This window comes from Manihot esculenta, chromosome 5, assembly GCF_001659605.2.
Source record: "Manihot esculenta cultivar AM560-2 chromosome 5, M.esculenta_v8, whole genome shotgun sequence".
In the NCBI taxonomy this organism is placed as follows: domain Eukaryota; kingdom Viridiplantae; phylum Streptophyta; class Magnoliopsida; order Malpighiales; family Euphorbiaceae; genus Manihot; species Manihot esculenta.
The window spans coordinates 19,923,892-19,995,980 of NC_035165.2; the positions used below are offsets into that span (position 1 = coordinate 19,923,892).

Here is a 72,089-nt window from a genome sequence, read left to right on the forward strand (position 1 = left end):
CTCTTCCCTCTCCTTGGTCGGCATCGGCGACATCTCCTTCTCTCTCCCCAGTCGGTGACATCTACTCTTTTTAATTGACGCTTCTCTCCCCCACTTCATTGACTACTGCTGGAGACAAACCTTGCCTCTCCCCAATCGGCGTCGGCGACATCTCTTTTGACTGGAACTCTCTTCAGGTTTACAATCAAATTTTTTGATAATCAAAATCTTTTATGTACATGTTGTTAAAGAATTTTTAGTTGCTATTAAAGATTTTTAGAATTTATGGACTATTAATTTGATTATTTGGATACTGTTAAAAAATCTAATTATTTGCTATTTGATTACTGTAACACTGTTGATTTTTAGAATTTATGAGCTATTAATCTGATGTATGGACTAAAAGTTGCTATTAAAGATTTTTAGAATGTATGGACTATTAATTTGATTATTTGGATACTATTAAAAAATTTAATTATTTGCTATTTGATTACTATAATACTATTGATTTTTAGAATTTATGGGCTATTAATATAATGTATGGACTAAAAGTTGCTATTAAAGATTTTTAGAATTTATGAACTATTAATCTATCTGATTATTTGCTATTTGGTCACTTTAATCTGATAATCAATATCTTTTTAGTTGCTGTTAAAATATATTAATACTATCAGATCCCATGCTGTTTAAGAAAAATGTGTGTTAATTTACTAGAATAATATTTGAAGAAAGACTTTAGTAATCTAGTTGCATTTCTTAACTCTTCTTCTACTAGTGTTCATGTGAAATCTGAATTAGATTATTACCTTGAAGAGCCTGTTTTGCTATGGATGCAATAATTTAATATTCTTAATTGGTGGAAGACAAATGGGATAAAATATCCTACATTACAAATGATTGCTATAGATTTTTTTTGTTATACATGTGTCTTCAGTTGCATCTGAGTTTGCTTTTAGTACTAGAGGTAGAGTTATTAGTATTCATAGAAATAGACTCCATGAAGATACTTTGAAAGCATTGATGTGCTCACGAAATTGGTTATGGTCGGAAATTGAAGGTAATTACAACAATAAGCTCTTATTTTTATTTTATTTTATTTTAATGTAAAGCTGATAAATGTTAATAATTTTTTCTATATTACTATGTAGCTGGTTGTTCAAATGAGAGTATATCTTGTTTATGAGATGTTGAGGATGATGTGAATTAAATCATGCATTTCACAATTTTAATATGTAAGTTTGATTTTTATTCTTTTTTTTTCCATTATTTTTTATGATAATGTATATTATTTTGTAACTGTGATATTCTAATTTTTATGTATTTGTTTTTTTGAAACTTTTCAAGCACAATTTGATATTGGAGATTGAAATGGCCAATTGAATATATTTTATGTTCAATCAATGTGGTTTAATGAATTTTTGGAACATTTCATTTGTTGAAAATTTTATGTTGGATAGATAATTAATTAATGGTTGTGTTATAATGAATTTGTAATATATTTATTTTATTTTAGTATATTTAAATTTTCTAATTCAGGTTTGTTATTTGGGTTATAATATCCAAATCTTTAAATTTTTTGTCACTGAATTGAATTAAAAAAAAATCGGGTTCGGTCCGGTTTAGGTATTATGTGGGTATTGTTAAACGGATTTGGAACGGATACGGATAATAAAATTAAAATACTAAACGAGTTTGGGACGGATTTGAAAATTTTATATATAATCAGATTTGAATTTAGGTACCCTCAATTTTGCACGTACGCTACCGTTTATATCTCTAGTCAAGTCCCTTAATAAGAAATTTAACTGCTCATGGTTAAAGATTCAAGAATAATTTTCATTAAAAAATTATTCAAAATCAATCTAAAAAATTATGAAAAATAAATAAAAAATAGAAAAAAAAAAATAAAAACTCTAAATGAATAGATCCTGCTTTTCAGCTCTCCAAATCTCCCTCTTTGATTTTCTTATAATATCTACAGAGTAGAGGTATGAGAAATCGGTTAAAAAATCTAAAACTCATATCTATACTCTTTGAGTCTCTCTAATTGGTTTTATCAGGATAAAATTGAAAATCTAAATTTTCTTGAAGAAACACAAGTTGAGATAAAAGATTTCACAAAAATATAAAGGAGAATCTAAAAATACAGAGCAATCTTAAGGAATATGGGGATGTCATATATTATAAATGGTTTCTTTTTGCACTATTTTGCCTCTTCATGGTGCAAAATACAGGGCAATCTTCTCCATAATAAATGTTATAAAATTATCCAAGTTTCTCTAAGAGTTCCTCATGTTTTTGTAGTTTATATCTTTATTGGTTTAACCAATAAAAAACAATAAAAATAGAGAAATCTACCAAATAAAAATTCAATATTAAAAATTCCACAATTTAATATATAAACATCACAAGAGAATTAATAAAATTGCATTAATGTTGTTATAAAAGTCAAAGCAAAATATCATTATATTTTATATATTTTTTCATGGCCACGTAATCTCTTTTACTATAATGAATTTATCTTTTAAAGAAAAGGTCTTCTCCTGTATGAAAAAGATACTTTTAATATCTTCCATATTGTTGCATAGGCTGACCAACACAGAAATTAAAATTTTCAAATAAAATATTTTTTTATTAAAATATACATCAAGTAATTATATAAAGCTAGTCTTACTTAATAGAAGATTATTTATATTCATGTAAATAATTTTATATTTAAATGATTATACTTACATTAAATTAGCTTAGAACTATATTTAAAATACATCAAATAACGACAATAATTTTAAAAAGTAATAAATAAATATAACAATAATAATATTACTCAAAGATAAAAGGTTTAGAATAGTTGGAATACATGGATTAAGGTATGAAAATTCTGCACTGTCCTTAGAGAAGATTTGCCCCTCCTATATGAAGTTTTATGGCTACAACTCCAAGATATATAACGATCCTTTAGATCTATTAACTTTCGATCTTTACTACTCGAAAATACTTTGAAAGGTTTATTTAAAAAATGGTTGAAAAGAGAAATAAAAAAAAATAAAAGTTTAAAGCAATTCTTGTAATTTTCTTAATAACTATTTAATAGTTAAGAGAGAGATTATATTTAAATTATATGAATAATTTAATTTATAAAAATAGTTAGGTAGCATTAAATATAAAAATGATGAAATAGAGTGTTTATACAAATACAAGGAACTAAATTTTTATTAAATTTAGAATAACTCTCTAACAACTATTTTATTTATACTTTTATTTATTTATAATTTTTTGTTACATATTTTTTAATAATTTATAAAATTAATATTTGAATTTATTAAATAGTATCCTATAATTTTAATAATATAAATTATAAGATTATGTTGAAACTATATAAGATATAAAATATACTACTTAAATTATATAATATGACTATAATATTTCTAAAATTATTTAAAAAACATATATATAACATCGGTTTTTCGGTACGGTTCCGGTTTCGGTTTCGGTTCGTTATGCTTCGGTATGATTTTTGATAAGAAACCAGAAACAGAATCAAATAAATAAATAAGTTTGGTTCGATATAGTTCAGTTCGGTGTGGTTCGGTTCAGTTTTTTTTCGATTCTAGTATAGTTTGGTACGGTTTGAAACTTTCAAAAACCATGAGTAGTTTTAGTCTCATCAGAATCAGATATTCAATTTGCTATTACTATATCCCTCTAACACATTTGAAAATCTAGAATAATATATATTATCATTTATTGTGGCTTTAAGATATTTAAAAATTTTAGCTATTGCATTCCATTATTCAAAACTATTACTAGTTGTATTTGTATGCCTACTTAATTTACTTACAACAGAAGCTATATCAAGTCTAGTCAATTTGAGAGGTATATTAAAAACCATATAATTTGAGAATACTTATGTTGAAAAATTGCTACCTCCCATATTCAATTACATTTGAATAGTAGGATCATATGGAGTTGACGCTGGATTAATATTATTATAATTAAATTTTTCTAAAAGTTTCTCAACATAATAGGATTGTGTTAGAGTAATTCTATTGTTATTTTTATTTAGCTTTATCTCATATATGACAATTACTTCACCCATATCTTTTATATTAAAATTTTTATATAAAAAGGATTTTATTTTCTTAATCACATTTAAATCTCTTTCAAAAATAAGAATATCATCAACATAAAGACAGAACACTATATATGTATCATCATATTGTTTGTAATAAACACATTTATTAACATCATTAACGATAAAGCTATCTCTAAATATCATTCTATCAAACTTTTCATACCATAAAGTGATTTGACTAGCTTATACACTTTTTTTTTGTTGTTCAAGAGCTATAAATCCTTCATATTGTTCATATATTTTTTTTTTCTAAGTTCATCTTGATCTTCTCATCATTATGATCATGATTTGAGCTTTCACCTACAATTCTAATTACTTTTTCTTTCAAAGAAAATATATGTTCATAAAATATAAAGCTCCATTTTCACCTTATTATATTGACACTATCGAAGAAGACCCAACTAGACACTCATCTCCTTCTACTAGACCCACGCCCCCTATTATCTCGCCTCCATCCTCCATTAAAATCTGTAACCTAACCTCAACCTCACATCTCCTTGCCACTAGTTTCTTCACCAAAGCTCACCAACCACCAGCTGTTCCTTTTGCAGACTACATTTGGTAGATTTTCAATTTTGCTTTCCTCCGTTGACAAATACCTAGCCTTTAACGACCCACTAGAACTTTCTTAATTGTTTCAAGACTCCATTTTCCTAATCGATTTGAGCTTTTTGCTTGGGTTATCACCATTTTGGATCTCAGAGTATTCCCTTCGGAGTCTAGTGATTGTAAACTCAATTCAAACTTTCAATTTTGTGTTGATAATGTTCTTTATCGGCCATAATTTCATCCTTCACAAGTATACTTTCAATCAAATTCTATAATGGAGAAATCTTTGAGACTAGACAAAGGATCACTATCTATTCTTAGTAGAATTATTTGTTAACAGTTTGATTTTCTTGAAAACTTATTTGGAAATAGAAGTGTTGAAAACAAGCAAAGCCGTAGTGAAGGAAGAAATAGAAACCATTTTCATAGAATGCAATGATCTTCCACTTGAATGGCCAAGTAGAGGTCGACTTCAATCTCGGGGTCGTAGGAGACTTAGAAGAGTCCAGAGTCCTGCCTTGAGCAGAGGCCTTAGAGGTCACCGAGCAAGAACCCTTGGACGTGGGCACCAGCGCCAGGAAAGAAGCAGGGGCAGCAGTCTGGCCAACCACGAGGGGGGGGGGAGAGGGAGATGGCGTGAAAAACCTCTCGGGTCACGTCAGCCACTATCGACCAGCCCGAAAGGCTCAAAGGTGACCTTCATGTTCTCCTGGGACATTGTGAAGTTCTTGGGGGGCTTAATCTTCTCCATCGGTGCAGAAGAAGCTGGAAAAACAAAAATAACCAAAGTGAAAACAAACACAAGGAAAAGGCAGAAGACAAAAGAGAAAAATAAAATATCGATAAGCAAATACCAGCTTCCTAGCAGTCATAAAGACTGGACACGAATATGCACTTCTCAACATCATACTTCCGCGAGACAGAGGTCAGTCGGAGAAGGCTGATCTGGTCCACCAGGGGCAACCGAGGAAGGTCGTTACAACCAGGGGGGACATCCCTCCAGGAGAGATTCACATCCCAGGTTATCCCAGAGCCTTTCTTCAACTCTACCACTACAAAACCTTCAACCCAACCCTTAATGAAGTCCTTGTACCCCGAGAAGTTAGACAACTCTCCTCGGGGAGCAAAATAATAAAACCCCTACTTAGCTTGAACTAGGTGAAAAAAGGTAAAAAAATAAAATAGCAGAAGGGGCAAAGCCTCAGCATGAGCTAATGGATTCAAATGAACACATGAAAAGAATGGAGTTTGGTGAGAATATACGAGGAGTTACTCCGAAATAACTTAAAACCTCGATGACGAAAGGAGAAAAAGGGAAGGTCAAACCAAAATCGCATTGCTTGACAAAGAAGACGAAGTTGCGATCTCGCTGGGAGTCAATCAAACCCGGCGGCCGAGGAACAAGAAGAACGATCCTCTCATTGCGAAGAGGAGCCCTAATGCGGTAAATGAAGGTATCTAGGTAATTGTGAGAAAAGAAGTTGGTAAGGGAGGCAGAGGTAATGATGGACCTCAAATTCGCGACATCTGGGATTTTAGGGGCAGCCATTAGGGAGCAGAAGACATATCTCAAAGAAATTTGCAGAAGATGAGAAAGACGGAGTACAGAAAACAGAGCAAGAAAAAGAGTCTAGAGAGAAATGGAGAGTTTGAATTTGAAAAGAATAAAGGTAAAGAAAGGATGTTTTTTATAGAAGTCTCACTAGGGCCGCGCGGTCATAATGGAGACTTAGGGATTTATCCCCTCATTACTCATTGAATAACTATCGAGGAGATAAATGGGAACTTGATGACTGTTGGACTTCTGACACCCAGGCTGAGGCCGAGCCCTGGAGAAGAAAATAGGCCTAAAGCGCAATAGACCCCACTGAGCAGACCCACCCAACTTTGCGCCATCCAACCTATGACTAAAGCAAGCCGGATTGACACTATGCTTGGGTCTACCAGAGGGGAGTCTAGCTCGGTGACATGACAGGAGGTAGGAGAGTAGGCCCAGCTATCTCGCAGCCCTAACAGTATGCGCGCCGGAGGGAAATTAAATGGTCGTCTGACAGAGATGAATATACTGGTACATCCGTACATACGGGTCTGCGTGAGAGAGACAGGTGACATTGTACCAGGGTGGCGGTTATACGTCACTAGAGGACAAAGAAAAAATGGATAAAGAGGGAGAGACGTGATCTTCCCAAACTAAACTTAAACACACTCTGTAAACTCTATTTTCTAGATCTCAGAGCATTATAATAATAATAATAATAATAATAATAATAATAATAATAATAATAATAATAATAATAATAATAATAATAATAATAATATTATTATTATTATTATTATTATTATTATTATTATTATTATTATTATTATTATTATTATTATTATTATTATTATTATTATTTTGCTTGACTGCATCGGTCGCTCAATTTTTCATGTGAATATAACAATTTTTCTTGTAATTTGATTTGAAGAGTTTAATACTCTTAAAAACTGAAATTGACATCAAAGAAATGTTGGGTTTTGAAAATTTCAATTACATAAAGGAAAAATATTAATCTTTTATATTTTTAGAAAAAAAAATAATTATATAATAGTCTCATCAAGATATAAAAGACATGTATTAAAATATTTTCTGTTCATGAGTTGAGAAGATATATGAGGATTTCTATTTATAAATTTCTCAATCGGATATGGACCGGTGATGGATCTACGGTGAAATAGTTGTTAGCAGCTAGTTACTAGAGAAGGAACCTATGTTCTTTCTTCTTTTAGGCACTAAATCTGATTCTCGAGTGTTTCAGCATTAGTTCGAGTCCCGTTCTTATTGGTAACCGGTTGCAGTCATTCCTTTCTTCTTTGCAGAAGTCATTAGCGAGAGAGAAATTTCTATCCTTTGTTTGAGATTAGCCTGGATTGCAGTGGCTTACGACTTTGGAAAGGTTGGTTTGTGAATGATCTGTGTTCTGCCCTTTTTGTGTTTTTGTTGTCTAGGCTGTCTTCCCTTGAGCTTGTCTTGATTTGGGCACACACTGGAATAGTGTGGTAACTCAGTTTGTATATTAATGGAATCCCTTGATTAAAAGAAAATTAAACTATATTAAAAGAAGCTGCCATATCATTCCAATCTATACCTACTTGCAATGGCAGATATCATATTTGATGCAATCAATAAATTTGTAATAATTTAATTTATTTAACTTTATTTTGTTAATAAAATTCTCCTCTTATAAATATAAATATATATTTATATTTTTATATTAATAAAATTAACCAATTAAATATCTAAACTAAAATTATAACTTATTAATCGCATAAATTTAATAATAGAAATTAGTTTTATTATTGAAGATTTATTAAAAAAAATAAAAATTGATTACACATGCATTCATTTTTATTTTTAGTTATTATGAGTTTATAAATTCAAATACTCAATAAATTATAATTTTTATTCTGGTCTATAATAATATAGGAGAATAAATACACATTTAGGCAATGTCAACTACTTTTCACCAACCAATAGGTTCAGGTGATAAACGTGTCATCTATCACCTCCATATTTTAAATTCTATCCTAAAATGATAAGATAATTGTAAGAAAAAAAAAAAAAAAAGAATGATATAAACCCTTGACAAATTATTGCTTAATCATTTATTGAATCAATGGATTGCACTATTCCATATATTTCTACAATGAAAACATTTTTTACAAATTTATTAACCCTTCATCTTTATATATTTCTACAATAAAAACATTTAATATAATTTCTCAATCCCATAATTATCTTTAGAGTTAATAGAATAAAAAGTCATATATCATTTATTTTATTACGATTACATTTTATATTTTTTTATTAATTAAAAACTAACTTTTAAAATTTTATAATTATACCTGTAATTCGTTAGTTATTTGTGATGTTAAAATAAATTTTAGAGTAAAATCGATAATAATTTAAAATTTTAGAGTATATTTATAATAAAATTAAAAATATATAACTTTTTTTATAATTATTTATTTTATTAATAATTTTTTAAAAAAATTGTAAGGGTGGAGATTAAATTTATAATTTCAAATGAATTACATATTTTTTTAACTATTTAACTAAGTTAAGGTAAATAATTAAATATTTAATTTATATATTATTAATTTTTTTAAAATTTACTGTAAATATTAATATAATTTTTAAAAAATAGTAAATTAGCACGTATAAGTTAAAAGAATAATTTAAAAAAATATCTTAAAATATTATTTTTTTATTTTTAATATTTTTAAATTAAATCATATTAAATATTATTTTAAATTATTTTTTAATATTTTATAACTAATATATTTAATAAGATTATTTTTTTAAGGATAGTTTTAAAGTAATATTACACTTATAGACTTAGTCTGATGGTAAGAGTATCTGAATTATTCTGAGAAATATATTTAATAGTGAAAAAAAGAAGTTGGATAATTTTACAAGTCTAATTATATAAAATAATGGTAGGCACATTTATCTAGATATTAAAAACAAGTAGAGTTTAATTGATAAAACATAAAAGCATAGAATAAAATTATAATAAAAATAAAATATAAAATTTTTTTTGCAATTAATTTTAAATTTTATTAATATAATATGGTGTGGTGACATAATGAAAGATATGTAATTCACAAATATGATTAAAATAATTTTAAAAAATTATGTTTTAATTAATAAAAAAATATAGAATATAATTAGGAAATTTTTTTTTACTATTAACTCTTATCTTTGAACAAAATAACTATTTTTATAATTTATTAAGACTTATCTTATTATTTTCTTTCTTTTTTCTATCTTTTTTAATTATCTCTTTCAAGTACATAAATCGTAATTTAGTCAAAATAATTTAGTTGCTTAATTATTTTTAGATAAAATTAGGGGATGGTGTAAAATCACCACTCTTAGCATGTAACTACACCATTCCATCATACCATAGTTATCCAAAGATGGAGCTCTAAATTTTCATGTCCTGTTTTTCCATCCACTTATTTATTTGTCCAATTCAGAGGGAGCTGATGTAAGCTCAAGTCCTTCATTCACAAAAACATAAAGAAAATAGAGAGTTTCAATGGAAACTGCTTCTAAGCCCCATGTCCTTCTAGTTCCTTACCCTGGCCAAGGCCATGTCAATCCCATGATACAATTCGCCAGGCGCTTGGTTTCCAAAGGTCTTAAAGCCACCCTTGTTACTTCCATTTTCATCGCCAAATCCATGAAACTTGGCTCCTCTGTCGGCCCTGTGCAGCTTGATGTAATCTCCGACGGCTATGATAACGGTGGCTTTCCAAAAGCTGACTCTGTCGACACCTATCTTGAGCGGCTGAAGGTTGCCGGTTCAAGAACCCTGTCGGAGCTCATCTTGAAGTATCAAAACACCTCGAACCCTATTCACTGTGTGATATATGAACCTTTCTTGCCATGGGCCTTGGACGTCGCCAAGGAATTTGGGTTGCTGGGGGCTGCGTTTTTCACTCAGCCATGTGCAGTTGATTATATTTACTATAACATTCAGCATAAGTTACTTACGCTACCAATTTCTTCAACCCCAGTTTCAATTCCGGGATTGCCTTTGCTTGAGTTTAGAGACCTGCCATCGTTCGTTCGTTTGCCAGATTCATATCCTGCTTACTTTGAGATGCTCATAAATCAGTTCTCTAACGCTGATAAAGCTGATTTTATCCTCATCAACACTTTCTATGAGCTAGAGCCTGAGGTAATCAAGTAAGTTCATAGTTTTAACCTTATCCTTTTGTCCTAAACTAACTTTAAAATCAACAGGCAGTGGAAACAATGTCAAAAGTTTGTCCTGTGTTGACAGTTGGACCGACAGTTCCATCAATTTACTTAGACAAGAGGATTGAAGATGACGATGATTATGGTGTCGACCTCTTTCCATTAGATGCCTCTATCTCAAGCAATTGGCTCAGCACTAAGCCAGAAAGATCAGTGGTGTATGTGTCCTTCGGCAGTCTCTCTGGCTTAAGTGAGGAGCAAATGGAGGAAATTTTGTGGGGTTTAAAGAAAAGCAATTTTTATTTCTTGTGGGTAATTAGGGCTACTGAGGAAACGAAACTCCCCAAGACATTCATGGAAGAATTGGGAGATAAGGGCCTTGTAGTGAACTGGAGTTGTCAAGTAAAGCTGCTAACCAACAAAGCTGTGGGATGCTTTTTGACCCATTGTGGTTGGAACTCAACAATTGAGGCAATAAGCTTGGGTGTGCCTATGGTGGCTATGCCATTATGGACCGACCAACCGGCGAATGCCAAACTTGTAGAGGATGTTTGGAAGGTGGGAATTAGAGTTAAGGTTGATGAGGAAAAAGGGATTGTGACAAGAGATGAGATTGAGTTATGTGTAAGAGAAATAATGGAGGGTGAAAGAGGGAAAGAGGTGAAGAAGAATGTTGAGAAATGGAGTGAGTTGGCCATTGAGGCTATTAGTGAAGCTGGGACTTCAGACAAGGACATTGATGAATTTGTGTCAAAATTGGTAAAGACTTGAATTAAGAGTACTTGGTGTTTCATTAGGTTACATTAATATGCACTTTGGATTTGTTAAGTTAATTTCTTGTGCAATGTATGAATGATGGAATTGGTACTCTGATGCAATTAAGAGTTGATTATGAATTCAAAATATAAATCATGAGTTTTTCCATATAAAAATTATATGAATTCACAGTGCCTGTATTTTAGGTGAATACTAAACTAGTCTAGATTAAGTTTTTTTTTTTAATTTCTTAATTTAAATTTTATATTTTTTCAATTAATATTATTATAAATTTAAGCATAAATATTTTAATTATATACAAATAAGTAACTACAATTTTACAAGTTGAACCTAGCTAATTAATATGCTTATTTACACACAAGTTATTACATTTTTATAAACTATCTTTAAATTGTTTAATCTATATAATTTTATAAATTAATTCCTATATATTGTAATTATTTATGAATAAAATATAATATTTTATAAATCAATCTCTAAATATTTAATTATCTATATATAATACCTATAATTTTATAAATTATTTTATATGTGATAATTATTTACAAACAAAATCTTATATTTTATAAATTGATTCCTAAACGGTATAATTAAGACTAAACACTCAGATCAGTTTGATTTAATTCAATTCGATTAAAAATTGATAATGTAACACTAGACGACATTATTTCTCTCTATCACAAAAATCAAATCCTAATAGATTATTTCATTTCCGATAACAATAACGTATCACAAACTTCCTAATTAATAAAATTTAAATCTTAGGTTTCAATAAGCAATTTCAACAATAATCAAATTCAGAATTAACATCTCAAAAACTGAGAAGGAAGCTTCACAGAAAGGGCTCCCCAAACGAATGAGTGAAGATCTCTAGATTTGGGATCGACACCTGGATCTATTACCTCTTGGGATGATATGGTCAGAACCTTTTTGAACAAATACTTCCCAACTCATAAATCAATTGGCATAATAAGAGAAATTACAAGCATAAAGCAAAAACCATCTGAGGACCTATATGATTATTGGGAAAGGTTTGAAAGACTTTGCACAGAATGCCCTCAACATGACATGTCAGACAAGGCCCTTATACAATTCTTCTATGGAGGATTATCTCCCTCAGAAAAAAAATTCATTTATGTAACCTGTGGAGGCTCCATTGAAGACAAAACACCTAGACAAATGAGAGAATTAATCTCCACTCTTGCAGCCTCATCTAGGCAATATGAAGAAGAGAGGCAACTACAAAGGGCCAATGAGGTAAATTTTCCTACTATGTCTGAACTAACATCTGTTATAAAAAATGCTGTGGTGGATGTGGTACAACAGATTCAAGCACCCCAGCCGCCTAGGCCATGTGGGATTTGTTTATGTGTGGGACACCCAACTGATCAATGTCCCACACTCCAAGAAGACCATCATCAAGCCAACGCCATTGGGAGGTACAACAACCAGCCTAGATATGATCCATACTCCAACACCTATAACCCAGGTTGGAGAGACCATCCCAATTTCAGCTATGGAAAGGGCAACACTGATCAGAATCACCAAGGTTACCAAAGAAGCCAAGTCCAACCAGCACCTCCAATGGACAATAACACTATGAATGAGGTAGTGAAGACCTTGCAAATGATACAACAACAGATGGGACAGATGGCCACCTCCATAAACAGATTGGAAGCTCAAGGAAAGTTGCCTTCCCAAACTGAGGCAAATCCCAAACAAAATGTAAGTGCCATTATTTTGAGAAGTGGGAAAGAGCTTCAAGATGCAAAATTTGAGGAGGAAAAGCAAGTTGAACCAAAGCATACATCATCTGAGACACCCTCTGCACAACATCCAAGGCAATCTGAAGCCTCTTCATCGCATTCTGCACCACCTCCTTTTCCAAAAAGATTTGAAAGAACTCAAAAAGAAAAAGAAGAAAAGGAGATCCTTGAGACCTTCAGAAAAGTGAAAATCAACATACCACTGCTAGATGCTGTCAAGCAGATTCCAAGGTACGCAAAATTTCTAAAAGAGTTGTGCACCAATAGAAGAAAGCTAGCTGAAAGAGAGAAAGTAAGTGTAGGTGAGGTAGTTACTGCTGTTATTAAAAGAGAACTCCCTACTAAATGCAAGGACAAAGGTATGTTTGCTATCTCTTGCAAAATTGGGAATGTTGGTATCAAGAAAGCCATGTGTGATCTTGGTGCATCTATTAATGTCATGCCTCTCTCCATCTATAAATCTCTCAATGCATGTGCACTAAAAGAAATAAGAGTTGTGATACAATTGGCTGATAGATCTGTGGTACACCCCATAGGTGTTCTAGAAGATGTGTTAGTCCAAGTAGATGAACTTGTCTTTCCTGCTGATTTCTATGTGATTGATACTAAGGAAGATAGTTGCAATACTAGTTCTGATATTCTTCTTGGACGCCCCTTCTTGAGTACTGCTAGAACTAAAATTGATGTGCATGATGGTACTCTTACCATGGAGTTTGAAGGGGAAGAAATTAAGTACAATGTTTATGATGCTATGAAATACCCACATGACATGACCCATGTTTATGGTCTTGATATTATTGACTGCTTGAGTCAAGATGTGTTTAATGAGAATCGAGATTGTGTTTTAAATGATGATCTTTGCAGGATTGAAAACCTGAAACTAAAAGAAACAATCTGCAGCATTCAGCAAGTTGAGATCGAGCAGACAGAAGACATTCGGCCGCGAACATAGCCCACTTTCGGCCGCTGAACCCTACTACTCCTCAGGAACCAGATTCTGTCGCACCACTTTAGGGAAACATTGCGCAGAGAGAAGACATTCTTCGGCCGCCGAACCCCACTGACTTGCGGAAGCCGAATCCATCGCCAAAGCTCACTCCGCAAACTGAAGCAATTCGGCCGCCGAACTCAGACACTTTTCGGCCGCCGAACCTCTCCCAGCAGCCTTCATCACAAGCAAGCTCTTTCGCCCCACATTCCTTGCAGACAAGCTCAGAACAACACCTTCCTGAATCTGAAGAAACCAAGGAAGACCTCCTTGAACAAATCTTCCTTGCTCAATCTGATGAGCCATGGTACGCCGATATGGTAAACTACTTGGCCACAGGTAACTTACCTTCTGACATGCCCAAGCACACTAAAGATAAAATAAAAAAGGATGCCAAATACTATGTTTGGGATGAACCATATTTGTGAAAACATTGTGCTGACCAAATGATAAGGAGATGCATCCCTGATCAAGAAATAGCCTCTGTACTTACTTTTTGTCATTCATATAGTTGTGGAGGACACTTTGGTCCAAGGAAAAATGCTCACAAGATACTTGAAAGTGGCCTATTCTGGCCCACCATGTTTCGAGATGCTTTTCTATTTTGCAGGACATGTGTCAGGTGTCAACAGACCGAAAATCTGAGCAAAATAAATCAAATGCCACAAAACCCCATCATGGTCTGTGAGGTGTTTGATGTTTGGGGCATAGACTTCATGGAACCATTCCCACCATCCTTTGGATACACTTATATCATCCTTGCAGTGGATTATGTATCCAAATGGGTGGAGGCTAGAGCAACTAAGACTGATGATGCCAAGGCAGTGATAGACTTTGTGAAGACCAACATCTTTGCCAGACATGGAGTACCAAAAGCAATCATCAGTGATAGAGGGACCCATTTTTGCAATAGGGTAGTGGAAAGCCTTCTTAGAAAACACAATGTCATCCACAGAACATCCACAGCCTACCACCCTCAGACGAATGGACAAGCTGAAGTGTCCAACAGAGAAATCAAAGCCATCCTTGAAAAGACAGTTTCTCCCAACCGAAAGGATTGGAGCTTAAGATTAGAGGATGCCTTATGGGCCTACAGAACAGCCTACAAGACCCCCATAGGTATGTCCCCTTATAGACTTGTCTATGGGAAAGCTTGTCACCTACCAGTTGAGCTTGAGCACAAGGCATATTGGGCTGTAAAGAATTGCAACATGGACCTCAAAGAAGCCGGACACTATCGCAAGTTACAACTGCAAGAGCTTGAGGAAATAAGACGAGATGCATATAAGAACTCTTGGAACTACAAAACAAAGACCAAAGCCTCCCATGACAATCATCTTTCAAGAAAATAATTTGAGGTTGGTGATAAAGTCTTACTCTTTGACTCTCGTCTGAAACTGTTCCCAGGAAAGCTACGATCTAGGTGGATTGGACCATTCATTGTAGAACATGCATACCCACATGGAGCTGTAGACATCCAAAGCATTGAAACTGGAAAAATCTTCAAAGTGAATGGACATCGTCTGAAACCATACTTTGAAGGGTTCGCAGTACAAGTGGTGGAAGAAATTCCACTACAACATCCTTCTGCCTAGAGAATCATGCCATGCACACCACACCCCAGGGAAGTACTCAGTTTCTTTTGTTCTCTCCTCTCTTCTTCTCCTCTCCTCTTCTCTTTTCTTTTACATTGAGGACAATGCATAATTTAAGTGTGGGGGTGCATATAGCTTCTTTCTTCTTCTTCTCCCTTTTCCTTCTTCTTCTCCCCTTCTCTTATGCGATTTCATTGCAAAATTTTTTCTTTTTCCTTTCAGTCTTAAGTTAATTAGCCACAGTTAAATTTTAATTTGTTTATGCTTTCAATAAAACACACACAACCACAACCTTCTTCTTCTTCTTTTTGTTTTGCTCTACTCAAACTGATGAACTATGTTAGATGAGTTTTTCTTGCCATGACCCCATTAATGTGATAACTCTTTAAACTTATGTTGAATCAATTGCAGTGAGTTATATTCATGTTTGAGAATTGCCTTTTGAATTGAATCTTTGAGTTTGCCATGGTGAAAAATGTATTGATGACCCTCAATTGATTGAGAATAAATTGAAATTGTGTGAATGAACCTAATGTGACTTGCTTTAGCAATTGGTGTTGATTTGCCCAAATCATTGAGAGAAAGAAAATTCAGCAAAGGCAAAGCCCTCAAAAGCACAAAACAAGAAAACATTCCAATTGTCAAAAAGACTATGAAAAGAGCTAGTAGCCACTTGGAAAGGTGATCAACTGAGTAACTGGGGGTGGGTATCACAAATATGTACCTTCACGTCAAAAGGTTGGTGATCTTTTCAAGCAAAATCAAAGTGCAAAAAGCCTGAATAAAGTACTTCAAGGTAAGGGCAAGTCAATCCAAAAGCTAGAAAAAGTCTTAACATAATATGCATGTCTCTCTTGAGGAAAACAAATCCTAGCCATGGTAAGCAAAGGGAAACAAGGAAAAGAGGTAAGTAATCTTCATGCATATAATCTTCACTGCAATGATTCAAAATGAGTGTCTAGAGTATGAGCTTAAGTGGTAATAAGGATCTAGAGCAAAGGAAGCTTATTTGACTATGTTTACTTGCTTGAGGACAAGAAAAAGCTTAAGTGTGGGGGTATTTGATAGAGCATATTTTAGCCCATATTTTCATGATCTTACTGATGTTTATTTGCACCTATTCTACCTAATTTTGTGGTTTTAATCATGTTTTGCAAGTATTAGGTGTGAAGAAACAATTTGGAGAAAATGCTCTTAAAAGTGCCAAAAGAAGCCAAAACTAGAGAAGCAACCTTCGGAGGCAACTTTCGGAGGCCAAAAATCAGTCACCTTCGGCGGCAACCTTCGACGGCCGAAAGAGGACTCCAGAGACAAAAGTCGACCACCTTCGGCGGCACCTTTGGCCGCCGAACCTTGTGTCCAGAGCCGAAAGTCCAGCCTCCGAAACTCATTTTAGGCAGCCGAAAATCACTCTCAACACTCTCTTTCCTTATCCAAGAAGCCATATCCCAAGTTGCCATATTTGAGGAGCCAAACAAGGGAAGTATTTTGAGATCCAAATCTTCAAGATTCACATTCAAATATTGGATTTCAAGATCAAGCTTATTAAGGAAGCCAAATCCAAAGATCACATGTTTCCCACTTAGTATCATGCATATTCAAAATTCAAAAAGGAGGCTCCACCTTCCTTATTAGTGCATGGGCAATCTCTTGGACTTAATGTACAACATCTTGAGGATCTTGGACAGCTATGAAAAGACCAAAGTGCCCCCAATTGCTTTCTATCACATGTGACTCGTTTTTGCCTTCACTCATGCACAAACAAGGCACATGCAACACCAAGGACACTTTGGACAGCCTCTAAAAGTCTCCTGGACTTCCATGAAACCCTAGGCAGCCTCTCAAGACATATTTAAAGGCCTCAAGAAGACAAGAAGACAAATTTGGTTCCACCTCTTCTCCAAAAATTCGGCAAGGCTCCAAAGTCTCTCTCCACACTTTAGTTCTTCATCTTTTCTTTCTTCTTTTCTTTTATTTTCTGTTTTGGTTCAGCCATGAGTGGCTGAAACCCTCTCTCTAGTTGAAGTTTCGTTGAAACTAAGGTTGTTTAAAGGGTCGTGAGATCTGAACAGAAACTTTTTTCTTTGATTTTATTCAATATTCATGCAATTGTGCTTCATTCCAAAATTGCTTTGTTGTTTTGATCAAATTGGCCACTTGATTCTTAATTACAAAGTTAATTGATTGTTGGATTAGGATATTTGTTAGTCCGTAATTGCTGGGCAACCATCACAAAAACACATTTGTCTCATCCCCAATATTTAAATCTCACCCATGTTTTAAAAGCTCCCTACTAGCCATGGTGCTGTTCTATATCGACAAACTTATTTCCTTTTGCAAGCCTATTATAAGGAGTTCCTTGGAAAATACAGTTCCTTCAGAATTTGAGCCCACGTAGTTTGAGGGTTTGAAATAATGACCACTTACCTCTCTGATAAAAAAATAAAAATTAAAAATTAAAAAAAAACGCCATCCTTACTTTGTTAGACAAATAATATTAAATTTCTTAAATCCATTTTCCTTTTAGACTTGAAAATACAAGCTTTTCTCTAACTAACCCAATTATTTTTCCTTTCTTTATCCTGTCTTTTTCACTAGAGCTAAAATGTCAAACAATTGAGGTCAGAACAAAATGATTTTGGGTATTTGAAGATCACCGTGAAATAGCTTCCCAGGCTTGATGCAAGGCTAAACATAAAGAGTATTATTAGTAATGACAAGAGTAAAAGCATAAATTTTCAGACCTTTCATCGCTACATCTTTTAGCTTCTGCCATCATACATGATAGAACTTGAGTGACAAACAAAAGTATATACAGGAAGTATGGTGAGTGAATGACTATTTTGAATTTTTATTAATAAAATAAAAATTAAATTTATAATTTCAAATAATTATATACTTTTTTAATTATTTAACTAAATTAAGCTAAATAATTAAATATTTAATTTATATATTATTAATTTTTTTAAAATTCACTCTAAATATAATATAATTAAAAAAAATATAGATTGACAAGTATAAGTTAAAAGAATAATTTAACAAAAAAATATCCTGAAATATTATTTTTTTATTTTTAATATTTTTAAATCGAATATATTAAATATATTATTTTAAATTATTTTTTAATACTTCATAACTAATATATTTAATAAGATTATTTTCTTAACCATAGATTTAAAATAATGCTAAATAATAAATATATTAAACAGATTTTAAAAAAGTTAGTTCATAATGATTTTAGTTAAAATAAAATTAAAATAAATTATTATTATAAAATTATTAATAAAAATTAAAAACTAAATAATAATTTTTAAATATATTTGATAATAAAAAAAGGTAAATTGATAATTTTATAAATTTAATTATATAAATAACGATAGGTGCATTTATTTAAATATTAAAAAAATAAAATTTAATTGATAAAAAATAAAAAAATAAAAAAAAATATAATAAAAATAAAATATAAAATTTTCTTAATGATTAATTTTAAATTTTATTGATATAATATGGTGCAATAACGTGATGAGTAATGTGAGTCACGTTATATATATAATTAAAATAATTTTAAAAGATTATATTTTAATTAATAAAAAATATAAAAAATAATTATAACAAAATAAAAAAAAATTACTTTTTCTATTAACTCTTATCTTTAAAGAAAATAACTATTTTTATAATTTACTAAGACTTATCTTATTATTTCCTTTCTTTTTCTATTTTTTTAATTATCTCTTTCAAGTACATAAATCGTAATTTAGTCAAAATAATTTAGTTGCTTAATTATTTTTAGATAAAATTAGGGGATGGTGTAAAATCACCACTCTTAGCATGTAACTACACCATTCCATCATACCATAGTTATCCAAAGATGGAGCTGTAAATTTTCATGTCCTGTTTTTCCATCCACTTATTTATTTGTCCAATTCAGAGGGAGCTGATGTAAGCTCAAGTCCTTCATTCACAAAAACATAAAGAAAATAGAGAGTTTCAATGGAAACTGCTTCTAAGCCCCATGTCCTTCTAGTTCCTTACCCTGGCCAAGGCCATGTCAATCCCATGATACAATTCGCCAGGCGCTTGGTTTCCAAAGGTCTTAAAGCCACCCTTGTTACTTCCATTTTCATCGCCAAATCCATGAAACTTGGCTCCTCTGTCGGCCCTGTGCAGCTTGATGTAATCTCCGACGGCTATGATAACGGTGGCTTTCCAAAAGCTGACTCTGTCGACACCTATCTTGAGCGGCTGAAGGTTGCCGGTTCAAGAACCCTGTCGGAGCTCATCTTGAAGTATCAAAACACCTCGAACCCTATTCACTGTGTGATATATGAACCTTTCTTGCCATGGGCCTTGGACGTCGCCAAGGAATTTGGGTTGCTGGGGGCTGCGTTTTTCACTCAGCCATGTGCAGTTGATTATATTTACTATAACATTCAGCATAAGTTACTTACGCTACCAATTTCTTCAACCCCAGTTTCAATTCCGGGATTGCCTTTGCTTGAGTTTAGAGACCTGCCATCGTTCGTTCGTTTGCCAGATTCATATCCTGCTCACTTGGAGATGCTCATAAATCAGTTCTCTAACGCTGATAAAGCTGATTTTATCCTCATCAACACTTTCTATGAGCTAGAGCCTGAGGTAATCAAGTAAGTTCATAGTTTTAACCATATCCTTTTGTCCTAAACTAACTTTAAAATCAACAGGCAGTGGAGACGATGTCAAAAGTTTGTCCTGTGTTGGCAGTTGGACCGACAGTTCCATCAATTTACTTAGACAAGAGGATTGAAGATGACGATGATTATGGTGTGGACCTCTTTCCATTAGATGCCTCTATCTCAAGCAATTGGCTCAGCACTAAGCCGGAAAGATCAGTGGTGTATGTGTCCTTCGGCAGTTTCTCTGGCTTAAGTGAGGAGCAAATGGAGGAAATTTTGTGGGGTTTAAAGAAAAGCAATTTTTATTTCTTGTGGGTAATTAGGGCTACTGAGGAAGCAAAACTCCCCAATACATTCATGGAAGAATTGGGTGATAAGGGCCTTGTAGTGAACTGGAGTTGTCAAGTAAAGCTGCTAACCAACAAAGCTGTGGGATGCTTTTTGACCCACTGTGGTTGGAACTCAACAATTGAGGCAATAAGCTTGGGTGTGCCTATGGTGGCTATGCCGTTATGGAGCGACCAACCGGCGAATGCCAAACTTGTGGAGGATGTTTGGAAGGTGGGAATTAGAGTTAAGGTTGATGAGGAAAAAGGGATTGTGACAAGAGATGAGATTGAGTTATGTGTAAGAGAAATAATGGAGGGTGAAAGAGGGAAAGAGGTGAAGAAGAATGTTGAGAAATGGAGTGAGTTGGCCATTGAGGCTATTAGTGAAGCTGGGACTTCAGACAAGGACATTGATGAATTTGTGTCAAAATTGGTAAAGACTTGAATTAAGAGTACTTGGTGTTTCATTAGGTTACATTAATATGCATATTGGATTTGTTAAGTTAATTTCTTGTGCAATGTATGAATGATGGAATTGGTACTCTGACGCAATTAAGAGTTGATTATGAATTCAGAGTATAAATCATGAGTTTTTCCATATCAAAATTATATGAATTCACAGTACGTGTATTTTAGGTGAATACTAAACTAGTCTAGATTTTTTTTTTTTTAAATTTCTTAGTTTAAATTTTATATTTTTTCAATTAATATTATTATAAATTTAAGCATAAATATTTTAATTATATACAAATAAGGAACTACAATTTTACAAGTTGAACCTAGCTAATTAATATTCTTATTTACACATAAGTTATTACATTTTTATAAACTATCTTTAAATATTGTAATTGTTTAATCTATATAATTTTATAAATTAAGTCCTACGTATCATAATTATTTATAAATAAGATATAACATTTTATAAATTAATTTCTAAATATTTAATTATTTATATATAATACCTATAACTTTATAAATTACTTTATATGTGATAATTATTTACAAATAAAATCTTATAGTTTGTAAATTGATTCCTACCTTTTATAATTAAAACTAAACTCTCAAATCAGTTCGATTTAATTCAATTAATGAAAAATCAATAATACAATAATTATCTCCAAAAAAATCCTAATAGATTGTTTCATTTCCGGTAACAATAACGTATCACAAACTTCCTAATTAATAAAATGTAAATCTTAGGTTTCAATAAGCAATTTCAACAATAATCAAATTCAGAATTAACATCTCAAAAACTGAGAAGGAAGCTTCACAGAAGGGGCTCCCCAAAGATCTCTAGATTTGGGATCGACACATAGCTACATTGATGGATATGGGATCAAATATGGGTGATCTTCCTCTTCAGCTGGGTTGGGCTGGGTTTGGTAATTTGGTTGAATCACTTGAGCTGGCCAGCTGGTAATAAAAATATAAGGGATGTTCAAAAATAATTATAATATCTAGAAATCAATTCGTAAACTTAATACTTATTTATAAATAACTATTTGAGAATCCATTTGTAGAATATAAGGTATTTTTTAAAATAATTATATTATATAAAAATTAATTTATAAAATTATAGGGATTATTTATAAATGATTATAATATTTAAAGATTATTTTTAAAAATATAAGAATTTATTTGTAAATAAATATATTATTTAGAATCAACTTGTAAAATTAGATACTAGCTTATTTGTAAATAGTTAAAATATTTATCATTAAATTTTAATATGAATTAAAAAATATAATATTTAAATTAAAGAACCAAACTATAGATTTAATTAAACTTAGGTTTTTATTGTTTTGTATAGAAAAACACATAATACTGAAAGACATTTTTATGTCAATTTTATTACAATTAATGGCAAGGTAAATATGACTCTGCTCAAAAACTAATTTGTAGTTTTTTAAATTTTATTGACTCAGCACGAACGACGATTCCAGGGAGGGTTAATTTCCTGGGGATATTCAAGAAGCATGCTGTTGCTACTTCTGCATGCAAGTTCACAATTGCTTTTCCTGCTATGAAGATTCAAGACCAGGAGTGCAAGAGCAAGACCAAGTTATGAGAGTAAAACTCACAAACATGTGTTTGTGGTTTTTGATTGAACAACCCTTTATTGCAGGTTTTGCGTCCATGGTGCTGTTTTATATCGACAAACTTATTTCCTTTTGCAAGCCTATTATAAGGAGTTCCTTGGAAAATACAGTTCCTTCAGAATTTGAGCCCTCATAGTTTGAGGGTTTGAAATAATGACCCCTTACCTCTCTGATAAAAAATAAAAAAGAAAACGCCATCCTTTCTTTGTTAGACAAATAATATTAAATTTCTTGAATCCATTTTCCCTTTAAACTTGAAAATACAAGCTTTTCTCTAACTAACCCAATTAATTTTCTTTTCTTTATCCTGTCTTTTTCACTAGTGCTAAAATGTCAAACAATTGAGGTCAGAACAAAATGATTTTGGATATTTGAAGATCACCGTGAAATAGCTTCCCAGGCTTGATGCAAGGCTAAACATAAAGAGTATTATTAGTAATGACAAGAGTAAAAGCATAAATTTTCAGACCTTTCATCGCTACATCGTTTGGCTTCTGCCATCATACATGATAGAGCTTGAGTGACAAACAAAAGTATATACAGGGAGTATGGTGAGGAAGTGATTATTTTGAATTTTCAAAAATAATATATATAAATAGTTATAATTTTATTTTATTATTAATTATTAATGTTGATTTTTTTAATTAAATATTAAAAATTAAAAAAGTAAAATATAATATTTTTTAAATTTATTTAAATATACTTATGTGAATATGTAAATTCCGTTAATATCAGTTTTAAATTTTTTTTTTTTTAAATATATATATATAATAACTTAAAAAGCTAAAAACAGAGCTTAATCATGCCAGATCATTTAAAGCCAAAACGAAGCATACATTTTTCAAGAAATATCCTTTCAACTTGATTATTTACAGGCCTTATACATATGGAGCCATAGAATGTTTCTAAGAGTGGTCTTGCGTTTGATTCATCATGGCATTGTTCGGTATTTGTTAACCTAAGCAATGACGTCATCACTTTTCCTTTTGTCCTCAGCTGGTTGGTATGTGTCACCATCCATCTCTTTCTAAGTTGTACAAGAAAAAAAGTGTCGCCACTGGTCCACCGATGAGACACAACAACCACGACGACGACGAAATAATTTTATATTTTTTTATTCATTTTTTTAAAACATTTATTTAATTTTTTTAATATATTAAAATGTGGGTTATATATTAATTTTTAAAAAAATCAATAATAGAATAATATAATTGAAAGTATATTAAATATATATTTTTAATTAATATGAAAATAAACATAAATTTAATATATATGAGGTATAATTATTATCGTCACATTTGACAATTTTTCCACATACTTTTGTCTCGTCATATGCTCACAGCTTTATTTAAGACTTATGAGCCTTCACAACTTAATCATGGGTACCTTTCCATGTTAATCTATTTTATAAGATCGAATATAAAAGAATCTGATCTAATAAACCAACCAATCAAACCATAAAAATAAAACAAAATCACAGAAAACAAAGACAATCAAATCAATTAACCAAATCCTCAAATACTAAAAACCAAACTACAACCCCTGCATATTAACTACACCAACACAGCATCCTTCTGACACCGTCACAGAGAGAGACTACAATAGAACCAAAACAATGACAACCATAACAAAAAAAAAAAAAAAACAAACAAACACATGCAAGCATTAAAATCAATTGCTTGATCAAAATTAAATTTAAAAATTAAACTAATAAAATTAATATTTTAATTTAAAATGATTTAATATTAATTGTAAATTTATCTAAATTGGATAATAATTTTTTTTTTTAATGGCTTGATGATAATTGAACTAAATTACCACAACTCAAAATATTGTGATTCATTCTCGATTAAAAAAAACAAAATTCAAATCTTACAATCTAAAATGACGAGAACTCAAAAACCATTTGCCATCACTATTATTAGTAATAATTATGCATTACTGTCTATGAAATTATCAACCAACAATGATTGTGGATGTTAAGGCTTGAATTTCTTAAATAGAATTATTTCTTGTAATATTTTTTATAAATTTAAATTACAATATTTAAAATGTTTTAATACTTTTTAATTTATAGTATACAATATCAAAACATAATTAAATATTTCAAAACTTAGAATTTTTAATTTCATTAGCAATAAATGAGATTTAGAAAATCATTCAGATCTTGACATCTATATAGATGATTTGATTTAATGAAATTTTTTCAAGAATGTGATTGATTTGATCAATGGAAGAAATATGAGTGATTAATGAAAAGATTAATTGGATCCCTCCTTTGGAAATGTTAAGATTTTTTGTGTAGAAAACTAAGTGAATTCTTTTTATTAGTGGAAAAAATGGATCCTTCACTTATTCTTGGTAAGGGTATATATATTCTTAATTGGACTTTCATATCTTCGTTAATTCTACTCATGACGATTTTTCTTGTCATTAGTTCCATTGTTAGGTCAAAAATTCATTTTGTCAAGGATTTCAGACAGCTCATTAATAGTGAATAGCTGAGAAATGAATATGGAGTCAGTTAATCCATACTTTTTCAATAAAAAATGTCACATTTATATTTTTCCGCGCATAAAGATTTAAAATTCTATGATGATCTGAACTTTGAGAGGTCTGCTTTTTATATTGTTTATGTCTTAACTGGTATGAAATTCTTAACAACATAATCTAAATTTTTAGAAGTCGGTCTTATTATAACCTAATCGAATCGGTTTATAACGCTTTTCATATTGTCACTGTCTTACCAGATAGATGTCGTGATTTCAAAAATTCCTTTTATTTATATATTATCAATTAGCAAATTAAAAATTAAAATTTAATGTTACCTCTATACTAAATTATAGGCTTGCTTTAATTTTTTTTATGGGTTTTAAATTATGCGTCAGTTTCATATTTAAGATAATAATTTATTTAATAAATATTTATTTTATCTATAAAAATTTAAAGAGTATTACAACACTGGTTGGTTAAAATAGATCTATTTAATTATGTGCAGTAAAAATTTAAATGTATTAATTTAAAAAATGATTAATAGAGTAATATGACTTGAGAATATATTGAAAAAATAATATAAAGGTCATTAATGTTACCATATTCATTACATTTTAATTTATATAAATAATAATGAGTTTATGTAATGGAAAAGAAGTATAAATTTATGCTCATATATATAGTGAGAGCTTTATAACACAAAGTATTTAATAAAATAACTAATTTCTAAATAATGTATGAAACTCAAAAAGTAATTGAATAATTTATGTTAATATATTTACATTTAAAGATGCGATGGTCATGGAAAAAATAAATTTTATTAAAATAACAAAATCATTATTAAGAATAGATAATTGAATTTAAATGTTAAAAAAATAATCTAAATTTTTATTTAAAAATAAATAATAAATTAAATAAAATTATAATAATTCATTTATATATTAAATATAATATAAAAAAAATAAATAATATTATATGACATCTAAAAATAAAAGATAAACAAATTTGACCGAATGAATATAATATTTACAATTTTCAATGCGGTCAATCCGATTGACTTTTATCAATTTAGATTGAAAATAAAATTAAAAATAAAATATTTATAAATTTAGCGTTTGACAGTAAAAAATTGACAAATAAAAATAATTTTTAATATATTTATAAAAAGTGTCAAGAGGACCCGATGCTTTTTATAAAAATGCTAAAATTTTTTTTTTAAATAACAGTATGACGCTAAATCATTATTTCTTTTATTTTTTATTTTTTTTAAATTGTGGCTTTAAGTGGATCAATTTTATTTTTTATTTTTTTAATTATTAATATATTATAATAATATATTTATATTATATTAATTTAATAATATTATTTATATTATATTTTTATAATAATAAATATTTTTTTATAATTTTAATATAGTAATATTTAATAAATTTTATTATTAATATTTAAATAAAAAATTACTGATATTATATAATTTTAGAATTATAAAATTAATATTATATTATTATTAAATATATAAAAATAATTCGGCTATTATTAGATATATAAAAATAATTCAATGATATTATATATATTTATTTTGTAATAAAATTTTTTTATTATTTTAATAAATTAATAATGTAATTATATAGTATAAAGTACTCCTATCAATTATAAATAATTATTATATTTTATAAAAATATTTTTAATATATAAAAGTATTATAAAAATTAATATTAAGAGAGACTGCACATAAAAATATTTAGAATTATAATAATATCCAACTATTAAATATATACAAAATAACTTTATTAAATTACTTAATTTATTTATTTTTTCTTCTTAATAAATTATAAACGCTCCATTAATAGCATATAATATTTAAAATTATTATATTATCTTACTATTAAATTGTTTATAATTTATAAAAAAATTAATTAATTAATTAATTTAATTATATAATAAATTAATTAAATCTATTATTTTTAATAAATTATAAATAATTGAATAATCACGTACAATATCTAATTACTGTATAATTTTATTCTATAATTTTAAATATTAATATATTTTATATATTAATATTTAATATATTTTATTATTAATATTTAAATTAAAAATATTACTATTTTAAATAATTTCAGTATTATAAAATTAATATTATTCTAAATTACGTACAGTAATAATATTTTGAAATATAGAGAAAATAGGGTTTTTAAGTATGTGTAAACTTAATTCGAAGAGGTCAAATTTTCCTTTTGTATTTCTTAACCTCTTTTATTCATTTTTCCTTTATTTTTTAGTGGCAGATAATTACCACTCTATTACAGTGTCACCTCTCGTACGTACGAGCATATTTATCTGTACATATTCATCAGGCGGCCATTTAAATTTTTTTCGATGCGCGTATTGATAGAGTTGTGACATAATTAGGTCTGCTCTCCTGCTTTCCATTACAGCAAATGAACTAGACTTCCCTCTGGTAAATTCAATTTCTCGATCAATTTCGACCTACTTTAATCGCGAATTGAATCACGCATTAATAGATCGACCTGCTCAATCACGCATTAATAGATGGACCTGCTCAGTGAAAATTAAATATAATATAAATAAAATTATTAAATTAATATAATATAAAAATAATAAATTAATTAATTAATATAATTATAATATTTTAATAATTAAAAAAATAAAAAAAAATAAATTATAGTCCAGCGCCGGTCGTGCCAGACACTTAAAAAATAATAATATGCCACTTAAAATAAAGTGAGGCTCTGACTTTTTTTATAAAGGCGCAAGAATCAATTTTGACAGTTAGTTGGCAATCAAATTCAAATTTACAAATATTTTATGGGTTACTCTAAATTGACTTTTTTTTTAATTTTTAATCCTAAATTAATAAAAAAAACTCCTGAAAAGCAGACGTATGGAATATTATTTCAATTAGAAAAAATTATTTTTTAGTCATTGAGATTTAACATAATTAATATTTCTGTCTTTTTACTTTGACGATCCAACACTTAAATCCCTCATTTTCTCTTCCGTTCGAATTCATAGTCCTTCCGTCCAAAATAACCGTTTGAAATACTTGAATTGACAAAATTAACCCTCATAAAAAATTTTTCTATTTCAAAATCACAAAACCCTATTATCTTTTTTCTCCCTGTTTCTTCTCCCTCTCTCTCGCGCTCTCTCTGTCTTTGTTTAAACTTCTCTCTCTCACAGCTTTGTCCCTTTCTCTCTCACAGCTAGGGGTGAGCAGAATCCGGTTCAAACCGAAAAAACCGACCGAACCGAACCGATTTGAAAATTTAGTTCGATTTTTTATACATTTCGATTCGGTTCGGTTTTAAATTTCAAAAATTTTGGTTATTTCGGTTCGGTTCGGTTTTGATCAGAAAAAAACCGAAAAAACCGAACCGAACAGATTAGGGATAATAATATATTTTTTCAATAATATAGAGAAATTAAATTATATTAAAATTAAAATATTTTAATTAAATTTTAAAATACTAAAAATAAAGTTTAAAAAATTAAAAAAATATTAAAAATCGAAACCGATCAAACCGAACCGAATCGAACCGAATCAGACCGGTTCGGTTCGATTCGGTTTCTGACCAAAATCGGTTCGGTTTGGTTTTCATAAAAACTAAAATTTCGATTTTTGGTTTATTCGGTTCGGTTTAGTTTTGAACCGAACCGACCGAATGCTCACCCCTACTCACAGCTTTGTCCCTTTCTCTTGCGTTCTCTCTATCTCTCTCTCTGTCGAAACTAAACCCCTCTATTTCAATAGAAACTTGTCCCTCTCTCGCGCTCTCTCTGTCTCTGTCTCAACCTTGTCCCTCTCTCTCGCACTCTCTTTGTCTCTCTCTCTATCGAAACTTCTCTCTCTGTAGTCTCATTGTCTCTCTCTCTCTCGTGCTCTCTCTATCTCTCTCTCTATCTAAACTTCTCTTTCTGTGGTCCCATTATCTCTCATTTCCTTAATTTTTTCGAAAAGCACTGAACCCACTATATTCCGAAGATGGAGCATGGTCCACTTTGAAGGTACGAAAATCCCTTTTGTTTTACAGTGAAAAAAAAATTATTACTTTACTGTTTAGATTTTTTGAGTTACAATAATTAATTATTTATTTATTGATTTTTCTAGGGTTTACAGTTAAGATTAGGGGGTTTAATGATTTGATAATTAATTTTGTAATTTCCTTTTTATTTTTATAGATAGCAATGGATAAATCTGAGAGGTATAATTTGTTAATCAAATATGAAGGGCGTGATGATAGAATGAACAATTTGTAGACAGATGTACATGTTGTGAGTTTTTTATTGGATATATTAGATATGCAACATGTTTTTTTTGGACAGATTTAGTGAATTTTAATTTAGTCTAAATTGGATGAAATTGTGATTTTTTTTATATAATTAGTTTGTAGCTTTTGATGTTTATTATTATTTTTTTACAGATTTTATTTGCAGGTTTTGAGATATTTTGATGTGCAGCTATTTTGGATATATACTGGTCATTTCAGATATACAGATATTGTAAAGATATTTTGGACAACTTTGAAGAAATTATATAGGTTTTTTGCATATATTTTGTAATGTAATAGAAAAAAATTTCATTTGCAATGTAATGGACTTGATCATGTTATCATTCAAATGATCAAGTTTTTATATGAATGAATATTCAGTTTTTTTCACATCCTGTGTATGCGTTTACATTTCTTATTGGCTACTTTTTTATAATATTTTTATATGTGAATAGGGATAAAATACTTTGTAACAAAATAATACATCTGTCAATGATATTGTCACTTAATTAACTAAAAGTTCACAACGCTATAGTCCACATACATTTAAATATTCAAACACTATAATCCTCATATTTTTAAATTTTCAAACACTTTAGTCCTCATATATTTAGTTTTTCAAACACTTACGTCCTCATAAAATTAAATATTCAAATATTTTAATCCGTCCTACTAATGTAAATTCAAAATATATATTCACAGTAAAAAAAGGTAGTTTCTATTATCTAAATTTCTGGTACATATTATTTCAAATCACTTTCATTGTTACTCCAACTACAATAAAAATCAAAACAATATAAATTATTCTCAATTAGTATATAATTCCCCCAATATTTGCAATCTCATCTCTAGTAGCTCTTTGTTCTTCCTTCGTCTTCTTCATATCATTCTTCATTTTGCAACATCTTCTATTACATTCTCTAGCATTTCTTCTATAGGTGTTCTTTTTTCGATTTTCCATCCCTCATCCACGTTAATACTGCCACTTGATGGAGTTGAACTTTGATTCACAGGTTCACACCTTCCACGAAAACTTCCACACACATTATCTCTGCAAAAATAATATGGCTTATTAGGGTTTTCGGCTGACTCAGAAATTCTTATCCCAGCCCTTTTGCTACATATGCAATTCGCATTCTTCAATATTCCATTTCAGTACCTGGCAGACCCACTTGATACAGATATTATTCTTCCCTAGTGATGATTCACAACAATCGCCGAAAGGAAAGAGAAGTGTGAGGGAGAAGAAAGATGAAAATGAGAAAAAAAAAAGGAGAATCAATAATGGCTGAAAGGAAATAGAAAAGATATGAGGGAGAAGAAATATATGAGAGAGTAGAATGATATGAGTGAAAATAAAGATGGAAAAGAGAAAAAAAATTAAGAATCAACAATGGCCGAAAAGAAGAGAGAAGATATGAGGGAGAAGAAGGATGGAGGGATTTTACGTTGAGAGAGTTTTATTAAGTTTATTAAGGGTATTTTTGATAAAAAATTTCACCTCTCACCTTAGACTTTTTGACCAAACGGCCATTTTGGACGGAAGGATACGAATTCGGACGGAAGAAAAAGTGACTTAAGTGTTGGGTCGCCAAAATAGAGGGATAGAAGTGTTAATTACGTTAAACCTCATGTACTAAAAAATAATTTTTCCTTTCAATTAATTACTATTACCATATATTGGCTTGTATGATCGAATAATTAATTAATTAACCAGTTGAGCGAAAACTCGAATAGAATAAGGGTTGAAACATTTTAATTATTTCTACTAGTACTATATAAGAATTTTCTCACAATTGTAATATTTTATTGGGCTAAAAATTTTATATCAATATGACATGACATTAAAAAATGTCTTAATAAGAGATAAATAAAACATTGCATGTAAACATAATTTAAAAGGATGACGTGAATTTTTTTTTCGGACTAATTAAATAGTAAAAAATTCAACATATGAAATATGTATATCAGATTATCAGAATTCTTAATTCTGTCAAAATTTAAAACGGATGAATAAACCTTTTCAAAACTCATATCATAAACAGATATTGAATGCGAGCGCAATCAACTTCAGTGATCGTCAGACATAATCTAATAAAATTAAAATAGAATGCCTATTTTCTACACACCGGATATCTCCTCAATACATCGCCAGAGTCATAAATGTACATACAGTAAATAGATTGACGTAACGTACACGATAAGCAGAGTATGGACTAGTCGAAACTATATTTATTAGCTAATTGTCCCGTTATTAATAAGCCACTTAATACACGTGCAAGAAAACATTTCCATCATTAATAAATCGCTTGATACACATATAAAAAGATATTTTATCCCGTTCTATGGAACATGATATAAGAATTTCAGAACAGATCTAGCTCAAAGTCTCTTTTTTTTTCATAGTTTCTTTTTATCTTTTTTCTTCTTTATTTTTAATTTTTTATGCACGAAAAATATATCATTAAAAAAATTTCAAATTTAATTTGAATATCCAAGGGTTTCTATTGAGACATTTCGAATATTTCTAACTTTTTTTAATTTTTATAAAAAAATTAAAGAAACTCATTTCTTATCAAATCAATCATGACGCAAATGTGGACACAGCTAGTAACTCTTGAATTTCAACTCATCATGTCTAATTTAATTAAAATAGATTTCTTTATTCATTTAACTTTTTTAATGTTTACTCATAATTATAATTAAAAATATTTTATGGTGGAGAGTTTCTGCAAAAGGAGACTCCACGGTAATTTTTGCAATGAGAGTCTATAATGTGTAAGGTGGATAATTTTTTCAAACTCTTTTCTCGAATTAGGATAAAAGGTGAGTCTACCTGCTTTAAAAGTACAATAAAAAAATTATTTTTATTTAAAGCACGGTAAACATTTAATTAAAAAAAAAGATATATATATATATAAATTGTTACTGCACTTAAGTGTGGTAATATACTTAATACACGCACTATAGTATTCATTACTGCACTTTTAATTTTGATCATTAATTTAATTTTTATTAATTTAATTATTATATTTTATTATATTAATTTATTTAATTATATATTAAATTTATATAAATGTAATTATAAAAATTATATTAATATTATTATTAATATTAATTATTTCAATTTATTTACAATATAACATTATATTTTTTCTATTTATCATTTTATTTTGTTTAAATATTATAATTAATTTATAAATATTTAATACATTTATTTGTAAATTTTTTCTATTTTTATAATATTTTTATTTTTATAATTATTTTTTTAATATTATATATACTAATTTTTTTAAATTATAAAATTTATAACATAATTATAAATAATAAAAATCTATGATAATAATTAATAATATGTTATACTTTTTTGAATTAACAGTGTATGAGCGATTGGGAAAATTCTATAATGGATTCAAAGTTTGTGGAGAAAAGGAAAGTATAAGACATTTGTTCTTCAAGTGTATTCATGCAAAAGAATGGATCCACTCCCCCCCTTCGCATTCGTTCATCCATGCTTACCAGTTCTTCAACAATTGGATTTATGGTTAATTAGAGATTACAACTCTGCTGCGGCTATCTAGCTGTGGGAGGAGATGATTCATTTAGCTATTTTCTCTTATGGGAAATCTAGAAAAGTAGAAATGCCTTCATTCTCAGAGATCATATTTTGCCTCTCCAAGAAATTATTTCATCAGCTTTGTCATATCAAGAAGAGTGTATCTCGACCTAAAGATTACCTCAGCTAGAGCCCCGCTGCTTTTTCCCTTGTTTGTGGTCTCCTTAAGCCCTAACTGATGTAAAAATCAATTTTGATGCGACAGTTTGTCAGAAGAAAAATAGATTGCCAGAAATCGCAGAGCTTAGATCTTAGTTCAATCTTGTCTTAGAGATGTAGCAATAAACAACCCTCTAATAATTAAAGGAGCTAGCAAGCAAAATCAGTATCCTGCTTGCATCAAATTTGGGTTTAAGGGATGATACAAGATTTCACACTGAAACTTACAGAAGAGATGGAGTCCGTTAGCAACTCAAATGGATTCATTAACAGATGCGCAAATAAATTTCCGAAAACTTAAATTAGAGGTATAATTTCAAGTAGAAAAAATTAATTGATCACATGAAGGGGACATTAAATTTTGGGTAACAAAAATGAATTGACCAAATAGAAGGGATTTAATTTTGAATAAGAAAATTAATTGATTAAATTTTCGACAAGTAATAAAAACCAAGACTACAAGAATGCAATAAAGGGTGGCTAGAAATTGCATGGGAAGCCACAGCTTATTTCAATAACTAATAAAATAAGCTAAGAGTATGCTTCTATGTTTTCAAAGAGAAATCTCCTAATTCAATATGGAGAGTTCTTTTATTAGAGAAAAAAAAAGCCATTACTTAAAGAATACATTTATATTACAGGGTTAATGTATTTTAAAGGTTGATAATATTAATTATGAAAAATTATTTTTTATAATTTTTATTTAAATAATATTAAAATAATTAGCTGCTATTAAAATACTTAATATTATCAAATAAGATTTATATACAAACTGAGAATAAAATATTGATTGATAAAGACATTCTCCATTTATATTTATTTTTATTTCTATTTCCGTCCCAAGTGAGCCCTTGTTTTCAAGCAAAAGTAAGACAAGAACACCTAAATCATCAAATCTCGACCATTGATTTAAAGAAGATTGAATAAGTACTTCATTAAATTGGAGAAAGAAAACGATTGTGCATGTGCCTGCAAGTCCGTAGGTATTTTCACTTATGGTACGTATAATTTAATTAGAAAATTTTAAAATTTTAAAAAGTATTAAAATTATAAAACAATTATTTTTTCTCGTTTAATTAAATTATTTATTTTTTAAAAAGTAATTTATTTATTGCCATTTTTTTTTTGGCACAATCTCCTCGATTCCTCCCGATCTCTGCTTATAAATTATATCTCAGCAGCTTCATTAAGTGAAATATTACAGTAAAAATGGAGAAGAAACAGACAGCTGCCACAGAAAGCCATGTGCTGGTATTCCCTTTGCCAATACAGGGTCACATAAACCCAATGCTTCAATTCTCAAAACGTTTAGCCTCAAAAGGTCTGAAGGTCACCCTAGTCACCAGCACCTCCATCGCCCACTCCATGCGAGCTCCCCACGAGAGTGCCATCAATGTAGAAACCATTTTTGATGGATTCCAGGAAGGAGAAAGAGCAGCAAGCCCTGATGAATTTCTAAAGCGCTACAAGGCCACAGTCCCACAAAGCTTAGCTGAGCTGATAGAGAAACATGGTAGCTCTCCATACCCAGTTAAGTGTATCATATATGATTCTGTTTTACCATGGGTTTTAGATGTGGCTCGAAACACAGGGATCTCTGGAGCTTCATTTTTCACTCAATCCTGTGCAGTTTCTGTTTTATATTACCATGAAATTCAAGGGTCGTTGAAGGTTTCTTCAGAAGCAGAAGCTGTGGGTGTGGTTTCTTTGCCTTCCCTTCCAGAGTTGGAGTTCAATGATCTGCCATCGTTCGTGAATGGTGCAGGGTCATATCCAGCTATTTACGACCTTGTTTTTAGCCGGTTCTCGAATATTGATGATGCTGATTGGCTCTTCTGGAACACCTTTAATGGGCTTGAAGAAGAGGTAGGCTCCACATACCCTGCACCCTCTCTCTCTTTCTCTCTCTATTTATATCTATATATGTACAAAATTATAAATTACAATGGTTTCTCTTGATTTTTACTTTGTTGACTTTATAAAATAATTTTTTTTTTCGATAAATGGAAATTTTATTGATAAAAGTACTATAAAATTGGCTATCTCCGTGATGAGACTCCAAAATACATCAAATTTAGGATAACATATGTTAAGTAGAAAAATTTGGTATTGAAAATACATCAACCTACCACCAAAAGCAAGAATAAAACCAAGAGATCCATGATTCTGCATAAAAAAGTAACTGCATTAGAAGAAAAGATAACATATTTGGTCAACAATATGGTGGCCGGTTGGTAAATCTAAACACAGGGCCTAGTCAACTGCAAAGATGAATTCGAGATCCTATACTAACCGATAGGAAATTTGCTTCATTAATCATTGTTCAACTGAGAATATGGGTATGATATTGCACTGAAACGGTCGACTTATACTTCAATTAGTTAGTCGATCGGAAAAGACAAAAATTCAAAAAAACTCTGAACAACGCATGTAGCTGCAAAATCCAGAAGTCATGCATACATCAAAACACTAGGGCTAATTCAACAAAAGCCTGGCAGTTATACTGTTTGCCAAATGAAAATTGCTTATCTGAGTATGTGTAAAACACTGATTGCAAAGATGAGGACAAATTTAGAGTTAAATTCTTTATTCCATGGGACTGAATCAGAAACATTTGGCCAGGACACAACATTAGGTGGTGGCAGCCATAAAGTTTGCATACTTTGCTTCGAAGACTTGATCCATGATATAGAAAGTACATTATAGTTTCAGTATCACACCCAAAATTGGAAGTTCTAATAAACAAAACCCATCTTTCACAGTCAGATTTAAAAGAAACTCAAAGCTATAATGCTACCTGCACACCCAAAATTATTTATACACACTTTTATGCGTCTAAAAATTTTTCTTTACTAAGTTGTAATTTCGTATGCAAGAACAAAACTAACTTCCTCTAAGCATTTCTGGGCCCTAGTTTTTCGCTGTTAACCTCACCTTTCATCAAAATCCTACCTAGGCCAGGAAAGAAAAAGCATTTGCCACTAAACATAAACCATAATCATTGATAAGTTTTTGTTGCTTGAAAATTAAATTAATTATTTGTCTTTTGTCGACGTTTGATTAGTGGGACTAGTCAAATTTTAATTCTTATTCCAATTATTATTAAAAGAAAAAAATGAAACTATGCACTTTATTGTGTTTAATTTCTTAAATTGTAAATAGGAATGCAGCTTATGATAGCAAAAAGAAAAAAAAAAAGCTAGGTTCACTCACTATTCATTGGCTTCTTTTAAATAATTTATTATTAATAATAATATTTCATGTTTCCTCTAAATTTGGGCAAGACATCTCTTTTTGCTTAATAATGTGTGCAGGCCTATATTCTAATTTCTCTTTCTAAATTATCAGGTGGTGAATTGGATGGCAAGCAAATGGCCCATCAAACCAATTGGACCAACAATTCCTTCAATGTTCTTAGACAAGCGGCTGGAGGATGATAAGGAATATGGTCTTAGCCTCTTCAAGCCCAATTCAGATGCTTGCATGGAGTGGCTAGACTCGAAGGAACCAGACTCGGTTGTTTACGTGTCATTTGGGAGCCTGGCAGCCCTTGGAGAAGTACAAATGGCAGAGTTGGCGTGGGGTCTAAAAAGAAGTAACACCAGCTTCTTATGGGTAGTAAGAGAACCAGAAAAAGAAAAGCTCCCAAACAACTTCATAGAGGAGACCAAAGAAATGGGACTAGTTGTAACATGGAGTCCTCAATTGGAAGTCCTGGCTCACAAGTCTGTGGGATGCTTTATAACTCATTGTGGTTGGAACTCAACCCTGGAAGCATTGAGCCTGGGAGTGCCAATGGTGGCCATGCCACAGTGGACAGATCAGCCAACCAATGCCAAGTTTGTGAGTGATATTTGGAAAGTAGGAATTAGAGTGAAGGTAGATGAAGAAGGGATTGTTACTCAAAAAGAGATTGAAAGATGTATAAGAGAAGTCATGGAAAGAGAAATATCAAATGAGATGGTGAAGAATTCAGAGAAATGGAAGAAACTAGCTTGCATGGCTGTAGATGATGGTGGAAGCTCCGACAAGAACATTGAGGAATTTGTAACAAAACTTGTGTGTAATTCTAATAGTTTTAAAGAGTGAAATAATTAGTTCTTCCATAAAATTAGTAGATCTATGTTAAATTTAATTTATGTTCATTTATGGGGTAAGGAATTATAGATTCAAAACTTTAGCCAGCTTTGGAATTTCCAATATAACAATAAAAAGAGATTACTTCTCCTCTGATTTTTGTGTTTCCAAATAGTTTTTTTTAGAAAATGAAATATAATTTGATTAAAAAAAATGCATGTCAAGCCTTTACAAGATGGTGGATGTCATGAGTAGGAATCTCATCCACCCAAATATGTTCATCTTCCCAAACATCACTCACACCACTCATGCATTCTATTACCTTCTCGCTAAATAACGATCATTCTACATTTAAAGGGGATTATGATTGAGGTCTTAAGTTAGGTTGAGAAATTTTTGACATCTTTTTGTAGCAACTTTCCCCAACTTACTGAGTGGGAGTAGTTATACTTCTCCTGTTTAACCTCCCTTAACTTCAAATATGATGTTTTTAAGTGTCTGAGTATTAAACCTAGAGAAGAGTGTTACTCTGTGAGTATTCTACGTTCTTGCTTATTATAATCTCTGCACTCAATAACTGTCTATGCGTTTGCTCACATTTTTGGTCTTTTGGTGTTTTTAGCTTTTGTGGTTCCAATGAATGAGATCGTTACACCAAAGAACTTTTTCCTAACCAGAGATGCAATAAGGCAAGCTGTCGAGGCTTTTTAGACTCGAAAGAGCAAAGATATGGTAACAGAGATGTCTGTAGTTAAACCAAAGCCTATTAGGACCTTGCCTCCCTTGGTACCTACTAAGTCGATTTTCAAGATGGTCGAGGTCCAGGCTGATCACTCTCAAGCTATTTTGCCTCTTATTGCTGGTCTTGAGGTTCAAGCAGATCACCCTAGAGTCTTTATTGTTAAGGTGTTTAACTCTAACCCTCCTTCTCCTACTGAAGGGGCTTTCTAAGTGTTTGAGGAGAAGGAACTCCAAATAAGTTGTCTGTTGATCCTCCTAGCGCCTCGGTCAAGAAAGGTTGGTGGAAAAGGCCTATTTGAGTACCTCCAAGGAGGGGGATGTTTCCTCTTCTTCAAGGAAGAGATCGATCTTTGACCAAGTGAGCTAAGGCAAAGAGGGATCATCTCTAGGTGGTGGTAGTGAGCTTCCTACTGCCCTGATACCTAATAAGTCGGGGCTTTACTTTCAACTAAACCTAGAGTTTACCCTGTTAGGAAACCAAGAGATTACTGCAACCCAAAACACACAGTGGAAAATAAAAAAAAAATCTCTATTTCTCTACCAGAATCCAAGTGCTTCATTTATTTTGAAAAGAAGGATACGAGACTAACCTGTTATACTCGACAAGAAGATGCAATTCCGGACTCATTGTGCTGCTTTTTCAACGAACATCCTCAATGATATTCACACGAATGTCTTTTATCCTTCTAGAGTGCTAGCTCTCTCAAAGATGGATAAACTATGTGCTTTTCCAATCTGCAGCCCAAAATGATTTCTTCAAAAACGTTAACCCCCACATTCGCAGCAGGAGTTTTATAGTTTTTAAGTCTTTTTGTTTTCCCACAATTATTTTCGTAAAAGAATTGTGTTTATCACCCACTATCACAATCTCGCAGATACTCAAATATCTTATGTGATAGAGTTGTGTTCATAACCAACTATCACAATCTCGCAGATACTCAAATATCTTATGTGATAGAGTCCTTTATATGTAACAATTACATATAGACTGCAGATCCTTTTAAATATTATTATCTTATAATAATAAATAATTAATATTAATAATAATAACATCTTTATTATTATTAATTATACTAATGAGCTTTTAGCCCATTAATATGACATAGCACATCAATAACGTTATTTTGTGTGTGACCCAATAGGCTCATATTAATTGGCAATAGGCCTAGTCCCACAATGACCATAAATTAAAGAGTTATCACATCAATGGGGTCATGGAAAGAAAAACTCATCCGACATAGTTCATCAGTTTGAGTAGAGCAATACAAAAGAAGAAGAAGGTTGTGGTTGTGTGTGTTTTATTGAAAGCATAAACAAATTAAAATTCAACTGTGGCTAATTAATTGAAAGCAATGCAAAACTGAAAGAAGAAAAGAAAAGAATTTTTGCAATCTGAAAGCATGTAAAATCGCAAAAGAGAAAGGAAGAAGAAGAGAAGAGAAGAGGAAGACAGAGAGAAGAAAGAGAAGAAGAAGAGAGGGATATGCACCCCCATACTTAAATCATGCATTGTCCTCAATGTAAAAGAAGAGAGAAAAAGAGAACAAAGGAATCTGAATACTCCCCTGGGGTGTGGTGTGCATGGTATGATCACTTAGGCAGAGTGATGTTGTAGTGGAATTTCTTCCACCACTTGTACTGCGAATCCTTCAAAATACGGTTTCAGACGATGTCCATTCACTTTGAAGATTTTTCCAGTTTCTATGCTTTTGATATCTACAGCTCCATGTGGGTAGGCATGTTCTACAATGAATGGTCCAATCCACCTAGACCGTAGCTTTCCTGGGAATAGTTTCAAACGAGAGTCAAAGAGTAAGACTTTATCACCAACCTCAAATTGCTTTCTTGAAAGATGACTGTCATGGGAGGCTTTGGTTTTTGTTTTGTAGTTCCAAGAGTTCTCATATGCATCTCGTCTTATTTCCTCTAGCTCTTGCAGTTGCAACTTGCGATGGTGGCCAGCTTCTTTGAGGTCCATGTTGTAATTCTTCACGGCCCAATAGGCTTTGTGCTCAAGTTCAACTGGAAGGTGACAAGCTTTCCCATAGACCAATCTGTAGGGAGACATACCTATGGGGGTCTTGTAGACTGTTCTGTAGGCCCATAGGGCATCTTCTAATCTTGTGCTCCAATCCTTTCGGTTTGGGGAGACTGTCTTTTCAAGGATGGCTTTAATTTCTCTGTTGGACACTTCAGCTTGCCCATTTGTTTAAGGGTGGTAGGCTGTGGATGTCCTATGTATGACATTGTGTTTTCTGAGAAGGTTTTTCACTACCCTATTGCAAAAATGGGTCCCTCTATCACTAATGATTGCTTTTGGCACTCCATATCTGGCAAAGATGTTGGTCTTCACAAAGTCTACCATTGCCTTGGCATCATCAGTCTTGGTTGCTCTAGCTTCCACCCACTTGGACACATAATCCACTGCAAGGATGATATAAGTGTATCCAAAGGATGGTGGGAATGGGCCCATGAAGTCTATGCCCCAAACATCAAATACCTCGCAGACCATGATGGGGTTCTGTGGCATTTGATTTCTTTTGCTCAGATTTCCAGTCTGTTGACACCTAGCACATGACCTGCAAAACAGAAAAGCATCTCGAAACATGATGGGCCAAAATAGGCCACTTTCAAGTATCTTATGAGCAGTTTTCCTTGGACCAAAGTGTCATCCACAACTATATGAATGACAAAAAGTAAGTACAGAGGCTATTTCTTGATCAGAAATGCATCTCCTTATCATTTGGTCAGCACAATATTTCCACAAATATGGCTCATCCCAAACATAGTATTTGGCATCTTTCTTTATCTTATCTTTAGTGTGCTTTGGCATGTCAGAAGGCAAGTTACCTGTGGCCAAGTAGTTTACCATATCTGCGTACCATGGTTCATCGGACTGAGCAAGGAAGATTTGTTCAACGAGATCATGCTTACACTCTTCAGAATCTGGAAGGTACTGTTCTGGGCTTGACTGCAAAGGAGGTTGGGTGGAAGAGCTTGCTTGCGATGGATTCTGCTGTGAGAGGTTCGGCGGTCGAAAAGTGTCTGAGTTTGGCGGCCGAAGGGCTTCAGTTTGCGAACTGGACTGTGGCGATGGATTCGGCTTCGGAAAGTCGCTTGGGTTCAGCGGCCGAGAGATGTTCGGCAGCCGAAGGACGTCTTCTTTTTGCCCGATGTGTTGCAAAAGTGGTGCAACAGAATCTGGTGTCTGAAGGGCAGTGGGGTTCGGCGGCCGAATGTAGGCTGTGTTCGGCAGCCGAATGTCTTCTGTCTGCACAATTTCTACTTGTTGAATGATGCAGATGGTTTCTTTCAGTTTCAGGTTTTCAGTCCTACAAAGATTATCCTCCAAAATACAATCTTGATTTTCATTAAACACATCTTGGCTTAAACAATCAATAATATCAAGACCATAAACTGGGGACATATCATATGGATATTTCATGGCATCATAGATATTGTACTTAATGATTTTCCCTTCAAATTCCATGGTAAGAGTACCATCATGCACATCGATTTTAGTTCTAGCAGTACTCAAGAAAGGACGTCCAAGAAGAATGTTAGAACTAGTATTGCAACTATCTTCCTTAGTATCAATCACATAAAAATCAGCAGGAAAGACAAGTTCATCTACTTGGACTAACACATCTTCTAGAACACTGTAACGACCCCAAAATGGACCGTCACCGGCGCTAGGATTCAGGTCGGCTTAAGGCCGCCAGAACCCGTAGCAAGCCTGCTAGACTCTCTGTGTACCTGTAAAACTCATACATGATCATACATTTTCTGTGAAAATAAAAACTCTTTGCTGAACCCAGGCTTAACCTGTGCATGCACTATCTCTGTACTCTGTACTCTGTACTCTGTACTCTGTACTCTGTACTCTGTACCCCTGACTAGAGCTTGCTCTAGATGGGTTAACTCATACCTGTTAAGCCTGGTTTTTCACATACTCTGTAACACATATACATATACAGATCATGTACAAAACACATCACAACTACTAAGTCAAGCACATCTGTAACTGAAAACATAACTATTACATCTCTTTAACATTACATGTCCACTCTACACTAGTACACATCTCTTTACTCTTTCTGTATCCTACTGGACTGTCCCTGAACACTGTACACTGAACCTGCAAAACTGGGGTTAAGGGAGTGGGATGAGCTCTATAGCCCAGTGAGTAGAACAGTAAAACATCTCAGTAAAACATGATCTCATGGAATGCGTCAGAACACAGACAAGCCACATCAAGAGTAAACCTGTCACCACATAGTCCCAGTAGCTCTGTGCCAGGGCGTAGAATCGAGCACCTGGTCTTCCTGTCATATATGTATATGTGTCTATAACACCGCTGTACTTACCATTGCCAGGGCGTAGTCAAAGGCTCCTGGTCTTTGCTATACCTGCCCCTCCTGTATTCTAGAAGACGAACGATCTGAACAAAGAAAATGGATCAACTCTCTTGAAACTCATAAACTCTCAAACCTAAGCTTTTTGCTTCAACCCTTCACCACCTTGTGAAAACCAACAAAACAACCCACTTTGCAGGAGCTGTACAACATAGGAGACGTGGCCAAGCTTCTGGACAGGGTTTGGAGCCAACACCTGTCCAAAATGCTGACTAAGGAAGGCTCAATAGGTGGCTAGCCAACTCAGCTTCGGCTGCCGAATCGCATGCAAAACCATGCAACATTCGGGGGCTGAACCTGACCTGCGGAAGCCGAACATTGGGCACTTTCGGCGGCCGAACTTACCTTCGGCGGCCGAACATGGCAAAAGTCTCCATAGACCTTTCTCTTCACAACTCAAACCAAGTCAACGAAAAACCTCACAACATCTCTTATACTGAAGAAAATAACAAACCCGTCACGAGACTTCCGACATCCTGGACTCCACCGGAAAGTAGAATTCCGATGCCGGACTCCAGCCGGGTATTACATTCTCCCCCCCTTAAGAACATTCTTCCTCGAATGATTCTAAAACAACTAACACATAAAACGGAGGAAACTAACCTCAAAACAAATATGGATACTGCTGGAGCATCGACTCTCGCGTCTCCCAGGTGCGCTCTTCTAGATTATGGTGGTTCCATAGAACTTTCACCATCGGAATCTCCTTGTTTCTTAGCTGTCTGATCTGCGTGTCCAGAATCCGCATTGGCTGCTCTATATAGGTGAGATCTGTCAAAATCTCCACCTCAGGCTCACTCAAAACCTGATTCGGATCTGACACAAACTGCCGGAGCATAGAAACATGAAATACCGGGTGAATTCTCTCCATCGAAGCAGGTAAAGCCAGCTTATACGACACATTTCCGATTCTCTGCAAAATCTCAAAGGGTCCAATGTACCGTGGAGCTAACTTACCCTTCTTTCCAAACCGAACCACTCCTTTCATTGGAGACACTTTCAGCAATACCATATTACCTTCCTGAAACTCTAACTGTTTTCTGCGCACGTCTGCATAACTTTTCTGTCTGCTCTGCGCTGTTCTGATTCTCTCTCTAATCATGGGCACCACTCTACTGGTAATCTCTATTAACTCTGGCCCTGCAAGAGCCTTCTCTCCTATCTCTTCCCAGCACACAGGGGATCTGCATTTCCTCCCATACAAAGCTTCATAAGGAGTCATCCCTATGCTAGCATGATGGCTGTTATTGTAGGCAAACTCCACCAAAGGTAGATGCTGCCTCCAAGAACCGCCAAAGTCTAACACACACAGTCGAAGCATATCCTCTATGGTTTGGATGGTCCTCTCTGACTGTCCATCAGTCTGTGGGTGGAAAGCAGTGCTAAACTCTAATCTCGTGCCCAAAGCACTCTGCAGACTTCGCCAAAAGCGGGAAGTAAACTGAGGTCCTCTATCTGAGACTATCGACACTGGAACACCATGTAATCGCACTATCTCAGTCAGATAGACCTGTGCCAACTTATCCACAGAATAGTTACTCCGCACTGGAAGAAAATGAGCAGATTTCGTGAGTCTGTCCACAATCACCCATATAGAGTCTATCCTGTTGGATGCTGCTGGTAAACCCACTACAAAATCCATGGCTATGTTCTCCCATTTCCACTCTGGAATGGGCAATGGGTTAAGCATTCCAGCTGGTTTCTGATGCTCTAGTTTCACCCTCTGGCAAACCTCACAGGCTGTCACAAACTGCGCCACTTCTTTCTTCATGGCTGGCCACCAATAGACCCTTTTCAGATCCTGATACATCTTGGTGGCTCCTGGGTGAACACTATACCGCGCATTATGAGCTTCCCTCATAATGTCTTCCTTTACACTGCTCCTATCTGGCACACAAAGCCGACTCCCATAGCGAAGGATCCCTTTGCTGTCAAATCTGAACTCTGCACTGTTGCTTGACTAACAGTCTTGGCAATTTTCATCAACTCAGGGTCCTCATGCTGTCTTTGAGCTATCTGCTCCAGAAACACAGGTGTCACTCTCATCTGTGCTATCAATGCACCTGTACCAGACAATTCTAACTGTAACCCTTCTTCTAAGAGCTTGTAAAGCTCCATCACAACTGGTCTCCGCTCTGCTGCTATATGGGATAAACTGCCTAGTGACTTCCGGCTGAGGGCGTCTGCTACAACATTCGCCTTACCCGGATGATACTGGATCTTACAATCATAATCACTGAGCAATTCTACCCATCTCCTCTGCCTCAAATTCAGCTCTCTCTGACTCAAGATGTACTGTAAACTCTTGTGATCAGTGAAGATCTCGCATTTAACCCCGTAGAGGTAATGTCGCCACATCTTAAGTGCAAAGATAACTGCTGCCATCTCTAGGTCATGGGTGGGGTAATTCAACTCGTGCTTCTTCAACTGTCTAGAAGCATAAGCTATCACCCGATCACTCTGCATCAATACATAGCCCAATCCCACTCGAGATGCATCACAGAACACTGTGAAATCCGCATTACTCACAGGCAGAGCTAACACTGGTGCTGTGGTCAATCTCCGCTTGAGCTCCTCAAAGCTCTCTTCGCACTGGTCTGACCAGATAAACTTCTGGTTCTTCTGAGTCAGTTTGGTCATCGGAGCTGCTATTTTGGAGAAGTTCTGAACGAACCTCCTGTAGTAACCTGCCAGTCCCAGAAAGCTTTTAATCTCAGTCACTGTCGTGGGTCTGGGCCAGTTAGCTACAGCCTCTATCTTCTTGGGGTCTACCTCAATCCCATCTGCTGATACCACGTGTCCCAAGAAGGCAATGCTCCTCAACCAAAACTCACACTTCGAGAACTTGGCATACAATCCATGTTCTCTCAGTGTCTGCAAAACTATCCTCAGATGCTGGGCATGCTCCTCTGCATCTCTGGAATACACTAAAATATCATCGATGAAAACAATGACAAAGTGATCCAGAAACTCACTGAAAACTCTGTTCATGAGATCCATGAATGCTGCAGGGGCGTTAGTCAACCCGAACGGCATCACTAAGAACTCATAATGGCCATATCTAGTCCTGAAAGCTGTCGTAGGCACATCTGCCTCTCTGACTCTCAACTGATGATACCCGGATCTCAGATCTATTTTCAAAAAACAACCTGCTCCAGCTAGCTGGTCAAAGAGATCATCAATCCGAGGTAGCGGATATCTATTCTTGATAGTGACCTTGTTCAACTGTCTGTAGTCGATACAAAGTCTGAGGGATCCATCCTTCTTTCTGACAAAGAGCACTGGAGCACCCCAAGGTGAGGTACTAGGGCGGATGAAACCCTTATCTACCAAGTCCTGCAACTGGTCTTTTAACTCTTTTAACTCTGCTGGCGCCATCCTGTAGGGAGGAATAAAGATAGGTCTAGTACCTGGCAGTAAGTCAATTTCAAACTCGATCTCCCTATCAGGTGGGAGTCCTGGTAAATCATCTGGGAACACATCGAGAAACTCTCGGACTACTGGTACTGTGGCTGGTTCCCTCACCTGACTGTCTAGCTCTCTCACATGAGCTAGAAACCCTTGACAACCCCTCCTAAGCAAACGACGAGCCTGAAGGGCTGAAATCATACCTCTGGGTGTACCTCTCCTGTCTCCTCTGAAGACACACTCTGACCCATCCTGGTCTCTGAGACTCACTAGCTTCTCTCTATAGTCCAAAGTAGCACTATATGTAGATAACCAATCCATCCCTAGAATGACATCAAAATCCGTCAAATCTAGAACCACAAGGTCAGCTGGAAGGTATCTACCCTCTATAAACACTGGACTGAAACGACAGACTGACACTGCCACAGATGGGTCACATTTAGGTCCATTGACCCAGAGAGGATACTCTAACTCAGAACGGATCAACCCCAATCTCTCTATGGCTCTCGAAGCAATAAAGGAATGAGAAGCACCGGGGTCCATCAAAGCATACACATCTGAACACCCAATGATGAGAGTACCTGACACCACTGTGTTCGACGTGTTCGCCTCCTCCTGTGTCACAGTGAAAATCCGTGCTGGGGCTACCGGATTTCCACCTCGGGAACCTGCTGCTGAAGTAGAGGCTGCCCCTCTCCCTCTACCTCTGCCACTACTCTGAGGCATGACTGGAGCTGCTGACTGTACAACTGGCTGTACCACACTGCCTGAACTCATCTGCTGGGATGGTGCAAATGTCACCTGAGGACAATTTCGAGCAATATGCCCTTCCTGTCCACAGTGAAAACAAGATGTAGATCCCAACTGACAAACTCCTCCATGTGGTTTTCTGCATCTTCTGCAGACTGGAGCTGTGCCAGAGCTAGAGCCACTACCTATTCCCAGACCTGACTTCACTTTATTCCAGAACTTATTCTTTGTTCCTTTTGCTCTATCCCATCTCTTGCTGCCTGACGTGCCTGCACTGGGGGCCTTAGAACCCGAAGCCTGTGCCTTTGACTGTTTCTGAATATTGGCACTAGCTTCCATTTTCCTGGCTGCGTCCACTATGGTGTGGAAACTCTCCTTTTCTGCTGGAAGAATCAAAGAAGCATACCTGGGATGCAATCTCATAGTATATCTCCTTGTCTTCTTCTGATCAGTATCATAGGCTTGACCCACATACTGAAGCAAATCCAGAAACTTATCGGTGAATTCATCAACACTCATCTCATCTGTCTGTCTCAATTGTTCGAACTCTATTACTTTCATCTCCCGAGAACTGTTAGGAAAAGCCCACCCTGCAAACTCATTGGCGAACTCTCCCCATGACATACTGTTCATCCTGGGTTCCACATAGTTCTTAAACCATTCTCTGGCTTTCTTGCATTTTAATGTGAAACCTGCCATTTCAATGGCTCTCCTATCCTCTGCTCCCAATTCACTAGTTATCATCCTAACTGCTCTGAGGTAATCAAATGGATCATCTCCCGTGTTGTATTTAGGAGCATCCAATTTCAAGTACTCCGTCATTTGCACTTTACCTCCAGATGAGCTAGGTTGATGTCTGTCAACAACAGGGGCTACTGGTTCTGGTGGTGGTACTGGTTCATTTGGCTCTGGGTATGCTGCACTTGGATGGGTAGGGGACGATGGATACATAGGATATGGGGGGTAATACGGATAAGGCATATAAGGCATGTAAGAAGGATATGGCACAAAACTAGAGTACTCCGACATACCTCCCATCGGATACTCTGGATAGCCAAAACCTGAGGTCTGAGCACCTCCCTGTGACTCTCCCATACCTTCCTCAAAACTGCCTATACCCATGCTGTCATCTCTAGACTGATCAATCTCCATCGCTTCCCTCCTATCCTCTGATCTTTCTCCCCTAACTGTTCCTCTTCTGCTCTCGTCTACAGACCTTCTAGGGTCTATGGACGAACCTTCCCTGCTCGATCTCTGAGACCTTGCCCTTGGCAATGCAGGAGGATGAGCAGCTGGTCTCTCATCATCTGGTGGGACTCCAGTCAATCGAGCTGATCGACGAGTTCCTCGCATCTTTACTCTCTGGAACCACAACATATAAGATAGCACTTTAGCACATAAACATCAATAAAACACATGCATAACTCATGGTATATCACAGATAGGACTCAAAACCCTATCCTAGTGGACATGATTTCCTATTGTGCTTGACCACTTCTAACCTCTATGAGCCCGACACTGTCTCTATAGGTCCGATCATGTGAACCTAGGGCTCTGATACCAATCTGTAACGACCCCAAAATGGACCGTCACCGGCGCTAGGATTCAGGTTGGCTTAAGGCCGCCAGAACCCGTAGCAAGCCTGCTAGACTCTCTGTGTACCTGTAAAACTCATACATGATCATACATTTTCTGTGAAAATAAAAACTCTTTGCTGAACCCAGGCTTAACCTGTGCATGCACTATCTCTGTACTCTGTACTCTGTACTCTGTACTCTGTACCCCTGACTAGAGCTTGCTCTAGATGGGTTAACTCATACCTGTTAAGCCTGGTTTTTCACATACTCTGTAACACATATACATATACAGATCATGTACAAAACACATCACAACTACTAAGTCAAGCACATCTGTAACTGAAAACATAACTATTACATCTCTTTAACATTACATGTCCACTCTACACTAGTACACATCTCTTTACTCTTTCTGTATCCTGCTGGACTGTCCCTGAACACTGTACACTGAACCTGCAAAACTGGGGTTAAGGGAGTGGGATGAGCTCTATAGCCCAGTGAGTAGAACAGTAAAACATCTCAGTAAAACATGATCTCATGGAATGCATCAGAACACAGACAAGCCACATCAAGAGTAAACCTGTCACCACATAGTCCCAGTAGCTCTGTGCCAGGGCATAGAATCGAGCACCTGGTCTTCCTGTCATATATGTATATGTGTCTATAACACCGCTGTACTTACCATTGCCAGGGCGTAGTCAAAGGCTCCTGGTCTTTGCTATACCTGCCAGGGCATAGTCAAAGGCTCCTGGACTTTGCTATACCTGCCAGGGCGTAGTCAAAGGCTCCTGGACTTTGCTATACCTGCCAGGGCGTAGTCAAAGGCTCCTGGACTTCCTGTCTGTGACTATGGGATCATTCAGCATTTACCCACATCAACAAATAACAATGCAATGCAACATATTCGTGGATACTAATGCAATCAACCTAAGGCAGTAAGCATGATGCATGAGATATGCTAAAACATTCCATTAGTCATTTAAAAGCATTAAGTGTAATTCCACTCACCTCTGGCTATCTGGACTGACTGACTCTGCAGGCTCTGAAACTCTGAAGCAGTACTCACTGCTGCTCTCTCTGGTTCCTCTGATCTGTACCTATACAGATGGACTCAAATGAGGGACCAAACAAGCGTATTAATAACTCTATTAAACTCCCCAAGAATCCCCTTAAATTCACTCTAACATCCATGCAAAACAGACAAAAGAAAGCTGGACAGAACACTTTCGGCGGCAGGTTCGGCGGCCGAAAGTCCTCTCCAGAGACGAAACTCAAGCACCTTCGGCGGCCGAATCTCAAGCTTCGGCGGCCGAACCCTTTCGGGGGCAAGTTTCGGGGGCCAAAAGGCACTCCAAAGACGAAAGTCTCTAACCTTCGGCGGCACCTTCGGCGGCCGAATCCCCCAAACAGAGCCGAACATTCAAAACTCGCGGGGGCAAGCTGTGGCAGCCTAAGCCACCATGCAAGAGGTTCGGCGACCGAATGAACCTTCGGCTGCCGAACCTGAGTTCATCCAGAACTCAGCCCCGACGGCAAACAAGCTCCTCCATCCCTTCAATCTCTCAACATGCACACTTCAACTCCTCAACACACATATACTCATGTATATGTACAAAGGGGTCCAAAACTATCTAAAAACCCCAACAAAACACATCAAACATAACACATAATCATGCTTACAAGCTAAACCATCAAAACAACACACCCTTCATAAAACTTCTGTAAAACAGTAAAACATGTTCAAGATCTTCACTTACCTCCTGTATTCAAGAAGACGAATGATCTGAATAAAGAAAATGGATCAACTCTCTTGAAACTCATAAACTCTCAAACCTAAGCTTTTTGCTTCAACCCTTCACCACCTTGTGAAAACCAACAAAACAACCCACTTTGCAGGAGCTGTACAACATAGGAGACGTGGCCAAGCTTCTGGACAGGGTTTGGAGCCAACACCTGTCCAAAATGCTGACTAAGGAAGGCTCAATAGGTGGCTAGCCAACTCAGCTTCGGCTGCCGAATCGCATGCAAAACCATGCAACATTCGGGGGCCGAACCTGACCTGCGGAAGCCGAACATTGGGCACTTTCGGCGGCCGAACTTACCTTCGGCGGCCGAACATGGCAAAAGTCTCCATAGACCTTTCTCTTCACAACTCAAACCAAGTCAACGAAAAACCTCACAACATCTCTTATACTGAAGAAAATAACAAACCCGTCACGAGACTTCCGACATCCTGGACTCCACCGGAAAGTAGAATTCCGATGCCGGACTCCAGCCGGGTATTACAAACACTGATAGAGCATAATTTAGCCCACATTATCATGATCTTATTGATGTTTATTTGCACCTATTCTACCTAATTTTGTGGTTTTAATCATGTTTTGCAAATATTAGGTGTGAAGAAACAATTTGAAGAAAATGCTCTTAAAAATGCCAAAGAGTGCCAAAAAATCAGCCACCTTCGGAAGCACTTTTGGAAGCCGAAAGTCACCCACTTTTGGAAGCACTTTCGGTGGCCTAAAGTCAAGTCCAGAGACGAAACTCCACCACCTTCGGCGGCACGTTCGGCTGCCGAACCTTGCGTCCATAGCCGAAAGTCCAGCCTCCGAAACTCATCTTAGGCGGCTGAAAGTGCCCCCGAACAGCCTTCTTCTCATTCAATGAGCCAAATTTGCCGGGGAATTGATTTCACTTGTTTGTTTATTTTTCTTTCATGACAAGATCTGAACATAGGGACACTCTGCCCTTTGATCCAGAAATTGAACGCACCCTCAGAAGGCTAGGAAAGCAAGCCTCTGCGCCTGAAGAACATTCTGTCGCACCTTTGGCCGCCGAACCATCCCAACATTCGGCGGCCGAAAGTCCTGCACTCCAGCAATCGAATCTAACACCAATGGCAGAACCTCAAGCACCAGCTACTGCCCCTAATGGACAAGCTTTCCAGAATCAAATAGTTCAAGAAAATCCAGCAATTAGACCTCAAGTGCAAAGGGAAAGAACTATGAGGGTGTTAGCAACACCTATAAGTGATCAAACACCTCTTTGCATCACCTATCCACCTCTTACAGTTCCCTTTGAACTTAAGACAGGTTTGATTCATCTTCTTCCTAAATTCAGAGGTAGAGAGAATGAAAATCCACACAAGCACTTGAAAGAATTTAGTATTATCTGTTCATCCATGAGACCTCAAGGGATCTTTGAAGATCATGTTAAACTAAGAGCTTTTCCCTTTTCATTAGATGACTATGCTAAGGATTGGTTATTTTATTTGCCACCTGGATCTATAACTTCTTGGGATGATATGGTCCAAACCTTTTTGGACAAATACTTCCCACCATCTAAATCAATTGGCATAATAAGAGAGATCACTAGCATAAGACAAAAACAAAATGAGGACTTATATGATTATTGGAAAAGGTTTGAAAGACTATGTACAGGTCGTCCACAACATGATATGTCAGACAAGGCCCTCATACAGTTCTTCTATGGAGGATTGATTCCATCAGAAAGGAAACTCATAAATGTAGTCTGTGGAGGATCTATCCTAGACAAGTCGCCAAGGGAGATGAAAGAGTTGATATCTACTCTTGCAGCCTCATCTAGGCAGTATGGAGAAGAAAGGCAACTACAAAGGGCCAATGAGGTAAGTTTTCCCACTATTTCTGAACTAACATCTGTTATGAAAAATATTGTTGTAGATATTGTGCAACAGATTCAAGCACCCCAGCCTCCTAGGCCATGTGGTATCTGTTCATATGTAGGACACCCAACTGATCAATGTCCTACCCTCCAAGAAGACAATCATCAAATCAATGCAATTGGGAGGTACAACAACCAGCCTAGACATGATCCATATTCCAATACATACAATCCCGGTTGGAGAGACCATCCCAATTTTAGCTATGGAAAGGCCAACAATGATTAGAATTATCAAAATTACGAAAGAAATCAAGCCCAACCAGCACCTTCAATGTAATACCCGGCTGGAGTCCGGCATCGGAATTCTGCTTTCCGGTGGAATCCGGGATGTCGGAAGTCTCTAGAAGGGTTTGATTTATGTTTTTCCATAATGTTTTGCTATGTTTATCAAGTTTTATGCATAAGGAACTGAGTTTTTGAGTGAAATGAACCAAGGCAGAAAAGCCAGGTTCGGCCGCCGAAGTTGAGGTTCGGCCGCCGAACATGCATGGCTTTCGGTTTCACGTGTGGCCGCCGAAGGTAGTCTGGCCAGCCACCTATAAATGGCCCTCAGTCGGTTGAAGCGGTCAGAGCATTTTCTTTCACTTGCTGAGGTGAAACTCTGTCCTTTGTGAGTATTCTTTCATGTTTTCATTAAATCATGCAACGATTTGATTAGTTTTCATGATTCTGTGAAGGTTTTAAGTTAAAAACTCAAAGTTGTGAAGTTTGGAGAGTTTGAAGGCAAGTTGCTCCAAAACTCCACGTTAGGATCCTTCATCTACTTGTTTTCAAGAGGTAAGTGAAGATCCGGAGCTTGTTTTTATGTTTTCTGAAGGTTTTATGGGGTTTGATGGAGAGAGTTGCATGATAGGGTTCTTTGAGAGTTTTTGATGATTTTATGGGTACAGCTTGTTTTTGTGTTATTTTAGTTGTGTGTTTGGGGATTGTACGTAGTTTTTGACCCCTGTGAGCATATACATGAGTGTATGCAAGTTGAGGAAGTGTGGTGTGAAGTTGGAGGGGAGTTTGGTGCATTTGGCGAGGGGCGGGCAAGTTTCTGCCCTGCTGATGAACTCAGGTTCGGCAGCCGAAGGTACATTCGGCCGCCGAACCCCTGAAGAGGTGTGAGGAGGTGGCTTCGGCTGCCCAAGCTTGCCCCCGAGCCTTTAGACTTTCGGCTCTGGAGGGAAGTTCGGCCGCCGAAGGTGCTGCCGAAGGTTAGAGGCTTTCGTCTCTGGAGTGCCTTTTGGCCCCCGAAACTAGCCCCCGAAAGGGTTCGGCAGCCGAAAGTGGAAGTTCGGCCGCCGAAGGTGCTTGAGTTTCGTCTCTGGAGAGGACTTTCGGCCGCCGAACCTGCTGCCGAAAGTGTTCTGTCCAGTTTTCCTTTGCATGCTTTGCATGGATAGTTGAGTGAGTTTAAGGGGATTCTTGGGGCGGTTACTAGAGTTGTTAGTCATATGTTAGTTTGGTCCCTCATTTCAGTCTATCTGTATAGGTACAGACCAGAGGAACCAGAGAGAGCAACAGTGAGTTCTGCTCCAGAGTTTTCAGAGCCTGCAGAGTCAGTCAGTCCAGATAGCCAGAGGTGAGTGGAACTAACTTAAATCTTTACGTGCACAATGGAATGTTTTAGCATATCTCATGCATCATGATTATGCCATAGGTTGATTGCATTAGCATCCACGAATATGTTGCATTGCATAGTTATTTGATGATGTGAGTGAATGCTGAATGATCCATAAGTCTCAGACAGGAAGTCCAGGAGCCTTTGACTACGCCCTGGCAAGTATAGAGAAGTCCAGGAGCCTTTGACTACGCCCTGGCAGGTATAGCAAAGTCCAGGAGCCTTTGACTACGCCCTGGCAATGGTAAGTACAGAGGTGTTATATACACATATATCTATATGACAGGAAGACCAGGTGCTCGATTCTACGCCCTGGCACAGAGTTACTGGGACTATGTGGTGACAGGTTTACTCTTGATGTGGTTTAACTGTGGTATGACGCATTCCATGAGATCATAGTTTAATGAATTGTTTTCCTATTCTACTCACTGGGCTATAGAGCTCATCCGACTCCCTTAACCCCAGTTTTGCAGGTTTAGGATACAGTATACAGGGACAGTCCAGCAGAGAACAGAAAGAGTAAAGAGCGTTGTAATAGCTTAGAGTGGACATGTAATATTAAAGAGATGGAATAGATGTGTATAAAGTTAGAAATGTGCTTGACTTAGTGATGTATGTTTTGTACATGATCTGGATATGTATATATATTTTACTGTCTGTGAAAACCCAGGCTTAACAGGTATGAGATAACCCACCTAGAGCAAGCTCTAGTCAGGAGTACAGAGTACAGAGTACTGAGTACAGAGTACTGAGTACAGAGTACAGAGTACAGAGATAGTGCATGCACAGGTTAAGCCTTGGTACAGAGAAAAGAGTTTTTATTTTCACAGAAAAATGTATGATCATGTATGAGTTTTACAGGTACACAGAGAGTATAGCAGGCTTGCTACGGGTTCTGGCGGCCTTAAGCCGACTTGAATCCTAGCGCCGGTGACGGTCCATTTTGGGGTCGTTACAGATTGGTATCAGAGCCCTAGGTTCATATGATCGGACCTATAGAGACAGTGTCGGGCTCATAGAGGTTAGAAGTGGTCAAGCACAATAGGAAATCATGTCCACTAGGATAGGGTGGTGAGTCCTATCTGTTTCATGCCATGAGTTATGCATGTGCCTTATTGATATGTGATGTTTATGTGCTAAAGTGCCATCTTTTGTGTTGTTTTCCAGAGAGTAAAGATGAGAGGAACTCGTCGATCAGCTCGATTGACTGGAGTCCCACCAGAGAGTGAGAGACCAGCTGCTCGTCCTCCTGCATTGCCAAGGGCAAGGTGTCAGAGATCTAGCAGGGAAGGTACATCAATAGACCCTAGAAGGTCTGTCGACGAGAGCAGAAGAGGAACAACTAGGGGAGAAAGATCAGAGGAAAGGAGGGAGGCTATGGAGATTGACCAGTCTCGAGATGACAGTATGGGTCTAGGCAGATTTGAGGAAGGTATGGGAGACTCGCAGGGAGGCGTTCAGACCTCAGGGTTTGGCTATCCAGAGTATCCGATGGGAGGTATGTCGGAGTACTCTAGTTTTGTCCCATATCCTCCTTACATGCCATATATGCCTTATCCTCCTTACTATCCACCATATCCTATGTATCCATCTTCCCCTACCCATCCAAGTGCAGCACACCCAGAACCAAATGAACCAGTACCACCACCAGAACCAGTAGCCCCTGTTGTTGACAGACATCAACCTAGCTCATCTGGAGGTAAAGTGCAAATGACGGAGTACTTGAAATTGGATGCTCCTAAATACAACACGGGAGATGATCCATTTGAATACCTCAGATCAGTTAGGATGATAACCAGTGAATTGGGAGCTGATGATAGTAGAGCCATTGAGATGGCGGGGTTTACACTGAAATGCAAGAAAGCCAGAGAATGGTTCAAGAACTATGTGGAACCCAGAATGAACAGTATGTCTTGGGGAGAGTTCGCCAATGAGTTTGCAGGGTGGGCTTTTCCTGACAGTTCTAGGGAGATGAAAGTAATTGAGTTTGAACAATTGCGACAGACAGATGAGATGAGTGTTGATGAATTCACAGATAAGTTCCTGGATTTGCTTCAGTATGTGGGTCAAGCCTATGATACTGATTAGAAAAAGGCAAGGAGATATACTATGAGATTGCATCCCAGGTATTCTTCCTTGATTCTTCCAGCAGAAAAGGAGAGTTTCCACACTATAGTTGACGCAGCCAGGAAAATGGAAGCTAGTGCCAATATTCAGAAACAGTCAAGGGCACAAGCTTCGGGTTCTAAGGCCCCTAGTTCAGGCACGTCAGGCAGCAAGAGATGGGATAGAGCAAAAGGAACAAAGAGTAAGTTCTGGAGTAAAGTGAAGTCAGGTCTGGGAATAGGTAGTGGCTCAAGCTCTGGCACAGCTCTAGTATGCAGAAGATGCGGAAAACCACATGGCGGAGTTTGTCAGTTGGGATCTACAGCTTGTTTTCGATGTGGACAGGAAGGGCATATTGCTCGGGATTGTCCTCAGGTGACTTTTGCACCATCCCAGCAGATGAGTTCAGGCAGTGTGGTACAGCCAGTTGTTCAGCCAGTAGCTTCAGTCATGCCTCAGAGTAGTGGCAGAGGTAGAGGGAGAGGGGCAGCCTCTACTTTAGCAGCAGGTTCCCGAGGTGGAAATTCGGTAGCCCCAGCATGGATTTTCACTGTGACACAGGAGGAGGCTAACACGTCGAACACAGTGGTGTTAGGTAATCTCATCATTGGGTGTTCAGATGTGTATGCTTTGATGGACCCCAGTGCTTCTCATTCCTTTATTGTGTTGAGAGCCATAGAGAGATTGGGTTTGATCAGGTCTGAGTTAGAGTATCCTCTCTGGGTCAGTGGACCTAGATGTGACCCATCAGTGGCAGTGTCAGTCTGTCGTTTCAGTCCAGTGTTCATAGAGGGTAGATGCCTTCCAGCTGACCTTGTGGTTCTAGACTTGACAGATTTTGATGTCATTCTAGGGATGGATTGGCTATCTGCATATAGTGCTACGTTGGACTGTAGAGAGAAGTTAGTGAGTCTCAGAGACCAGGGTGGGTCAGAGTGTCTTCAGAGGAGACAGAAGAGGTACACCCAGAGGTATGATTTCAGCCCTTCAGGCTCATCGTTTGCTTAGGAGGGGTTGTCAGGGGTTTCTAGCTCATGTGAGAGAGCTAGACAGTCAGGTGAGGGAACCAGCCGCAGTACCAGTAGTCTGAGAGTTTCTCGATGTGTTTCCAGACGATTTACCAGGACTCCCACCTGATAGGGAGATAGGGTTTGAAATTGAATTGCTGCCAGGTACCAGACCTATCTCTATTCCTCCCTACAGGATGGCGCCAGCAGAGTTAAAAGAGTTAAAAGAGCAGTTGCAGGACTTGGTAGATAAGGGTTTCATCCGCCCTAGTACCTCACCTTGGGGTGCTCCAGTGCTCTTTGTCAGAAAGAAGGATGGATCCCTCAGACTTTGTATCAACTACAGACAGTTGAACAAGGTCACTACCAAGAATAGGTATCCTCTACCTAGGATTGATGATCTATTTGACCAGCTAGCTGGAGCAGGTTGTTTCTCGAAAATAGATCTGAGATCCGGGTATCATCAGTTGAGAGTCAGAGAGGCAGATGTGCCGAAGACAGCTTTCAGGACCAGATATGGGCATTATGAGTTCTTAGTGATGCCGTTCGGGTTGACTAACGCCCCTGCAGCATTCATGGATCTCATGAACAGAGTATTCAGTGAGTTTCTGGATCACTTTGTCATTGTTTTCATCGATGATATTTTAGTGTATTCCAGAGATGCAGAGGAGCATGCCCAGCATCTGCGGATAGTTCTGCAGACACTGAGAGAGCATGGTTTATATGCCAAGTTCTCAAAGTGTGAGTTTTGGTTGAGGAGCATTTCCTTCTTGGGACATGTGGTATCAGCAGAGGGTATTGAAGTAGACCCCAAGAAGATAGAGGCTGTAGCTAACTGGCCCAGACCCACTACAGTGACTGAGATTAAAAGCTTTCTGGGACTGGCAGGTTACTACAGGAGGTTCATTCAGAACTTCTCAAAGATAGCGACTCCTATGACCAAACTGACTCAGAAGAACCAGAAGTTTATCTGGTCAGACCAGTGCGAAGAGAGCTTTGAGGAACTCAAGAGGAGATTGACCACAGCACCAGTGTTAGCTCTGCCTGTGAGTAATGAGGACTTCACAGTGTTCTGTGATGCATCTCGAGTGGGATTGGGCTGTGTTTTGATGCAGAGTGATAGGGTGATAGCTTATGCTTCGAGACAATTGAAGAAGCACGAGTTAAATTACCCTACCCATGACCTAGAGATGGCAGCAGTTATCTTTGCACTTAAGATGTGGCGGCATTACCTCTATGGGGTTAAATGCGAGATCTTCACTGATCACAAGAGTTTACAGTACATCTTGAGTCAGAGAGAGCTGAATTTGAGGCAGAGAAGATGGGTAGAATTGCTCAGTGATTATGATTGTAAGATCCAGTATCATCCGGGTAAGGCGAATGTTGTGGCAGACGCCCTAAGCCGGAAGTCACTAGGCAGTTTATCCCATATAGCAGCAGAACGGAGACCAGTCGTGATGGAGCTTTACAAGCTCTTAGACGAGGGAGTACAGCTAGAGGTGTCTGGTACAGGTGCATTGATCGCACAGATGCGAGTGACACCTGTGTTTCTGGAGCAGATAGCTCAGAGACAGCATGAGGACCCTGAGTTGATGAAAATTGCCAAGACTGTTCAGTCAGGCAACAGTGCAGAGTTCCGTTTTGACAGCAAAGGGATCCTCCGCTATGGGAGTCGACTTTGTGTACCAGATAAGAGTAGTGTGAAGGAAGACATTATGAGGGAAGCTCATAATGCGAGATATAGTGTTCACCCAGGAGCCACCAAGATGTACCAGGATCTAAAACGGGTCTATTGGTGGCCAGCCATGAAGAAAGAAGTGGCGCAGTTTGTGACAGCCTGTGAGGTTTGCCAAAGGGTGAAATTAGAGCATCAGAAACCAGCCGGAATGCTTAACCCATTACCGATTCCAGAGTGGAAATGGGAGAACATAGCCATGGATTTTGTAGTGGGTTTACCAGCTACGTCCAACAGGATAGACTCTATTTGGGTGATTGTGGACAGACTTGCGAAATCTGCTCATTTCATTCTAGTTCGGAGTACCTATTCTGTGGATAAGTTGGCACAGGTCTATCTGGATGAAATAGTGAGGTTACATGGAGTTCCAGTGTCTATAGTTTCAGACAGAGGACCTCAGTTTACCTCTAGATTTTGGCGAAGTCTGCAGAGTGCGATGGGCACGAGATTAGAGTTTAGCACTACTTTCCACCCACAGACTGATGGACAGTCAGAGAGGACCATCCAGACCATAGAGGATATGCTTCGACTGTGTGTGTTAGACTTTGGCGGTTCTTGGAGGCAGCATCTACCTTTGGTGGAGTTTGCCTACAATAACAGCCATCATGCTAGCATAGGGATGGCTCCTTATGAAGCTTTGTATGGGCGGAAGTGCAGATCCCCTGTTTGCTGGGAAGAGATAGGAGAGAAGGCTCTTGCAGGGCCAGAGTTAGTAGAAATGACCAGTAGAGTGGTGCCCATGATCAGAGAGAGAATCAGAACAACGCAGAGCAGACAGAAAAGTTATGCAGATGTTCGCAGGAAGCAATTAGACTTTCAGGAGGGTAATTGGGTATTGCTGAAAGTGTCTCCAATGAAAGGAGTGGTTCGGTTTGGAAAGAAGGGTAAGTTAGCTCCACGGTACATTAGACCCTTTGAGATCTTGCAGAGGATCGGGAATGTGTCGTATAAGCTAGATTTACCTGCTTCTATGGAGCGAATTCACCCGGTATTTCACGTTTCTATGCTACGGCAGTTTGTGTCAGATCCGAATCAGGTTCTGAGTGAGCCTGAGGTGGAGATTCATACAGAGCTCACCTATATAGAGCAGCCAGTGCGGATTCTGGACACGCAGATCAGACAGCTAAGGAACAAGGAAATCCCAATGGTGAAAGTCCTGTGGAACCACCATAATTTAGAAGAATGTACGTGGGAGACGCGAGAGTCTATGCTCCAGCAATATCCATATTTGTTTTGAGGTTAGTTTTTCCTCCTTTGTATCTATTAGTTGTTTGACATTCGAGGACGAATGTTCTTAAGGGGGGGAGAATGTAATAACCGGCCGGAGTCCGGCATCGGAATTCTGCTTTTCGGTGGAATCCGAGATGTCGAAAGTCTCTAGAAGGGTTTGATTTATGTTTTTCTATAATGTTTTGCTATGTTTATCAAGTTTTATGCATAAGGAACTGAGTTTTTGAGTGAAATGAACCAAGGCAGAAAAGCCAGGTTCGGCCGCCGAAGTTGAGGTTCGGCCGCCGAACATGCATGGCTTTCGGTTTCACGTGTGGCCGCCGAAGGTGGTCTGGCCAGCCACCTATAAATGGCCCTCAGTCGGTTGAAGCGGTCAGAACATCGTTTCTTTCACTTGCTGAGGTGAAACTCTGTCCTTTGTGAGTATTCTTTCATGTTTTCATTAAATCATGCAACGATTTGATTAGTTTTCATGATTCTGTGAAGGTTTTAAGTTAAAAACTCAAAGTTGTGAAGTTTGGAGAGTTTGAATGCAAGTTGCTCCAAAACTCCACGTTAGGATCCTTCATCTACTTATTTTTAAGAGGTAAGTGAAGATCCGGAGCTTGTTTTTATGTTTTCTGAAGGTTTTATGGGGTTTGATGGAGAGAGTTGCATGATAGGGTTCTTTGAGAGTTTTTGATGATTTTATGGGTACAGCTTGTTTTTGTGTTATTTTAGTTGTGTGTTTGGGGATTGTACGTAGTTTTTGACCCCTGTGAGCATATACATGAGTGTATGCAAGTTGAGGAAGTGTGGTGTCAAGTTGGAGGGGAGTTTGGTGCATTTGGCGAGGGGCAGGGCAAGTTTCTGCCCTGCTGATGAACTCAGGTTCGGCAGCCGAAGGTACATTCGGCCGCCGAACCCCTGAAGAGGTGTGAGGAGGTGGCTTCGGCTGCCCAAGCTTGCCCCCGAGCCTTTGGACTTTCGGCTCTGGAGGGAAGTTCGGCCGCCGAAGGTACTGCCGAAGGTTAGAGACTTTCGTCTCTGAAGTGCCTTTTGGCCCCCGAAACTAGCCCTCGAAAGGGTTCGGCAGCCGAAAGTGGAAGTTCGGCCGCCGAAGGTGCTTGAGTTTCGTCTCTGGAGAGGACTTTCGGCCGCCGAACCTGCCGCCGAAAGTGTTCTGTCCAGTTTTCCTTTGCATGCTTTGCATGGATAGTTGAGTGAGTTTAAGGGGATTCTTGTGGCGGTTACTAGAGTTGTTAGTCATATGTTAGTTTGGTCCCTCATTTCAGTCTATCTGTATAGGTACAGACCAGAGGAACCAGAGAGAGCAGCAGTGAGTTCTGCTCCAGAGTTTTCAGAGCCTGCAGAGTCAGTCAGTCCAGATAGCCAGAGGTGAGTGGAACTAACTTAAATCTTTACGTGTACAATGGAATGTTTTAGCATATCTCATGCATCATGATTATGCCATAGGTTGATTGTGTTAGTATCCACGAATATGTTGCATTGCATAGTTATTTGATGATGTGAGTGAATGCTGAATGATCCAATAGTCTCAGACAGGAAGTCTAGGAGCCTTTGACTACGCCCTGGCAGGTATAGAGAAGTCCAGGAGCCTTTGACTACGCCCTGGCAGGTATAGCAAAGTCCAGGAGCCTTTGACTACGCCCTGGCAATGGTAAGTACAGAGGTGTTATATACACATATATCTATATGACAGGAAGACCAGGTGCTCGATTCTACGCCCTGGCACAGAGTTACTGGGACTATGTGGTGACAGGTTTACTCTTGATGTGGTTTAACTGTGGTATGACGCATTCCATGAGATCATAGTTTAATGAATTGTTTTCCTATTCTACTCACTGGGCTATAGAGCTCATCCCACTCCCTTAACCCCAGTTTTGCAGGTTTAGGATACAGTATACAGGGACAGTCCAGCAGAGAACAAAAAGAGTAAAGAGCGTTGTAATAGCTTAGAGTGGACATGTAATATTAAAGAGATGGAATAGATGTGTATAAAGTTAGAAATGTGCTTGACTTAGTGATGTATGTTTTGTACATGATCTGGATATGTATATATATTTTACTGTCTGTGAAAACCCAGGCTTAACAGGTATGAGATAACCCACCTAGAGCAAACTCTAGTCAGGAGTACAGAGTACAGAGTACTGAGTACAGAGTACAGAGTACAGAGATAGTGCATGCACAGGTTAAGCCTTGGTACAGAGAAAAGAGTTTTTATTTTCACAGAAAAATGTATGATCATGTATGAGTTTTACAGGTACACAGAGAGTATAGCAGGCTTGCTACGGGTTCTGGCGGCCTTAAGCCGACCTGAATCCTAGCGCCGGTGACGGTCCATTTTGGGGTCATTACATTCAAGCTCCAATCCGAGCCTTGAAAAGATGATGGAGACACTGATAAGCACCATGCAAGGCGTGCGACAAGACCTAGGGCAAATGGCCACCTCTATAAGTCAATTGCAAACCCAAGGTAAACTCCCTTCTCAAACTGAAACTAACCCTAGACAGAATGTGAGTGCCATCACTTTGAGAAGTGGAAAAGAACTTCAAGATGCAAGATATGAAGAAGAAAGGCAAGTTGCACCAAAGCCTGCACCATCTGAGACACCATCTATGCAAGAACCAAGGCAACCTTAAGCCTCTCCATCACAATCTGAACCACCTCCTGCGCAAAAGCCTGATCCGAAGGTGAGCTTTCACATTCCACCTCCTTTTCCAAAAAGATTTGAAAGAACGCAAAAAGAAAAATAAGAAAAGGAAGGTATCAAGCAGATCCCCAGGTATGCAAAATTTCTGAAAGAGCTTTGCACAAATAGAAGAAAGCTTGCTGAAAGAGAAAAAGTAAGTGTAGGTGAGGTAGTTACTGTTGTTATTAAAAGAGAACTCCCTACCAAATGCAAGGACAAAGGTATGTTTGCTATCTCTTGCAAGATTGGGAATATCAAAAAAGCCATGTGTGATCTTGGTGCATCCATTAATGTCATGCCTCTCTCCATTTATAGATCTCTAAATGCATGTGCACTAAAAGAAATAAGAGTTGTATACAATTGGCTGATAGATCTATGGTATACCCCATAGGTGTTCTAGAAGATGTGTTAGTTCAAGTAGATGAACTTGTCTTTCCTGCTGATTTTTATGTGATTGATACTAAGGAAGATAGTAGCAATACTAGTTCTGACATTCTTCTTGGACGTCCTTTCTTGAGTACTGCTAGAACTAAAGTTGATGTGCATGATGGTACTCTTACCATGGAATTTGAAGGGGAAATCATTAAGTACAATGTCTATGATGCCATGAAATATCCACATGATATGTCCCTAGTTTATGGTCTTGATATTATTGATTGTTTAAGCCAAGATGTGTTTAATGAAAATCAAGATTGTATTTTGGAGGATGATCTTTGCAGGATTGAAAACTTGAAACTAAAAGAAACCATCTGCAGCATTCAGCAAGTAGAGGTTGAGCAGACAGAAGACATTCGGCCGCCGAACACAGCCCATTTTCGGCCGCCGAACCCCACTGACCTTCAGACACCAGATTCTGTAACACTTTTCGGCCGCCGAACCCAAGCAACTTTCTGAAGCCGAGTCCATCGCCACAGTCCACTTCGCAAACTGAAGCCCTTCGGCCGCCGAACTCAAACACTTTTCGGCCGCCAAACCTCTCACAGTAGAATCCATCGCAAGCAAGCTCCTCTAATCCATCCTTGCAATGACCTTCTGATCTGAAGCCTCATAAGTCATGGTCAGTGTCAAACTTATAATGTTCAAACTTATGATTTCTCGATCTCTAAGTAGACTGATAAAATCAAATGATATTGATCACACTATCAATTCATTTGAGTACGACCATGCATTTCTCAGTCTCACTTATTAAGGGGCCCAAAAGATATCTCTCTCAAAGAGAGGGACAAATTCTATCTTGATTGTTCAATATCCTCTACATAATTTCTATCATGCTCAATCATAAAGGATTGTCCGATTAAAGACAATGTTTGGTTATGTCAAAACATAACAGTCCTTATGTTGGAAACTATGACAATCTCAAGTCAAAGGATTAAGACATAACTATTTTGAGATTAACATATGACAATAACCCATGTATTGATCTCAATGCGGGTCCATCCAATACTTTGTTCTCTAACAAGTATCTATGATTATTGAATTATATCAACATATACATAATCATCTCATGATTATCAATCAATAATCATACTAGTTATATTTTATTATTATCAAAATAATAATAATGTAATACCCGGCTAGACTCCGGTATCAGAATTCCTACCGTCCGGTGGAAACTCGGATGTCGGAGACCTCTAGAAGGGTAAAACCATGTTTTCATAAAATGTTTTAATTGTGTTTTATGTTTTTAAAGCATGAAAGGAAATGAGTTTTTGCATGAAAACAACCTTGGAGGAAAACCCAGGTTCGGCCGCCGAACCTCAAGTTCGGTCGCCGAACATGCAGGCATTTCGGGTGTGCCTTAGGCCCCCGAAGGCATAAGTGAGGGAAGCCCAGGTTCGGCCGCCGAACCTCAAGTTCAGCTGCCGAACATGGCATGCATGTGGAGGCACGTTCGGCCCCCGAACGTGGCCTGGCCAGCCACTATAAAAGGGTCCCTTAGCCGAAAACGGGCGAGCTTTTCTCCCCATTGTCGGCCAAGGTGAGTTCTCCGCCGTCCCTCACCAATCTTGAGTCTTTTCCTTCAGATCTTTCAAGATTTTCACAAGTTTTTGCTTTCCTTTGAAGATTTTCAAGTTTTGAGCAAGTTTTGAACTTGGAGACCCAAGGAGCTAAATCTCTCCCAACTCCAAGTTAGATCGCCTCTACTCTCGATCTTCAAGAGGTAAGAGTCGATCTCTAGCTTACATTATGTTTTAAACAAGTTTTATGCAAGTTCATGGGGTAGAAAATGCATGAGTACGCTTATGATTGAGTTTATGGGTTTTTGTTGAGTTTTTGAGCAATGTGGCTTGTAAATGCATGTTTGATGTGTTGTAGATGGGGTTTTAGATAGTTTGAAGCCCCTAGGAGCTTGTATGCTTGTGTATGTGTGTTGTAGAATAGGTTTATGCATGTTTGGAAAGTTTGGAGGCAAATGTGCATAGAAGAGCTGAGTTTCTGCCATTCTAGGAGAAACCAGGTTCGGCAGCCGAAGGAACTTTCGGCCGCTGAACATGCTTGTGGAGGCAGCCTTCGGCTGCCGAAGCTTGCCCCCGAAAGGAGACTTTCGTCTCTGTCTGGGAGTTTCGGCCGCCGAAAGTGCCGCCGAACATGCATGACTTTCGCCTCTGTCTGGGAGTTTCGGCCGCCGAAGGTGCCGCCGAACCTGCCTGACTTTCGGCTCTGGAGGGACTTTCGGCCGCCGAACCTGGAGCCGAAAGTGCCCTGTCCAGCCTTTTTTTACATGTTTTGCATGATTGTTTCATGATGTTCTAGGGGATTTTTGCGGAGTAGTTTAGAGTTATGTTCATGTTTGGTTGGTCCCTCATTTGAGTGCACCTATGTAGGTTCGGACCCGAGGAACCGAGGACCCCAGCATTGAGTTCAGCTGCTTCTGGGTCAGTAGAGCTTCAGCTAGAGGTGAGTGGAATAACTCTTATGCTTTTAAATAAATAAACCCGTTTTAGCAAGATTCACGCATCATGAATGCCATGAGATATTTTAGGTTGTTTGCATTACAAATCACGAATATGTTGCACTGCATAATATGTTGATGATGTGGATGAATGTTGAATGATCCTTTAGTCCTCGTATGTTATGATATGATGATGATACGGTACGAAAGACCAGTGAGGCCCATGTGAGAGAGCTTAGCAGTCAGGTTAGAGAACCCGCCTCGGTGCCAGTGGTTAGAGAGTTTCTAGACGTCTTTCCAGACGAACTGCCAGGTTTACCACCTGCTAGGGAGATAGAGTTCGAGATAGAACTGATGCCTGGAACCCGACCGATCTCTATCCCTCCCTACAGGATGGCTCCAGCTGAGTTGAAGGAATTGAAAGAACAGTTGCAAGAGCTGGTAGAAAAGGGCTTCATCCGACCGAGCACTTCACCTTGGGGTGCACCAGTTTTGTTTGTGAGAAAGAAGGATGGATCCCTTAGACTTTGTATCGACTACAGGCAGTTGAACAAAGTCACTACCAAGAATAAGTACCCGTTGCCTAGGATCGAAGATCTATTCGACCAGCTATCAGGAGCGGGGTGTTTCTCCAAAATAGATATGAGATCAGGGTACCATCAGCTGAGGATCAGAGAAGAAGATGTTCCAAAGACAGCTTTTAGGACCATATATGGGCATTTTGAGTTCCTTGTAATGCCGTTCGGGTTAACCAACGCCCCTGCAGCATTCATGGATCTCATGAACAGAGTGTTTAGCCAGTACTTGGATCACTTCGTTATTGTCTTCATAGATGATATCTTAGTGTATTCCAGGAATGCAGAGGAGGATGCCCATCATCTAAGGTTGGTTCTGCAGACCTTGAGGGAACATGGCTTGTATGCCAAGTTCTCTAAGTGTGAATTCTGGCTGAGGAGCATTTCGTTCTTGGGGCATGTAGTGTCAGAAAATGGAAGAGAAGTGGACCCCAAGAAGGTAGAAGCTGTGGCTAACTGGCCTAGACCCACTTCAGTGACGGAGATCAGAAGTTTCTTGGGTTTGGCAGGTTACTACAGGAGGTTCGTTCAGGACTTCTCGAAAATAGCAGCTCCTCTGACCAGGAAGAATCAGAAGCTTGTGTGGACCGACCAGTGCGAAGAGAGTTTTGAAGAGCTTAAGAAGAGGTTGACTTCAGCAACAGTGTTAGCTCTGCCATCTAGTGATGAGGACTTTACAGTCTTTTGTGATGCGTCCCGTGTGGGATTGGGTTGTGTACTAATGCAGAATGAGAGGGTGATTGCTTATGCTTCCAGGCAGCTGAAGAAGCATGAGTTGAATTACCCCACACATGACCTACAAATGGCAGCAGTAATCTTTGCGCTCAAGATGTGGAGGCACTACCTCTATGGGGTAAAATGTGAGATCTTTACAGATCATAAGAGCCTGCAGTACATCCTGAGTCAAAGAGATTTGAATTTGAGACAGAGGAGATGGGTAGAGCTGCTGAGTGACTATGATTGCAAGATTCAGTATCATCCGAGTAAGACGAATGTTGTGGCAGACGCCCTAAGCCGGAAGTCACTAGGCAGTCTATCCCACATCACGGCAGAAAGGAGACCAGTGGTGAAGGAGTTTTACAAGCTCATTGATGAAGGTCTACAGTTGGAGTTGTCTGGTACAGGTGCTTTAGTGGCCCAGATGAGAGTGACACCTGTGTTTCTGGAGCAAGTGGCTGAAAAACAGCATGAGGACCCGGAGTTAGTGAAGATTGCCAGGACTGTTCAGTCAGGCAAAGATAGTGAGTTCAGATTTGACAACAAGGGGATCCTCCGCTATGGGAGTCGACTGTGTGTACCAGATGACATAGGGCTAAAAGGAGACATTATGAGAGAGGCTCATAATGCAAGATACAGCGTTCACCCCGGAGCCACCAAGATGTATCAAGATTTGAAGAAAGTTTATTGGTGGCCAGCAATGAAGAAAGAAGTGGCACAGTTTGTGTCAGCCTGCGAAGTGTGTCAGAGGGTGAAGCTGGAACATCAGAAGCCGGCTGGAATGCTTAACCCGCTACCTATTCCAGAGTGGAAATGGGAGAATATAGCTATGGACTTCGTAGTGGGGTTACCGGCGACGTCCAACAGATTAGACTCCATATGGGTGATTGTGGACAGACTCACCAAATCTGCTCACTTTATCCCTATCAGGAGTGGCTATTCTGTGGACAAGTTGGCGCAGGTGTACGTTGATGAGATCGTCAGGCTGCATGGGGTTCCTGTTTCAATAGTGTCTGATAGAGGGCCCCAGTTCACCTCCAGGTTTTGGCGGAGTCTGCAAAATACTATGGGTACTAGGTTGGATTTCAGTACTGCCTTCCACCCCCAGACTGACGGACAGTCAGAGAGGACCATCCAGACCATAGAGGATATGTTAAGAATGTGTGTGCTGGACTTTGGCAGTTCTTGGAGGCAGCATCTACCTTTGGTGGAGTTAGCGTACAATAACAGCCATCATGCTAGCATCGAGATGGCTCCATATGAAGCTTTATACGGAAGGAAGTGCAGGTCACCTGTCTGCTGGGAAGAAGTTGGAGAAAAGGCCTTGGCAGGGCCTGAGCTAGTAGAGATTACCAGCAGGGTGGTACCCATAATCAGAGAAAGGATCAAGACTGCTGCAAGCAGACAGAAGAGTTATGCAGACATCCGCAGAAGACAGGTAGAGTTTCAGGAGGGGGATCTGGTATTGCTCAAGGTGTCTCCAATGAAAGGAGTGGTTCGGTTCGAAAGGAAAGGTAAACTGTCTCCACGGTACATCGGACCCTTTGAAGTCTTGCAAAAGATTGGGAATGTGTCGTACAAGCTGGATTTACCTGCTTCAATGGAAAGAATCCATCCGGTTTTCCATGTTTCCATGTTGAGAAAGTTCGTGTCAGATCTGGGCAAGGTTCTTAGTGAGCCTGATGTGGAGATCCAAGAGGATCTCACCTATGTTGAGCAGCCAGTACGGATCATAGACACCCAGATCAGAAAGCTAAGAAACAAGGAAATCCCGATGGTGAAAGTCTTGTGGAACCACCACAATATGGAAGAGTGCACCTGGGAGACACGGGAGTCCATGCTCCAGCAATACTCTTATCTTTTCTAAGGTTAGTTCCTTGTGAGTCTTATGTGCTTTGTATGTATGTTATGTATATGCCATGCTATGTGCTAGTTGAGGAACATTCGGGGACGAATCTGCTTAAGGGGGGGAGAATGTAATACCCGGCTAGACTCCGGTATCGGAATTCCTACCGTCCGGTGGAAACTCGGATGTCGGAGACCTCTAGAAGGGTAAAACCATGTTTTCATAAAATGTTTTAATTGTGTTTTATGTTTTTAAAGCATGAAAGGAAATGAGTTTTTGCATGAAAACAACCTTGGAGGAAAACCCAGGTTCGGCCACCGAACCTCAAGTTCGGCCGCCAAACATGCAGGCATTTCGGGTGTGCCTTAGGCCCCCGAAGGCATAAGTGAGGGAAGCCCAGGTTCGGCCGCCGAACCTCAAGTTCGACCGCCGAACATGGCATGCATGCGGAGGCACGTTCGGCCCCCGAACGTGGCCTGGCCAGCCACTATAAAAGGGTCCCTTAGCCGAAAACGGGCGAGCTTTTCTCCCCATTGTCGGCCAAGGTGAGTTCTCCGCCGTCCCTCACCAATCTTGAGTCTTTTCCTTCAGATCTTTCAAGATTTTCACAAGTTTTTGCTTTCCTTTGAAGATTTTCAAGTTTTGAGCAAGTTTTGAACTTGGAGACCCAAGGAGCTAAATCTCTCCCAACTCCAAGTTAGATCGCCTCTACTCTCGATCTTCAAGAGGTAAGAGTCGATCTCTAGCTTACATTATGTTTTAAACAAGTTTTATGCAAGTTCATGGGGTAGAAAATGCATGAGTAAGCTTATGATTGAGTTTATGGGTTTTTGTTGAGTTTTTGAGCAATGTGGCTTGTAAATGCATGTTTGATGTGTTGTAGATGGGGTTTTAGATAGTTTGAAGCCCCTAGGAGCTTGTATGCTTGTGTATGTGTGTTGTAGAATAGGTTTATGCATGTTTGGAAAGTTTGGAGGCAAATGTGCATAGAAGAGCTGAGTTTCTGCCATTCTGGGAGAAACCAGGTTCGGCAGCCGAAGGAACTTTCGACCGCCGAACATGCTTGTGGAGGCAGCCTTTGGCTGCCGAAGCTTGCCCCCGAAAGGACACTTTCGTCTCTGTCTGGGAGTTTCGGCCGCCGAAAGTGCCGCCAAACATGCATGAGTTTTGCCTCTGTCTGGGAGTTTCGGCCGCCGAAGGTGCCGCCGAACCTGCCTGACTTTCGGCTCTGGAGGGACTTTCGGCCGCCAAACCTGCCGCCGAAAGTGCCCTGTCCAGCCTTCTTTTACATGTTTTGCATGATTGTTTCATGATGTTCTAGGGGATTTTTGGGGAGTAGTTTAGAGTTATGTTCATGTTTGGTTGGTCCCTCATTTGAGTCCACCTGTGTAGGTTCGGACCCGAGGAACCGAGGACCCCAGCAGTGAGTTCAGCTGCTTCTGAGCCAGTAGAGCTTCAGCTAGAGGTGAGTGGAATAACTCTTATGCTTTTAAATAAATAAACCCGTTTTAGCAAGATTCACGCATCATGAATGGCATGAGATATTTTAGGTTGTTTGCATTAGAAATCACGAATATGTTGCACTGCATAATATGTTGATGATGTGGATGAATGTTGAATGATCCTTTAGTCCCCGTATGTTATGATATGATGATGATACGGTACAAAAGACCAATGAGGCCCATTCTACGCCCCTGGCATTATGGAATGTTATGTCATGCTATGTTATGATTACGTAAGAGAAAGACCAGTGAGGCCCATTCTATGCCCCTGGCACTGTTGGATCATGTAGAGGACTATTGGTGACAAATTCATCCTTGATGTGATTAGCTGTGATGTGATGCATTTCATGTTATCATATGTTTCAAATGTTTTATTATTCTGCTCACTGGGCTCTTGTAGCTCACCCCTCTCCCTTAACCCCCAGGCTTGCAGGTACAGGTAGACCAGGAGGTCAGGAAGAGTAATGAAGTCTTGTGTATGTAATAGCTAGAATGTGGACATGACAAATTGTAGAATGATGTAATGTAAAAGTACAGTATAGATATGTAATGTAACGATATTGAGGTTTAGAAGTGTGCTTGACCACAATATATTGTAATCCCTTTTTGATACATGATCTTAATGTTTACTGATGATTATGTTAAACCAACTCAACACATGTTATGCCACCCATTGGGGGCATTGATGAGGTCCCACAGAGGGATCAAATGTTATAGTTATGGCTATGTTCAGTGCATGCACAGGTTGAGTTTGGTGTATGAGAAAATGAATGAAAGAAAAGTTTTAAATTTTTATGTATGTTGTTGATCATGTATGGGATTAATTAGGTTCACAGGATGTATGTTAGGCTTGCTACGGGTCCCGGCGGCCTTAAGCCGACCTGGATCCTAGCGCCAGTAGCGGTCCGATTTTCGGGTCGTTACAGAATGGTATCAGAGCCCTAGGTTCATATGGTCGGACCTAGAGTGTCGGGCTCATAGAGGTTATAGAAGGTCAAGCACAATAGGAAAGGTCATGTCCACTAGGATAGGATGTGGAGTCCTGTCTTGTATGATGATGTGAAATGCCATGATAATATGCATGTGCATTAATGTTATGATTATTATGTGATGCGGGTTCATGTGTTGACACATGAACCATATGATGCTAATGTTTGCTTGTTATGTGCTGCCTTTCAGAAAACAGGATGAGAGGAACTCGTCGATCTGCACGATTGACTGGAGTGCCGCCTGAGGATGAGGGCATGAGCGCCCGTCCTCCTACATTGCCTAGGGTGATGTCTAGTAGGTCTAACAGAGAAAGAGCAGTGAGAGACCCTAGAAGGTCTTTGGATCTGGGTAGAAGCAGATCAGTCAGAGGAACAGTTCAGGGAGGAATGTCAGAAGACATGGGGGATGATATGGATGTAGAGCAGAGGAGGGATGGCAGTCTGGGAGTTAGCATGTTAGAAGAGGGAATGGGAGAGTCCCAAGGAGGCACTCAGGCCTCGGGATTTGTTCAGCCACCCCACTACCCACACTTCTCACAGAATCCCGGGTATTCGATGGGAGGTACATCGGATTGCCCTAGCTTCACCCCTTATCCCACACAGATGCCATACCCACCCTACTACCCACCATATTCACAATACCCAATGTATCCACCCCCACCTTACTATCCAAATCCAGCAAACCCTACCTCAGAAAATGTTGCACCACCTCCACCACCTACAGAACCAGCAGCCCCAGTTACTCAACCTCCTAGACCTAGCTCAGCCAGTGGGAGCAAGGTCAAGATGACCGACTACATGAAACTGGGTGCTCCTCAGTATGAAAAAGGGGATGACCCATTTGTGTATCTTGAAAGGGTTAAAGTGATCACAGATGAGATTGGGGCTGATGATAGTAGAGCCATACAGATGGCTGGGTTCACACTTAAGTGCAAGAAGGCACGAGAGTGGTTCAAGAATTATGTGAACCCGAGAGTGGACAGCATGTCTTGGGAAGAATTTGCAAACGAGTTTGCAGGATGGGCTTTCCCAGATAGTTCAAGGGAGCTGAAGATGATAGAGTTTGAGCAGTTGAGGCAGACTAATGAGATGAGTGTAGAGGAGTTCACAGACAAATTCTTGGAGCTGTTGCCATTTGCTGGGCAAAATCTTGACTCGGACCAAAAAAGGTCAAGGAGGTATATCATGAAACTCCACTCCAGATATTCCTCCTTGATCCAGTCAGCAGATAGGGAGAGCTTTCATGCCATAGTGGATATGGCCCGGAAAATGGAGGCCAGTGCCATTGTTCAAGGGACAGTTAAGCAGTCAGTGGCACAGCCTTCTGGTTCTAAGACCCCAGGCTCTTC

At 37.4% G+C, this 72,089-nt stretch overlaps 3 protein-coding genes across 4 annotated transcripts; all 3 read left to right on the top strand.

The window, feature by feature from the left end:
- The first annotated feature begins 9,643 nt into the window (after positions 1 to 9,643).
- Positions 9,644 to 11,341, top strand: LOC110614541 (UDP-glycosyltransferase 74F2). Its single transcript, XM_021756101.2, has 2 exons — positions 9,644 to 10,389; positions 10,455 to 11,341. The coding sequence occupies exons 1-2, from the start codon at positions 9,745 to 9,747 to the stop codon at positions 11,178 to 11,180; spliced, it is 1,371 nt and encodes a 456-aa protein (XP_021611793.1). The 5' UTR covers positions 9,644 to 9,744; the 3' UTR covers positions 11,181 to 11,341.
- Positions 11,342 to 19,429: 8,088 nt separating this feature from the next.
- On the top strand, positions 19,430 to 21,020 carry LOC110614446 (UDP-glycosyltransferase 74F2). Its single transcript, XM_021755980.2, has 2 exons — positions 19,430 to 20,170; positions 20,236 to 21,020. The coding sequence occupies exons 1-2, from the start codon at positions 19,526 to 19,528 to the stop codon at positions 20,959 to 20,961; spliced, it is 1,371 nt and encodes a 456-aa protein (XP_021611672.1). The 5' UTR covers positions 19,430 to 19,525; the 3' UTR covers positions 20,962 to 21,020.
- A 13,335-nt stretch (positions 21,021 to 34,355) lies between these two features.
- LOC110615108 (UDP-glycosyltransferase 74E1) lies at positions 34,356 to 37,332 on the top strand. Of its 2 annotated transcripts, XM_021756818.2 has the most exons (3): positions 34,356 to 34,688; positions 34,806 to 35,041; positions 36,524 to 37,332. In XM_021756818.2, exons 1-3 carry the CDS (start codon positions 34,385 to 34,387, stop codon positions 37,262 to 37,264), a joined length of 1,281 nt encoding a protein of 426 aa, XP_021612510.1. In that variant the 5' UTR covers positions 34,356 to 34,384; the 3' UTR covers positions 37,265 to 37,332. The 2 variants fall into 2 exon arrangements, with proteins under 2 accessions (XP_021612510.1, XP_021612509.1); XM_021756817.2 differs by having other exon boundaries at positions 34,359 to 35,041.
- Positions 37,333 to 72,089: the final 34,757 nt, after the last annotated feature.

Excerpts from the sequence above, each read along its gene's own strand:
- LOC110615108 (XM_021756817.2), top strand. The coding sequence starts at position 34,385 with ATGGAGAAGAAACAGACAGCTGCCACAGAAAGCCATGTGCTGGTATTC. Across the intron at positions 35,042-36,523 it reads TTAATGGGCTTGAAGAAGAG|GTGGTGAATTGGATGGCAAG; the intron begins GTAGGCTCCACA and ends CTAAATTATCAG.
- LOC110614541 (XM_021756101.2), top strand. The coding sequence starts at position 9,745 with ATGGAAACTGCTTCTAAGCCCCATGTCCTTCTAGTTCCTTACCCTGGC. Across the intron at positions 10,390-10,454 it reads TCTATGAGCTAGAGCCTGAG|GCAGTGGAAACAATGTCAAA; the intron begins GTAATCAAGTAA and ends TAAAATCAACAG.
- LOC110614446 (XM_021755980.2), top strand. The coding sequence starts at position 19,526 with ATGGAAACTGCTTCTAAGCCCCATGTCCTTCTAGTTCCTTACCCTGGC. Across the intron at positions 20,171-20,235 it reads TCTATGAGCTAGAGCCTGAG|GCAGTGGAGACGATGTCAAA; the intron begins GTAATCAAGTAA and ends TAAAATCAACAG.